Genomic DNA, 72,089 nt, shown 5'->3' on the forward strand with positions numbered 1-72,089 from the left:
CACACATGGGTATACTAAGAATTACTCCCCAAAAACACATTTTGTTACTCTTCTTGAGCAAGCCCACTGGGATGTGGGCGTCTCCAGATATTATATACAATCCTAGGCTCATTGACCAGAAAATACCAGAGGCTGAAAAAAAGATTGAATGGTAGAATTCCTGTAGTTGTAGGAGTACAATTGTGCACAGAGGATGTCTGTAACTGGTGTTTCACAATAACATAGTCAGAGGGATGTGCAGATGCATCAGTTTAGGCAGCAAGCAAGCAGAGACTTGTTCAGCAAGCAGGCAAAGAGTCGATCCAGGTACAGGCAGAAACTTGGTCAATAAACAGGCAAGGGTCAGTACAGGTGTCAGGTAGGCTCAACATTGGTGACTCTGCACTGATGTGGCAGTGATCATGAACACTGTTTCTGGCTGCAGTGATCTGGTGACACTGACACTGGTGTGGCTAGCAATCAGGAACACTGTGTCTTGTTGCACTGGTCTGATAACCCTGTCTCTGGAATAACGGTGATCAGGAACACAGTTGCTGGTTGACAATGGTTTGGTGACACTGGGACTGGTGTGGCTAGTGATCAGGAACATTGTTGCTGGCTTACACTGGTTGGTGATATTGTACTGGTGTGAGGGAATACTGATCACAAAACTGTTTACACTGGGACTGAGTATTGGTTCACCTTTTCATTATTTTCTGAAAAGATGAATTACATTTTACATATATAAAGTGAGAGCCTACCTGCCTGTTTTTTTTTTTTTATGGATAGTGTTGTTGGGCCCTAGCCCTATATACCTGGTGGTAATATTTGTTGACCTGACAGATTACATCCTGACTGTATTATTTATATTATTTAAGCATGATAACAGTTCTGCTACTAGCAGGGCTTTTTTTCTCAGGGAAAAGGTGCAGGTACTCACCTCCCCTCAACTAGGTCACGCTTGTCTCTGCCCCCACCCACCCCTAGGACCACCCCTTGCCTCCACTCCTACACAACGCCTAGCACTGCCCCTTTTGAGAACATGGAATAAAGTCTAATTTGGGGGGGATATACAAGGTAATTTGTATGGAACTTGTTAATAGAAAGCAATTCAGTAAAATGTACAAAACATTAGAAATATTCAGTGCTTACCAAAGTAAGCTCAGATGCACTTCCAGATAGTCCCATATCCAGCAAGAGACAGTCCCCACTATCCAGCAAGAGACCGTCCCCGGTGTTCAAATGTCCAGCAAGAGACACTCAACTATATCCAGCAAGAGACAGACAGTCCCCATATACAGCAAGAGACAGTCCGCTATATCCAGTAGAGACAGACAGTCCCCCTATACAGCAAGAGACAGTCCGCTATATCCAGCAGAGACAGACAGTCCCCATATACAGCAAGAGACAGTCCGCTATATCCAGCAGAGACAGACAGTCCCCATATACAGCAAGAGACAGTCAGCTATATCCAGCAGGGACAGACAGTCCCCAAATACAGGAAGAGACAGTCCCCATAAACTGCAAGAGACAGCCCCCATTAAGGATGAGCTCAGGTGTTAATGGATGATGCAGGGTGTGTCTTAAATGGTCAGATGGCCAACTCCTTCCTGTGTCGCGACTGAAAGTCTGTAAAGAAGAAAGACATTACTAATGGAAACTTTTTAAAATGTGGATTAGGACAAGAAAAGTAAGTGATAATAGATTTATTGGAAAGCTTTGATTTTTTTGCAACAAAAGTACATGAATGCTATATTGGTGCATAGGGGAGCTGTTTTTTTTTTTTCGAAAAAAGACCCAAAGTGTACAAAAGTGAACTTACACTTTAACCACTTCAATACCAATAACATTTGCACAGCCATGCTACACTGTACCCAAACACAATTTTTTTCATTTTGTCCCCACAAACAGAGCTTTCTTTTGGTGGTATTTGATCACCTCTGCTTTTTTTTTTTACTTGCTAAATAAATAAAAAAAGACCGAAAAAAAAAGTTTTCTTTGTTTTTGTTATAAAATTTTGTAAATACGTTTTTTCCTTCAATGACTGGCACTGATAAGGCGGCACTGATGGGCACTGATGAGGTGGCACTGATGAGGAGGTACTGATGATGTGGCACTTATGGGCACTGATGATGGGCACTGATAGGCAGAACTGATGGGCACTGGTAGGCGGCACTGATGGGCATTGCTAGATAGCACTGGTGGGCACTGAAAGGCTGCACTGATGGGCAATTAGGGGTGGCACTGATATGTGGCACTGATAGGTACTGATATGTGGCACTGATGGGCACTGATAAGTGTCACTGATGGACACTGATGGGTGGCAGTGATGGACACTGATGGGTGGCAGTGATAGGCATCACTTATGGCACTGACACTGGCAGGCATCGCTGATGGATACCCAAAGATGTTTGTTACATTTCCCTTTTCTTAACCTGGCACAACACACTTGCCTGGATCGAAACCCCTGGAACCCATCTCTCACTTCTTCCGTGTGTGCACATCTGCACTGTCCAGTACAGACCCTTCTGCACAATACAAAGATGTCCTGCAAACTAATTGCCTATGCTTGTAGATGCTCTACTGTCAGGCCTTAGGCCACACCTGCATAGTTGATGGTCTAATCACAATGAAGAGTAAGGTTCAGGGACCCTCTGAGCACTCCCTACTGTGTTCCACTAAAAACTGCTATGTTACAGCAAACAGTTGAGGAGAGCCCGACTAACACAAACAGGGTCTGCATTATGAAATGTCAAGCTGTATGCCACAGACATTTACAGAAAGAATCCAAAAAGGGTGGTAATGTGTTAGTAAATGTGGTGCATGGACTTAAAAAAAACAGAGATATCAGGTTCGCTTGTCTTTAACTGTGTCTTAACTTATAATCCCAAAGACTATTAAGATAACTTTTCTATGAGTAATGCAGCAGCAAATTAAGAAAATCATGCATGATTTATTATACAGAGTATGAAATGCAGTCTGTTCACTTTCCAAACACCTGCCTATGTATCTGCTGTAGAAATAATTAATATAATCTACTTCAACTGCTATTGCCATAAAACATCAACGTTTTATACTCACTGGAATGATTACAGTAGCACCGTTTTTTTAAATATATATATTCAGTATAATTGATAAATATCAGTTTTATTAGTATTACTAAAAGTTTCAGTTCAAATGACTTGAGATAACCAGTTCCAACCCAATCATTTAGTTTAATATTCAATATTACCTTTGGATCTAAGCAAATCTAAGGACACTATTTATAAAAGATTTGTTCATGTTACAAATAATAACCAAAGGTCTATATATGTTTGTGTAGAACTCATTTGAGCCTGCTCATCTTGAGTATGTGAGAACTCTGTCTAAGTGGAACTGGTCCAAGTGGTGAGTTAAAAACCAGAGTTTAAAACAGGAGGTTATAGTACCTGTGTAGTGTGAGTACCTGAGTGTTGTCTGAGTAGTGTGTGTATAGTTAGTACTTGTGTATTGTGGGTGCACGCTGGTCTGTGAGTACCTGTGTGCTGTCTTGTTGAGTATTTGTGTCAGGAAGCTAGTTGTTAGGTAATTTGGACTGGGTATAATCTCTAATCCTCATTAAATTAATAGGTACGATGACTGGCGGGTGTGGAGAGGCGACTCGGTGTACATCTTGCGGCATGTATGCATTCCTTGATCATCTGTTCGAGGGTGAATACTGCTGTGCAAAATGTAAGCACATTGTTTCCCTGGAAGCCCAGGTTCTGAATCTGGGGAAGCAACTGTCAGCACTGAGAGGACCCTCCACCCTAAATGAGAGCCAGGAACATACACGGCAGGTGCCGGCAGGGGCCAGCACAGAGGAGAGTGGAGACAAAGAGGTGCAGGCACTAGCAGAGAGTAGATGGGTGACAGTCAAGAAGGGTAGAGGGGCAAGTGCTAGGGAGGCTGATCCAGGGCTGGAGCATTCCAATAAGTACGCTCCATTGAGTGACATTGGTGATCCCAGTCAGGGACCAGCACTGCTGGAGCTGAGGGATTCTCCTAGCTGCCAGGAGAAGAACTCCTCCAGTGAGAGTGTGGGGGGGGGGGGGAGCGAAGGGAAAGGAAAGACAGATTCTGGTGGTAGGGGACTCAATTCTTAGGAGGACAGAGAGGCCAATCTGTAACAACAACCTGAAGTGCCGAATTGTATGTTGTCTGCCGGGCACTAGGGCACATCACGAATCTGGTGGACAGATTACTGGGAGGGGCTGGGGAAGACCCAGCTGTCATGGTGCACGTTGGCACCAATGACAAAGTCAGAAGCAGATGGAGTGTCCTAAAGAATGATTTCAGGGACTTGGGAGCTAAATTGAGGAAAAGGACCTCCAAGGTAGTATTCTGCAATGTATTGCAATGTAAAAAGATGTACATTCTCTAGGCTATTTGGGCATGGTACCCAGCCACCTGAGTAACCTTGCGGACGCCCATGCTCAAAAACCAGTCCCCCTTCACAGCATTATTATACCAGCCCAACAGCATAATGTCATTATTTTCTTGTTGATAAAAGGGCAAACCATACATTTTAAAGCATATTTGATGAAGAGAGTATTATATATAGATATGAAATCACATAGGGCTTATAATATATATATATATATATATATATATATATATATATATATATATATATATATATATATATATATATTGTGGTAGTACGGAATCTCCAATCCTGGGACCGGGTTTTGGGACCAGCCAGCAGTCTGGCTGGATGATTGCACAGGTGGGTCTTGGGCTTAAAACAAAGCCAACACCATGGTTCTGGGCTCCACCCTCCCGAGGAGTCCAGGCGTGTAAGGGAGAAGAAGTGTGCATGTCTGCACAGGTCGGTCTGTCAGAGCAGACAGAGGGTCCAAGCTTGTGGGCTGAAAGAAAAGCTGTTAAAGAGTGCTGAGGTACTGGGTGTACAGGAACTCTGTTAAAGAGCCAAGAGGGCTGCAGCAGAAGTCTGAGCAGCAGTGCTGCTAAAGAAAGCCAGGTGGCTTGGTATTTTTGGTTCTACATACATTACTGCTGTGGAAAGCTGAAACCCCTGTGTGGGCAACTATTTTGTTATCTGACTTTTCTTTCTTTAATAAAAGTGGGCCTACGAGCCCTTAAACGACATCTGGTGTGGATCCAGCTCACTGGTAAGCTCTACCTTGAAGCTAAAATAACCCCCAAATATTACAATATATATATATATATATTCAAATTCCAGTTAATAGTGGTAAGTGATCATCAAGGGGGACCCCAGGAACTCAGAACGTGGGGGGGGGGGGCACCTTCTGCAGAAAGAATACTCTAAGTAAGGGGGATGGGTTACTAATATAAGGAGGAAACCCTTTATATCAGTGCCCCTTACATTATCGTATTCACTCCCCCTTACATCAGTGACCCCCCCCCCCCCCGACTGGCCTGGCGGTGCTTTCACTGACCTCCTCTCAGGTGCACTGTGCAGGGCTTAGTCAGTCGGCTCCAGCTTGGTGGCTCTGGTTTGATCCTATAGTCTCTTGTCCACAGCCCACACAAGTCTAACTTCTCCCATGACCCCCATTCCGGCGGCGCTCCCACTCTTGACTCCTCTCCAGACTCCCTCAGAGACTGCAGACATGATACAGGAGATGGTCAGAGACTGCAGACTTGATGCAAGAGCTCAATGCAGCCTCACCAGTGCCCATCAAATGCAGCTTCACTGTGCCCACCAATGCAGCCTCACTGTGCCCACCAAAAGCAGCCTCACTGTGCCTGCCAAATGCAGCCTCACTGTGCCCACCAAATGCAGCCTCACTGTGTCCATCAAATGCTGCTTTACTGTGCTGTGAATGCAGTTTCACTGTGCCCCATGTCCCAGTCTGCAGTCCCTGTCTGTGGGAAGGTGTGTTGTTGATGCTCGGTACGGTACCTTGCATGCCAGCAGGATATCCATGACGGCCAGCAGCAGGCAGGGTCTGTTCTCGTTTTGGATGTGGACGGTGCTCCTTCCAGAGGATCTGTCTGCTGTGAGATGGAGTGGTCCCTGGCCACCTGCACCTTCAGCCATCCTCATTTTCCAGCCCCAGTCAGCCTGTCCTCTGGTCCTGGGGAAGTGGAGAGTATGTAGAACAGGGGTGGAAAGCACGGGGGACTGGAGAGCACTATGGGGGGTGGAGAGCACTGGTAGGGTTGGAGAGCACATGGATGGGGGCACAATGCAGTGGTGGAGAGCACGGAGGGTAGAGAGCACTGGGGGGGGCTGGAGAGCATCGGGGGGCAGAAAGGACAGGGGTGGGGAGAATGGGGGGCTGGAGAGCACTGGGGTGGGGGCTGGAGAGTGATGGGGAGAGCTGAAGAGCACTGGGGGGGGGAGAACAGGGGGGAGAGCACGGGGGAGCACTGGGGGAGTGGAGAGCACTGGGGGGGAGAACAGGGGGGGAGAGCACTGGGGGAGTGGAGAGCACAGAGGGGGAGAAAGAACAGGGGGGAGAAAGAACAGGGGGGGAGAGCACTGGGGAGAGTGGAGGGCACTGGGGGGGGGGGAACAGGGGGGAGAGCACTGGAGGGAGTGGAGAGAACTGGGGGGAAAGAACAGGGGGGAGAGCACTGGGGGGAGAACAGGGGGGGGGAGTACTGGGGGGAAAACAGGTGGGAGAGCACTGGGGAGGAGAACGGGGGGAGAGCATGGAGGGGAGAGGACTGGGGGGAGTGGAGAGCACTGTGGGGGGCGGGCACTGGGGGGAGTGGAGAGCACTGGGGGGAACAGGGGGGGAGAGCACTGGGGGGACAGGGGGAGAACACTGGGGGGGCAGGGGGGAGAGCACTGGGGGAAGTGGACAGCACTTGGATGGTGACTAGAGAAGGATGGGGAGAGCAGGAGAGCAGGGGGGGGCAGCAAGAACAGGGAAGGAGAAAACTGGGGGGGGGGCAGGAGAGTGTGGCGGTGGAGGAGAGCACGGGGGCAGGAGAGTACTGGGGGGGGACAAAGAGCAGGGGGGAGTGGAGAGCACCAGTGGGGGCCAGAAAGAACATGGGTGGAAAGCACGGGGGACTGGAGAGCACTATGGGGGGTGGAGAGCACTGGTAGGGTTGGAGAGCACATGGGTGGGGGCAGAATGCAGGGGGAGTGGAGAGTGCTGGGGGGAGCCAAAAAGAACAGGGGTGGAGAGCACAGAGGGTAGAGAGCACTGGGGGGGGCTGGAGAGCACCAGGGGGGCAGAAAGAACAGGGGTGGGGAGAATGGGGGGCTGGAGAGCACTGGGGTGGGGGCTGGAGAGTGATGGGGAGAGCTGAAGAGCACTGGGGGGGAAAGCACTAGGGGGAGTGGAGAGCACAGGCGGGGAGAAAGAACAGGGGGGAGAAAGAACGGAGGGAGAGCACTGGGGGGAGTGGAGGGCACTGGGGGGGGGGGGCAGGGGGGAGAGCACTGAAGAGAGTGGAGAGCACTGGGGAGGAAAGAACAGGGGGAGAGCATGGGGGGAAGAACAGGGGGGAGAGCACTGGGGAGGAGAATGGGGGAGAGCACGGAGGGGAGAGGACTGGGGGGAGTGGAGAGCACTGTGGGGGGGAGAACGGGGGGGGGGCACTGGGGGGGAACAGGGGGGAGAGCACTGTGGGGGGACGGGGGGAGCACTGGGGGACAGGGGGGAGCACTGGGATGGTGGCTAGAGAAGGAAGGGGAGAGCTGGAGATCAGGGGGGGCAGCAAGAACAGGGGAGGAGAAAACTGTGAGGGTACAGGAGAGTGTGGTGGAGGAGAGAGGGGGGGCAGGAGAGTGTGGTAGTGGAGAGAGGGGGGCAGGAGAGTGTGGTGGAGGAGAGAGGAGGGGGGCAGGAGAGTGTGGTGGTGGAGGAGAGCACGGGGGGGGGGGCAGGGAGCACAAGGTGAACTGGGGACAGAAAAATAAGTTGGATAGGAGAATCGGCAGGGGGGCCCCCTGCAGCCCCTCCTCGATCCTCCTATCCAGGCACTGTGGCACACAGGGCAGGCTGTACCTGCAGAATCTCCTCCTCTGCATCATAGCGCTGGCTGGCTCTGTGTTCGGCAGCCGCTCTGTAACATGCCCCCGCCCCCCCAGACCGGCTTGTGTGATAGGCAGAACGTTGATTCTCTCTACTATCACAAGAGCTGGTCTGAGGTTGCGGGACTGTGTTACAGCGCGGCCGCCGAACACAGAGCCAGAGCTATAATCCATAGGAGAGAGCGGAGGATGCCGCCGCCAGCGGACTTAGTGAAAAAAAGGCAGCATGGCAGCGGCTACGGCAGATGCTGCTGGCTGCTGCAACATCTTGGGGATTCCAGGGGGGGGGGGGCACTTGACCCCCCTTGCCCCCTGCTGTGAACGCCCATGGCTACCTGGTATTTTGTTCTGTCATCTTGTCACACTGTCTGATTTTTCTACTTTTCAGACATACTATTTTGCATATAGTTTAGTTATACTGCGCATGCATATTTTACAAGGTTGCATACAGGGTTGTTGTTATTTGTAGCCATGCTATCTTTTATCAATAAACTGTTATGTTTTCACTTAAAAGCTGAATTTGTTTTTTTTTTTGGAGTTGTCACATTAGAAATCATGGGGGCCTGTGCAGCAAATAAAATATTAAAACAATATTGTCACTAAAAATAGACTAAAATTATTATTTATTTGGACACAAACGCAAAATAACTTACAAAATTTTTGCTAAATCTAAAAGATACAACTGTATTGACTTAATAAATAAAGTTCTGGGTGTGAATAAGGTCTTGAAGCTCATTCACATGGATGCCAGGGCCTGGAGAGGGGGAACCAGTGTTTGTTTATGTGTCTGGAGCTGTGTGTAGGCAGCCTATGCTACTCCATGGGGATGTAGTGACTTTACGAACACCGCTGCAGGTCCCAGTTTGACAGGCATGTGGATGTAGGTTTATGGCCTGGAACACAGACAGTGTGCATTCAAGGTCACTTACTCACACATGCACACCTGTCAAATTAGGACTTGCTGCTGTCTTTGCACAGCCACTGCATCCTCATAGAGTGACAGAACCCTTGTAGATGAGCCCTTCATTTTTTTTTTTTTTTTTTTATCTTTTATTTTTTTTTACTTTTTTTATAATTTTTTTACAATTTGATTTTTTTTTTTTTACAATTTGTAATTTTAATTGCTTGATTAATAATTTTTTCACAATTCTTGGGGGGGGGGGGGGTGAGTGACATATAAGGGGTCTAAACAGACCCAATTCTGAGACAGAGAAAGGGACTGAGGACACAGATTCCTCCATCCCTATCTCTGCAACCTGAGCTGCACTGGACAGTGAGTGAGCACTCTGTACAGACATGTTCATTCACAAACTGAAGCATAGTATAGCATAGCACAGTTTACTGTGCTTCAGTTATGAATGAGTAAAGTGAGTGAACACTACCAATCACTCACACACAGAAGGGCATTAGCAGCTGGAGTTATCTGGGGTTAGAGGATGGTACACAGGGAGGGTGATCACTGTGATGGGGGGGGGGGGGACTGATCCTTCTTGTGTCCCTTCTTGCAGCAGCTGAGTTTCAGCAGGAGAGAGAGGAGAAGCCAGATTTCAGCTGCTGCAGGGAGAGACACAGGGGATCTGTTCCTGTTTTTGCCCTCCCACAGCACTGATCATCCCCTCTCCTACATCTGAACCCCCCTCTGTCTGGGCCTTGTACAGGAGAACCAGTGCTACCCCTTATCAGCAGCCCTACTAGCAACACTAGACAACAGGATACCGGCACTCGGTATTCTGAAAAAAGCTCAGCTAGCTTGCAATATTTTAGTTAGAAAATTTCTATATGCAATAATGAGTCCATCTTACATTAGGAGTGTTCCTTCATGTTTCCCCTAAACAATCTAAACAATGTATTGGGTTGTCAGACTGTGATATGAATTAGGCACTAAGAGGCCAACCTAAAATGCTCCTGAAAAATATTTGAGAGGTGCCTGATTTGCAGTGCACTTACCATGATAATTTTTTCCTATCCTTATTCTACTCAACCAAATACAGTGTGAAGTTACTAAAAAGAAGCAGTATGTGTTTTTTGACTACTGTTAGAGTCAATTCCTATTGATACAGGACTGTGGATGATAAAAAATGCAATTAGAAAGTCAAACATGTGTGCCAAATTGTGTTTCAAGTTTTTAACAGCAAAATAATGGCTATAAGGCTTTGAATTGCAATACTCACCTTCTCTCCCCTGCTGTCTGCTCCTTGATTAGCTGTTCATACCCTTTCTGGTTAAATGATGGCCAACATCATTAAAGCTGAACTCTGGGAAAATGAAAAGTCCTCCCTTGCAGTGGAGCTTTGCCATCATCAAGAGTGATTTAGGCCTCTTAACTCTGCATTGGACATGAGGAACTGTCCACTGCAAGAGCACGGGGGAGCACCACCTCCCGGGGATGTGAAGGATCATATAGGTAAAAGTCCATGGTCTTCTAGACAGATCTGAATAGTTAACCCTTGCTGTGTGGGCACAGCTCCACTGCAATCAGGGATTTTAAATCCCCCTTTTTGTTAGCCCAGGCTATTATGAACATACCCCCTGGGGGTCCACCATCATGTTGGCCTGAGCTCACAGGATCATGCTTTAGGAAATGGTGGTGGAATCACTAGAGGAACACAGATCTCTGTAGTATTCAGGACAAAATGACATCAACTCCTTGGTATAAGAGGAAGAATCCTGGGATGTCACATGATCTGGCAAAGGACTAATACATTTTAGGTATAAAAAGAAAGAATTGAAAAAGAAAAACAAATAGGTTGGTGGGGCAGGGGGGTATAGCAGTGTAAATCTGCTTTAATTGTTTGATTTTACTTGTTGACTGAAGTTGTTCTTTGAAAATGGATATAGAAAGCAGGCATTTCCATATGCAATTTATTTTTACTTGTGTTCCAAAGCCCTAGGATTTGCAACATGATTATTTATATGCTATTCATAGAGAATTCCAAATCACTGATACTAAAAAATTACGCTGACACCGTAATATGATTCCGCCAGGCCTTTCATTGTAAGACCTTGATCCTTCTGCAGAAATGTTATTATTGTTCCACTGGTGATGATGTTAAAACTGAACGATCGGTGTAATCCACTTTAATTTATATTGTATTACTAGATGCAAAAACATTTTACTAATGCACTTGCATTAAGTAATCTCATTTTGAATCATTATATCATTAATATCAAGGTTGCAACCCATTTATTTCTTAATAGTGCGTTAATCCATGCAGCCCATTAAAATTAGTGGGCTGCCAATTCACTCAAAATTACTAAAAATCATACCTGACACAACACAATGCAACACACTACAAAACAGGTGAAGAACTGTAGGTGTTGTGGAAAGGATGGTACCAAGGGAGGACGTGCATTCAATTACCTGGGGGGAAGTATACACAACCAACTACTCCACTCATGGTAGGGCGGACAGAAAGGCAGCATACAAAGTGTGCCATGGTGCCATATTAATTGAGGGTCACGGTGAGATGTGGATGTTCCTAAAGAACATAGTTTATTGGAACATACCTTTTTACATCTTCCTGGATCACCTTCCTTGAGCTCTCTACCAAACACTGGAATTTCAGAACTTAAAGGGGATTAAATAGTTATATAATTGCTCAGCATGTATCACCAGGGTTTTTTCAACGGGAATGTGGGGGAGCGCAGTTCCGGCACCTCCAGCACTGAATGTATATAATAGCATGGTAGCAGGAATGCAGGGGAATACAGTTCCAGCACCTCCAGCACTGAATATATGTAATAGCATGGGGTGTGGGGTGTGCTGTTGGGTCTATTGATGTTGGCTGCTGGGGGATCTATTGTCACTGGTGGGGATCTGATTTTGTGTGAGGGTCTATTGTTGCTGATGAGGAATCTATTGTCGCAGGGGGGTCTTATGTTGCTGGAAGGGAACTACTGTTGAGGGAAAGGTCTATTTTTACTGGCTGCTGGAGGATCTATTGATGCTGGCTGCTGGGAGATCTGCTGTTGCTGCTGGGGGGATCTAATGTTACTTATGTGGATGTTACTGGGTGTGATATTTTGTTGTGGGTGGTTCACTGTTGCTTCTCTGGGAATCTATTGTTGTTGGGGTGGAGTCCATTGTTGTGTGGGCATCTATTGCTGGGATTTTATTGTTGCTGGCTGCAGGGAATCTATTTTACTGCTTTTCTTTTTATCATCAACATGTTCCAAATGATTTAGCACCACAAAATGATACTTGGTTCTATATTCTCTAAACGGGGCAGTAATGGTAGATGGGTAGGGGGTGGAATCAAAGGACGGTGGTCAGAGGTGGGTAGGGAGCAAGACAAGGGGTTACTCAGATGGGGGGAGTTCCTGCACCTATTCCCCAAGAAAAAAAAACCCTGTGTATCACTGATTGCTGCACCTGGTTTCACTGGAACTCTGTGCTCTAGCTCTTCAAATCCCTGCCCCTTGCCTGCTAGAGCTAAGAAAAATTCTTTGATCTATGTGTTTTAGGAGGTAGTACAGGAGAAATGGCTGCAGATAAATAGGTAGAAGGTAAATTATGGTACACAGCAGAAAAACAAACAAATACTCCTGCTCATGAGTATAGTGGCTAGCCCAATGATGAATACTGGTCCACTCCTCAATGGATCATTTTTCATGGTTTTGCTAGCCTCTAGGACCGGGGATGTCCTTATTGCACTAGAAAGATAAAGGAAGAGAGGGTGCAGCAGCCTTGTCCATTATCCCAAGTAATTTTTTTTTGTATAAAATAAGATAAAAACTACTCACAAGCATGTGAAAATAAATATGCATAAACATGCTTCCATTCAATGGTTATACAGTCCTGGGACCTGTACTGTCCAGATCGTAGGGGAGACCATGTCCCTGCTGGCTAACACGTTTTAAAGGTAAACCTTCTTCCTCAGAGCTAGAGTACAGGTCCCAGGACTGTATAACCGTGGGATGGAAAGCCTGTTTTTGCATATTTATTTTAACATGCTTGTGAGTAGTTTTTATCTTTTTTTATACAAAATACATTTACTTGGAATAATACACAAGGCTGGTGCGCCCTCTATTCCTTTATCTTTCTAGGAGGTAAATTATGAAGAAGGATTTGTTTAATCTCTGTGTATTACCTGAGGCTAGTCAACTTATTGAGTATATGTAAGGATCTACAACCACTTTAAACATTTCCTGAAATAAACATTGAGGCTGCCATCAATGATTTCTCATTCTGCAAAATGCTAGTTGTCTGGCTGTCAATTACATATTTAAGGGTCCATTTAAAAAGCAGCGTTACGGTCATACAACTGCTTAAAAAAAATGTATATAAAGCTCAACAGCGTCCGCCAAAAATATAAATTGTACTCTGCTGACTTCAGAAGTCTGGAACCTATGAACCTGTCAATATCACATGATTTGCTCTCCTTTAACCACTTGCAGACCGGACCATTTTGCTGGTCAAAGACCAGACCACTTTTTGCGATTCGGCACTGCGTCGCTTTAACTGACAATTGCGCGGTCGTGCGACGTGGTTTCCAAACAAAATTGACGTCCTTTTTTTCCCACAAATAGAGCTTTCTTTTGGTGGTATTTGATCACCCCTGCGGTTTTTATTTTTTGCGCTATAAACAAAAATAGAGCGACAATTTTGAAAAAAACGCATTATTTTTTACTTTTTGTTATAATAAATATCCCCCAAAAATATATATAAAAAACATTTTTTTCCCTCAGTTTAGGCTGATACGTATTCTTCTACATATTTTTGGTAATAAAAATCGCAATAAGCGATTATTGATTGGTTTGCGCAAAAGTTATAGCGTTTACAAAATAGGGATAGTTTTATAGCATTTTTATTAATAATTTTTTATTATTTTTTTTTTTACTAGTAATGGCGGCGATCTGCGATTTTTATTGTGACTGCGACATTGTGGGGGACCCATCGGACATTTTTGACACATTTTTGGGACCATTGTCATTTATACAGTAATCACTGCTATATAAATGCAGTGATTCCTGTGTAAATGACACTGGCAGTGAAAGGGTTAACCAGTGAGTGGCAGTGTAGGGGTTAAGTGTTCCTAGGGGTGTGTTACTAACTGTGGGGGGGTTGGGCTTTCATTTAGTATACACTGATCTCTGCTCCAATCACATGGAGCAGAGATCAGCATCACTAGTTGCTAGGCAGAATGGAGAAATGTTGTTTATACAGCATTTCCTCCATTCGGCCGCTCCGTGAGACGATCGCGGGGATGCCCGCGGGTCCCGCGACCGGACTCACGGGGGTCCCGACCAGCGCGGGAGCGCGCCACCGGCGGCGCGCTCCCGATGGCAGGGCGGCATCGAATATTGGACGTACCTGTACGCCAATATGCCTGCCCGTGCCATTCTGTCGACATACATCGTCGTGCGCTGGTCGGGAAGTGGTTAATCAAGGAGTAGGGATGAGCCGAACACCCCCCTGTTCGGTTCGCACCAGAACCTGCGAACAGACCTAAACTTCGTGTGAACTTTAGAACCCTATTAAAGTCTATGGGACTCGAACGTTCACGATCTAAAGTGCTCATTTTAAAGGGTAATATGCAAGTTACTGTCCTAAAAAGTGTTTGGGGACCCGGGTCCTGCCCCAGGGGACATGGATCAATGCAAAAAAAAGTTTTAAAAACGGACGTTTTTTCAGGAGCAGTGATTTTAATAATGATTAAAGTGAAACAATAAAAGTGTAATATTCCTTTAAATTTCGTAGGGGGGGGTTGCCTATAGTGTGCCTGCGCATGTTTCCCGTGCTTAGAACTGTCCCTGCACAAAGTGTCATTTATGCAGGAAAAAAAGTCCTTTAAAATCACTCGCAGCTATAATGAATTGTCGGCTCTGTAATACAGAGAACACTCATTGAAAGTCATTGATAAAAAAATAAATAAATAAATTAAATTTCGTAGCTGGGGGGTATCTATAGTATGCCTGTGAAGGGGCGCATGTTTCTGGTGCTTAGAACTGTCGCTGCACAAAGTGTCATTTGTGCAGGAAAAAAAGTCTTTTAAAATCACTTGCGGCTAAATTGTCGGGTCTCCGTAATACAGAGAACACTCAATGAGTGTTCTCTGTATTAGCCGACAATTCATTCATTCATTGATTAAAAAAAAAAAAAAAAGCGTGGGGGTTTCCCTAAATTCAATTACCAGGCCCTTCAGGTCTGACATGGATATTAAGGGGAACCCCGTGTCAAATTTAAAAAAAATTGACGTGGGGGTCCCCCCAAATATCCATACCAGACCCTTCAGGTCTGATATGGATATTAAGGGGAACCCCGCATAAAATTAAAAAAAAAAATTGACGTGGGGGTCCCCCTAAAAATCCATATCAGACCCTTTATCCGAGCACGCAACCTGGCAGGCCGCAGGAAAAGAGGGGGGGACAAGAGAGCGGCCCCCCTCCCTCCTGAACCGTACCAGGCCACATACCCTCAACATTGGGAGGATGCTTTGGGGGTCTGTGACCCCTCAAAGCACCTTGTCCCCATGTTGATAAGGACAAGGGCCTCATCCTCACAACCCTGGCCGTTGGTTGTGAGGGTCTGCGGGCGGGGGGCTTATCAGAATCTGGAAGCCCCCTTTAACAAGGGGACCCCCAGATCCCGCCCCCCCCCCCTGTTTGAAATGGTAAGGGGGTACAAAAGTACCCCTACCATTTCACAAAGAAAGTGTCAAAATGGTTAAATAAGACAAACACACTTTTGAAAAATTCCTTTATTAAAAATGAAAAAAAAATAAAATAAAAGATTCCAGCGGTGCTAATCCACTCTTGCTATCCAGCGACGGATCTCCGGGGTCCAGCGATGGATGATCATATCCAGCGACGGGGGAATCTCTCAGTCCAGCGCTGTCCATACATCCGTCTTCTGTCTCCTCTCCGGAGACACTGCAGAGAGCACAGCGCTGACGTTTCTTATATTGGGAGGGCGGGGCCACCCGTCACCTGACCCCGCCCCTCTGACGCTGGAGAGGGAAGCCAGGGGTTCCCCAGTGACGTGTGGGTGACCCCGCCCCCTCTGATGTAACGGAAACCTTTTTTTTTTTTTTTATCAATGAATGAATGAATTGTCGGCTAATACAGAGAACACTCAGTATTACGGGGAGCCAACAATATAACCGCAAGTGATTTTAAAGGACTTTTTTTTCCTGCAGAAATTACACTTTGTGCAGCGACAGTTCTAAGCACCAGAAACATGCGCCCCTTCACAGGCATACTATAGATACCCCCAGCTATGAAATTTAAAGGAATATTACACTTTTATTGTTTCACTTTAATCATTATTAAAATTACTGCTCCTGAAAAAACGGCCGTTTTTAAAACTTTTTTTTGCATTGATCCATGTCCCCTGGGGCAGGACCCGGGTCCCCAAACACTTTTTAGGACAGTAATCTGCATATTACCCTTTAAAATGAGCACTTTAGATTTCTCCCATAGACTTGTATAGGGTGTTCCGGCTTTTCGAATTTGCTGCGAACAGCCCAAATTGCTCACTGTTCGCTGAACAGGCGAACAGGCAATGTTCGAGTAGAACATGAGTTCGACTCGAACTCGAAGCTCATCCCTATCAAGGAGATATTCTGCTGCTTCTTAGGTATTGCTTTCTCTGCACCCTGGACTGAAATGTATGAATGTTCCATAAAATGCAGGCCAAAGTGTGCATAACTTGGGGAAGTATAAAGGAGCAATAAGCCCTTTAATTATTTAAAATAGCACTTCTTAAAAAAAATAGAACTTCTTTTAAAATAATATGCTGTTCAACCACTTGACCTCTGGGAAGGATTTACCCCATTCATGACCAGAGCATTTTTTGTTATTCAGCACTGTAAATACTTTACCTGGCAAATGCACCGTCATGCAATACTATGCAAATTATATTTTTATAATTTTTTTCACACAAAAAGAGCTTTCTTTTGGTGGTATTTAATCAGCACTGAGTTTTTTTGTGTGCTATAAAAAACATAAAATACTGCAAATTTTGAAAAGAAAAACATGCTTTTCTTCATTTCTGTTTTAAAATTTGCAAATATTATTTGGTAAAAATAACCCAAATCTGTACATATTATTTAGTCTGTGGGAAAGTTATATAGTCTACAAACTATAGAATATGTTTTAGAAATTGATCAAACCTGATGTACTGATGGCCTTTCTGAAAGCCCTTAAAATGGCAGGACAGTACAAATACCCTCCAAATGAAGTTTACAGTTCAAGGTATTTTGTAAGAGGCGTGGTGAGTTTTTTGACACAATTTTTGGGAAAATGAAAAAATTGAATATAATTTTTTTTGTTTTTTTCCACAATTTATTTTTTACATGCTGTCACCAGTGCAGTACATCATATCAAGGCTCAGGGATACTGACTGGTGACAGTATGTAATAAATAAATAAACAAATAAATAAATATTATTTTATTCAATTTTTTCAAACATCTTTTCTTTTTTTACAGTTTAGTGTCTCCATAGTGACAATATACTACTCGGGGGGATGACAAAGGAATTTTTTTACACTGTTATATTATTTCTTATAACAGTGATGCTAACTGTTATAAGCAGTAGTTACGGTCATGAATGGCTTTCCATTCATGACAGCTTGAGTTCTGTTGACATGCTGTGATTGGCTACAGCTAGGGGGCATGCCAGTGCTCATGTTCCGGGCACAGTACCAGTACATAACCTGGCCTGGTGTTGCGCCCCGTAGCAGTATATGTGCTGTTAGCAGGAAGCAAGTGATTAAATAAACTGGAATTCTTTAAAACATTTGCCTCAATGTACTGATTTTCTTACCTTATATTTCCTTATATTTTCAACCCTGAGCACAACACATTAATTTTACATCACCAAAGCAGTCCTAATAATATAGCAATGCTTTTATTACTTCCCAATTATCTGTAAATCCCAAATCAATTCTAAATTCAATTATTTCTGTCATCTGCTAATTATACACTATAATAAATCAAAATGAGAACAGGATCATTACTGAAAAGTTAATGGAAATAAGAACATAAAGTAGCAGACATTAATTGGTGATAATCATTAATAAATGCTAACTGATATATCAAGAACAAAGTTCATTTTGTATTGTAAACTTCATACAAAGATCCCTTTCTCTTCATGCATTGCATACATTTAAATGAGAGACATCTACACTATATTACCAAATGTACTGGGACGCCTGCCTTTACATGCACCTGAACTTTGAACATGAACATGCACATGAACTCACATGCAGACAGAACCGCTGACTTTTGTCAGAAGGCGTGTGGCTGGATTTTGTCTTACATACAATTATTACACAGTTGTTGGCCAACAAACATGAACGTAGTAACGTCCTACGATACGAAAAAGAGGAAGTTCAATTGTCAGGTGCCACCCTTTGTGCTCCTTCTGCTAATTTTGTGTTAGTATAAGTTTGGTGAGTGTTGATTCACGCTTTTCATTTCGCACTTTTCAGTTTGTTTCTGAACGGCTGTTCATCAACCAGCCATGTTGCAGAATCATAGGAGATAATGTGTTATTTATTATTGGCCTTGGAGTTATTGCTTTGACCCAAATCCAGTCCAGGAACAGGAGGTGGAGGATTTCTTGGACCAAAAATCGGTTGCTTTATTAATCGTGATCAATTGTGTCATATGCATTTGCTGTGGGAGCTCCAGGAGAATAATCCAGATGACTTTCAGGACCCGTGACCCCTGCTTTCACCAACTCTTGGCATTGTTGACCCCCTATAGTAAGAAGCAGGACACATGTGTGAGGCTTTTATTTTATTTTTTGGTTGATTTGATTTGGTATATTTTCTATATTTTTGGATGCATAGAATGCACTTTTTGGTTAAGTTCTATTGGCAAGATAGTCTTGTTTTCTTTTTTTAATAAAAAAAATGTCTAGAATAACTTGGCTATGTGTTTTACTTCAAATGACAGTTTGGGATTAGGCAGTTACATTTTAAAAGATACAATGTAAAATTATCAAGGGACACCAACATAGTTGCATCTTTGTTCTTAAAAAAATACATGATAATGGTGTTGTGTAGGGATGAGCTTCATGTTCGAGTCGAACATATGTTTGACTCGAACATCGGCTGTTCGCCCGTTCGGCGAATTCCAAACGTTATGGGCCGTTCGCGCCAAATTCGTGTGGCGCTCACGGCCCACAATGCACTGCGTCATCGCAGTGCATTGCTGGCTCATGATTAGCCAAGCATGCACTGTGACCCCGCATGCTTGGCCAATCACAGCGCCAGCAGCGAGGAGAGCCATGATTGGCCACAGGCAGGATGCCTGTGGCCAATCATAGCTCAGGCTGTGTAGTACACGCCACACACTATATAAGGCCGCCAGCGCGGCGGCCTTGTGTAGTGTGTTGGCGTCTGAAGCAGTTAGTGGGTGTTCTGTGTACCTTCAACACAGTATACACCGATCGTTATCGGCCGATTTTCGATCTTGCTCTTCTGTAGTGGTTGTTGTCTGCGTGCCCTGACCGCAGTATACACCGCTATATTCACCTCACCTATATAGCTAGTGATCTATCTTTCCCTAATCGTCTTTCAGGACAGCCACTATGAGAGATAGACTCCTCCTCTTCCTCTGGAAACACTGCGCCAGCCCATAAATTCTTACTTCCCCTGCCGGACCTCAGTTATTAGTGTTTCCTCCGGCGGGGAGACACTGTGCAAGGAACCAGGCCGATCAGCTGGGGAGGCTGTGGCCGTTTTGTCGTTAAAAGAACCCGGTTGAAAGAAGCAGGGGCTTCGTTTGGAGAAAGCTGGGTTCAAACCGTTCGAAACCAACGTCCGCGTGTCGGACGGGTCAAACGGTTTACTTACCTCACCAGGTACTGCCACCCCTTCCGAGTCGAGCGCGGCTTCAGGTCGTGGGGGACTCCTATCGCGTCTACAGGGACGCAGCTGGCAAGCCGTTTGGAAGATTTCCCTGTACATGGGTACAGTCTGCCCCTTTTTTTCTTTGAACCGAGCGGGCCGAACGACGGGCGACGTCGTATCCGGCGGAAACGAAGGCTTGACCTCGAAATACGATCGACTTCCGGTTCCGGGTCGTGGAGCTGATAGGAGGGCCGGGCACAAGCTGGAGATGAGTTCAGAACGTGCACAGGCAACGTGGAACTCTGTAGTAAGCAGCCACCTGCAGTCATGTCGGAAGCTGAGGCTCAAACGACAGACTCTATCTCCAGCATTCCTAAGGTAAGAGCGCCCTGGGGAGGGGTACTCTCTATCTAGGATCCCCCCACCCCAATGTATGGTTCTATCATGGGTGGGGGGGCAGACCCCCCTGGGTGGCCAGGGGGGAGGGGAGGCTCAGATCCCTTCGTTTTAAAAAAGGGTCTAGTGCACTCCCAGGGTTGTATCCCGAGCTTTTGATTGACTTTGTCTTTTTCTGTTTTTTTCTTTTTTCCTTTTTTTTAGAAAGCTACGGAAAAAACTAGGTCTACGCATAGCTCTAAAAAGAAGTGTGCCTCCTGTAGGGACATTTTAGGGGAATCTTGGACCAAAGTGTTGTGCAAAGGCTGTATTGACTCCCTCGTTAGGGAAAGGGAATCTGAACAGGAGTCAGGACTAGCAGCTTCAGTCAAGGAGCTCCCGTCCACCTTCTCTTCTTTTAGGTCCCTTTTTGAAAAATTTCAGCTTCCCACGGGTCCATCTCCCCAGGATACAACCCCACCTCTAGCACAGAGTTCTGCTCCAGTCCAACCTGCTAGTACAGGGGGGACAGAGGTTGCAGGCCCTTCAGGGACAGGTAGGGAACTTCCAGACAGTTCCTCTTCCGATTCCCAGGAGGGTTCCGAGGGGGAGGACCAGGACGGGTCCAGGAAAGCCTCCAGATATAAGTTATCCCTTGATGAGGTAGAGGACCTCTTAAAGGCAATTTATGCAACCCTCGGTATCCAGACGGATAAAAGGCCCCTAACCCTGCATGACCAAATTGTATTCAGGTTTAGGGGAGCCAAAAAGAAGGGTGTTTCCAGTACACGAAGTTTTAATGGAAACAGTTAAAAAAGAGTGGCAGGATCCGGAGAGAAAACCCTTTTTATCTAGATCCCTCAAAAGAAGGTTCCCATTTTCAGAGGACCCGGCATGCCTTTGGAATAAAAGTCCCAAATTGGATGCCGCGTTCTCCCAGGTCTCCAGACACACAGATTTGGCGTTTGAAGACATGGGGGCCTTGGCAGATGTCATGGACAAAAGGATTGACTCCCTGCTTAAAAAGACGTGGGACTCGGCTATCGGCAATTTAAAGCCTGAATTGGCAGTTACAGTTGTGGCTCGCAATTTAGAGCACTGGCTCTCACAGATTCAACAACATATTGAGGCAGGCACAGATAAGGAAACCATTCTGTCATCCTTCCCTACTATGCTGCGAGGGATCACTTACATAGCTGATGCCTCTGCTGAGTCCGTCCGCATGTCGGGCAGAACGGCAGCTCTAGCCAATTCGGCCAGAAGGGCCCTCTGGTTAAAAACATGGCCAGGGGATAATGCCTCCAAGATAAAGCTATGTGGGATACCCCTGACGGGGGACCTCCTGTTTGGCCCAGGGCTAGAGACGGTTCTAGACCGGACAGCGGACAGGAAAAAGTCCTTTCCTCTCAAACGGAAAACCCCCGTACCAACCAAAAAGGGGTTTCGCCCGCAGGGGCGTAGGGAAACCTCTAAACCAGAGGGGAAAAAGAAAACCTGGCCCCAAAAAGGCAGGGGCAGAGGAGGGGTGATTTTTCGCCCTCCTATCCAGCCCCGTAAAACCCAGTGACTTTCCAGCTACAGTGGGAGGAAGACTGGGGGCCTTTCTTCCACAGTGGGAGACAATATCCCCCAATCAATTTATTTTAGGGGTAATAAGAAGGGGGTACCTCTTGGAATTCCTAAGACCACCCCCTCAAAGGCTCCTTGTCACGCATCTACCCAGGTGCATGGTAAAGGCCGAAGCCTTGCTAGAAGCTCTGAGGGAATTGGAGAATCAGGATGTTATTCTCAGGGTCCCAAAAGCAGAAGAGGGAAGGGGGTTTTATTCTCACATCTTCATAGTGAAAAAACCCTCAGGGAAGTTCAGGTTGATTCTGAACTTAAAGCCCCTGAACGCTTCAGTGACATACAAAAGATTCCGCATGGAATCGATCTTTTCAGTAAAAGCGCTTCTCCCCCACAACTGCTTCATGGTATCTCTGGACTTAAGGGACGCGTATTTACACATCCCTATAGCGGAGGCCTCGCAGAAGTTTCTACGCCTTGCCATAGATCTGGGCGGAGAAACGGTACACTTTCAGTTTCAGGCCCTGCCATTCGGGCTATCCTCTGCACCCCGCATTTTTACCAAAGTCCTGGCAGAAGCCATGGCCTTTCTTCGGCTCCAGGGGGTATGTATAATTGCCTACCTGGACGACCTGCTTCTGTTTGCAGCATCCCCAACACGGTTGGTCAAGGATCTGGATCTAACCAAAAGGGTCCTTACAGACCTGGGGTGGCTTCTGAACTTGGAAAAGTCCAGCCTGATCCCCTCACAACAGATCTCCTATCTAGGTTTCCTGTTGGACTCAACACTGTTGAGAGTTTTTCTGCCAAGAGAAAAGGTACGAAAACTGGACAGTGCGGTGGCCTCTCTTCAGAGCAACCAGCTGGTTTCCATAAGGGTTCTGATGTCAGTACTGGGTCTTCTTACATCCACCCTTCCAGCAGTGCAGTGGGCAGGGTTACACTTTCGTCCCCTACAGACCTTCATCCTAGGGGTGTGGGACCACAGTCAGGAGGCCCTAGACACCCTAGTACATATCCCCACCAGGTAAAGAGATCCCTCTGGTGGTGGAGGAAAGTGACAAATCTGTCGCAAGGTCGTCTGTGGCTCATCCCGGTTTCTCGGGTAGTAACCACAGATGCAAGTGGAAAAGGTTGGGGGGCACATTTGGGTTCCCTTCTAGCCCAGGGCACTTGGGGGGACGGCGAGTTGACTCGATCGTCCAATTGGAAAGAACTAAGGGCAGTGGGACTAGCCCTCAGATTCTTCAAAGAAGAGCTCCGGGGTCACCACATTCAGGTGCGGTCGGACAACTCTTCCGTAGTGGCCTATGTGAACAAACAGGGTGGCACCAGAAGCGGAGCCCTGTTGTCTTTAGCGACAGAGATTCTGTCCTGGGCCGAAACCTACACCCTTTCGCTCTCAGCCGTTTTCCTGAGGGGAGAGGAAAACGTAGTAGCAGATTTTCTCAGCCGAAAGAGGCTGAGGGAGGGCGATTGGGTTCTCAACCAGGAGGTCTTCAATCTCATAGTAAAGAGATGGGGGTCTCCAGAGGTGGACCTGTTCGCGTCCAGAAACAATGCAAAAACCCCCTGTTTTTTCTCCCTAAAAAGGGGAGAAGGAGCCTTAGGGGTGGACGCTTTGAGCCAGAATTGGCACTTCAGAACTTGCTATGCCTTCCCACCTCCAGCGTTGTTGCCAGCAGTTTTGAGAAAGTTTCAGATGGAAAGCACATCTCTGATTCTGGTGGCTCCACATTGGCCAAAGAGAGCATGGTTCTCAATGCTAAAGCAGTTGGCGGTAGAACCTCCCTTACTCTTGCCCCCTCGGGACGATCTCCTCTCTCAGGGGCCAGTCCTCTGCCCACAGGTACGCCAGTGGAAGTTAGCGGCCTGGCTACTGAGGAGGGTTTATTAAAATCTAAGGGATTTTCACAGAGACTAGTTTCTACCCTCCTGGACAGTAGGAAAAAGGAAACTCGCCAGATCTATGAAAAGGTCTGGTTGCGTTTCAACAAGTGGTGCGCAGAGAGCTCTTTCCCAGTACGGAGCTCCTCCGCAGTGTTGGAATTTTTACAATGTGGGGCAGATAAGGGCTTATCCATTAGTACCCTTAGGGGTCAAGTATCAGCCCTCAGTGTTTATTTAGAGGATCATTTGGCTGCCAACCCATGGGTAGTCAGGTTCTTTAGAGCCCTGTCCAGACAGAGACCGGTCCAGGGTCTGTCCTTTCCCAGATGGGATTTATCTTTAGTTTTGCAGAGCTTAACTGGACCCCCCTTTGAGCCTTTAAAGGAGTGTCTTCTGAGAGTGCTTACTCTGAAGACAGTGTTTCTGGTAGCAGTGACAACTGCTAGGAGGGTCAGTGAGATGGAGGCCTTATCAGTCAGGGCTCCCTTTTGCGTTATTTTTCCGGATCGGATAGTTTTGAAGACCGATCCAGCCTTTTTGCCGAAAGTGGCATCCAGCTTTCATAGAAGCCAGGAAATTGTTTTGCCCTCTTTTTGTCCCAATCCCTCCGGTGAGAAGGAACTAAAATTCCATTATTTGGATGTTAGGAGATGTATCCTACACTATCTGGAACTGACCAAGGCATTCAGAAGGTCAGATTCCTTATTTGTTTTGTTTTCCGGGGCCAGGAAAGGTTGTAAGGCGTCCCGGCGCACTATTGCTAGGTGGCTCAGAGTAGCCATCGAGCAGGCTTATTTAGTTGCAGGGAAAGAAATCCCAGTGGGTATTAAAGCACACTCCACTAGAGCTATGGCAGCCTCCCAGGCAGAAAGAGCGGGAGCAACGCCAGAGCAGATTTGCAGAGCAGCAACATGGTCCAGCTATTCCACTTTTGTAAAACACTACAGAGTGGATCTGGTGTCGGCAGGTGAGCAGACCTTTGGGCGAAAGGTCTTGCAAGCTGTAGTCCCACCCTAACTGGTAAGTGCTCGCTTATCCTCTCATAGTGGCTGTCCTGAAAGACGATTAGGGAAAATTAGAGTTACGCTTACCGGTAACGTCTTTTCCAGTAGTCTTTCAGGACAGCCCTAGTTCCCACCCGAAAATTGGGGGGAGTCTTACAAAAGACCAGAGCGCAGCAAGATAATGGTATTTGATAAATATGTTATTAATGTGTTCTTGTGTCTCCCCAGCTGGCCGGAGGTATTCTCGATATAAACTGAGGTCCGGCAGGGGAAGTAAGAATTTATGGGCTGGCGCAGTGTTTCCAGAGGAAGAGGAGGAGTCTATCTCTCATAGTGGCTGTCCTGAAAGACTACTGGAAAAGACGTTACCGGTAAGCGTAACTCTAATTTTTATAATAGAGCTTGCAGTCAGTAGTGTTAGGAGCTTGTGCGTGCTGTCTGCGTGCTCTGTGCCCAGTACACACCGCTATATCCACCTACATAGCTCTTCTCTATTTGAGCCATCTGCCATCTGCAGAAGTTGTTGGAAGTTGTGTGTGCCTCCAGCACAGCACAGTATACATCTGTATATACCCGTTATCTCTGGTGTTCTATAATAAAGGCATCTGCAAGAGTTAGTGGGTGTTTTGTGCCTCCAGCACAATATACACCTGTATCTACCCTTTATTGCTGGTCTCTAATAGAGCCATCTGCAGGGCTTAGTGGGTGTTGTGTGACTCCATTACAGTATACCCCTTTATCTTTGGTGTTCTTTAATAAAGGCATCTGCAGGAGTTAGTGGGTGTTGTATGCCTCCAGCACAATATACACTACCCAACTGCTGTTTTACCCAACTCCCTTCAGGCCATTACCATGTCTGGAAGGCCAGCAAGGAGAGGCAGACAGGCGCGAGCCGATAAAAGAGGGGATGCAGGCTCTGTGTCTAGAGACAACAGTGCTGGTCGTGGACGCGGTGCATTGTCATCAGCGCGTGGCCATGGGACATGCTTGTCCTTCTTTTCGGCAGCTGGACATGTTGAACCGCAACATGCCAACGACTTGGTAGAGAGGATGACCAAGCCCTATTCATCCTCCTCATCCTCTCTCACCCAGTCTCAGGGTACTAGCAAAGCAGCTGCCAACGCATCGTCTTCCCTCGTCTCAATGTCATCATCAGTGACTCCTTCCCTAGACCCACCACGTTCTCCTGAGGAGTCTCCTGAACTCTTTGAGCACAGTGTTGGGTACATGCTCCAGGAGGATGCCCAGTGTTTTGTAGGCTCTGATGATGACACTCAGCTAGAGGAAGGCAGTAGCGTGAATGCAGAGAGAGGGGATGCTCAAGAAGGACAGCAATCTGGCAGTCATGTTCCACAAGCTGCAGCATATTTCCAGGTTTGCTACAGCGATGAAGAGGGAGGGGATGATGAGGGCACTGACTCCACGTGGGTGCCTGGTAGGAGAGAGGAGGAGGAGGAGGCACATGTCCAACGAGGTAGGATGCCCTCCGGGGGCCAGCTTAGGGGCAGCACACCGACTGAATCACATCGCAGAGCTCCGCCTGTGCAGGGCGCTGCCTCTGCGCGTTATTCTAAAAGTTCTTTGGTGTGGGCCTTTTTTGAGATGAGTGCATCAGATCGCACCGCTGCTATTTACAACATATGTCTCAAGCGTATCTCGCGTGGCCAAAACATCAGCCGCTTGGGCACCACATGCTTGACCAGACATATGTTGACCTGCCATGCAGCTCGTTGGCAAGCGTACCTCAAAGACCCACACCAAAGAACAAAGCGGACCTCTCCTTGCTCCTCATCAGCTGGCATTTCCAACCCCACTAGACCTTCAGTCCTCTCTGAAACCTGCTCTGAGAGGAATGAAGGTGTAGAATTAGGTGTGTAACAGCCAAGTGCTTCCGGGCACTCTGCTAGCAGTACACCCACGTCCGATTATAGCAGGCAAATGTCCCTGCCCCAGCTGCTGGACCGGCGAAAGAAGTTCACTCCCAGCCATCCACATGCCCAGCGGTTGAATGCTAGCTTGGCTAAATTGCTAGCACTTCAACTGCTGCCTTTCCAGTTGGTAGACTCGGACCCCTCCCGTGAGTTTGTACAATGTGCGGTTCCTCAGTGGCAGGTCCCCAAACGCCACTTTTTCTCACGGAAGGCGATTCCGGTTCTCTACCGGCATGTGGAAGGCAATGTCCTTGCCTCGCTGGACAGGGTGGTCAGCGGTAAGGTGCATATTACCGCTGACTCATGGTCCAGCAGGCATGGACAGGGACGTTACCTGTCTTTCACGGCCCATTGGGTCACTCTTCTGGCAGCTGGGAAGGATGCAGGACAAGGTGCAGTAGTGTTGGAGGTTGTTCCGCCACCACGCCTCCAAAATGCTACTATTGGTTGTGACACACATCTCTCCTCCACCCCCTCCTCTTCTTCTTCCTCCATGGCCTCTTCCAGTGCTCTATCCTCAGAACCAGCGGTGCTCCGTAGGCGTTCCAGGGGCAATGCAAGTACGCAGGCAAAACGATACCATGCCGTGCTTGCGCTGGTTTGTTTGGGGGACAGGCGCCACACTGGGGCGGATGTTTTGTCAGCTCTGCAGGGGCAGGCCGAGAGGTGGTTGACGCCACACCAGCTTAAGCCAGGAATGGTGGTTTGCGACAATGGCACCAACCTCCTCTCCGCCCTCCGACAGGGACAACTGACCCATGTGCCCTGTGTAGCTCACGTTCTTAACCTGGTGGTGCAGCGGTTCTTGGGCAGTTACCTGGGCTTACAGGATGTCCTGAAGCAGGCCAGGAAAGTCTGTGTGCATTTCCGCCGATCATTTAATGCCTGTGCTTGGCTGGCTGAGCTCCAAAAGGAGTTGAACCTGCCCAAGAACCGTCTTATATGTGACATGCCCACCAGGTGGAACTCAACGTTGGCCATGCTGCAGCGGCTGTACACGCAGCAGAGGGCCATCAATGAGTACCTGTGCAACTATGGCACCAGGACAGGGTCAGGGGAGCTTGGTTTTTTCTCACCACGCCAGTGGGGCATGATCAGGGATGCATGCACTGTCCTGTCACCGTTTGAGGAGGCCACAAGGATGGTGAGCAGTGACAGTGCATGCATCAGTGACACTGTACCTCTTGTCCACCTCTTGGAGCATACGCTGCGTGGAATAATGGACAGGGCACTTGAGGCAGAACAGAGGCAGGAAGAGGAGGACTTCCTTGCCTCTCAAGGCCCCCTTTATCCAGACAGTGTTCCTGCTGTGCCACCCATCACACAGGAAGAGGATGAGGAGGAGGAAGAGGAGGAGGAGGATGATTGTGTCAGCATGGAGGTGGAGGCTGGCACTCAGCATCAGCAGCAGCAGCAGTCTTGTAGGGATGATTTACAGTCCCAAGAAACACGTGGACTTGTACGTGGCTGGGAGGAGGTAGCTGCGGATCATGTTGTCCTTAGTGACCCAGAGGACTCAGGACCGAATGCCTCAGCTAACCTACGCTGCATGGCCTCCCTGATCCTGCAAAGCCCGTGGAAGGATCCTCGTATTTTTCGGATCAAGGAGAGGGACCATTACTGGCTGGCCACTCTCCTTGATCCACAGTACAAGGGTAAGGTTGCCGACCTTATCTTGCCATCGCAGAGGGAGCAGAGGATGAGACATCTCTGGGAGGCCTTGCAGAAAGGTCTGTGCAACGCGTTCACCGAGACTGGGAGGTTACAAACTCCTGGTCCTGGACAACGTGTTGCTGAGGCATCGGTCAGAAGGAGCGGTGGAGAAGGTGGCCGTCTGACTGATGCTTTCAGACAATTTTTTAGTCCGCAGCCCCAAGGTATGATCGGTTCCAGCAACCATCGCCAGCGTCTGATTTACATGGTGCAGGAATACCTAGGGGCAAGGTCAGACTTGGACACCTTTCCCACCGAAAATCCTTTGGCTTACTGGGTCTTGAAGATGGATCACTGGCCAGAGCTTGCACAGTATGCAATTGAGCTACTGGCCTGTCCTGCATCCAGCGTTCTTTCGGAACGCACCTTCAGTGCTGATGGTGGCTTTGTTACCAATCACAGGGTGCGCCTATCCACCGAATCAGTTGATCGACTGACCTTCATCAAGATGAATCAGTCTTGGATCACCCACAGCTACCAAGCACCTGAAGCTGATGTAACCGAATAATTTTTTTTTAAATATCACATCCCTCCACTGTCCTGTTATGTTGATTGTCTATCCTCTTCCTCCTCCGCTGATATGTTGGAAGAACATTTCTGGTTCTGGGTGATGCCATCAGCCCAATTTTTCTGCCCCTGTTTAACAGGGGCGTTTAATTACAATTTTTGATGCAATGCTTTGCAGCAGGGCTAATTCTTGCAATAAAAATAAAGTATATGGGAGAGGTTGCAGTGTGGTGGCACCAGCACCAGTGCCTAAGGCCCAATTTTTTTGCCCCTGTTTAACAGGGGCTTTTAAGTACAATTTTTGATGCAATGCTTTGCAGCAGGGCTAATTCCTGCAATAAAACTAGAGTATATGGGAGAGGTTGCAGTGTGGTGGCTCCAGCACCAGTGCCTAAGGCCCAATTTTTCTGCCCCTGTTTAGCAGGGGCGTTTAAGTACAATTTTTGATGCAATGCTTTGCAGCAGGGCTAATTCCTGCAATAAAACTAGAGTATATGGGAGGGGTTGCAGTGTGGTGGCACCAGCATCAGTGCCTAAGGCCCAATTTTTCGGCCCCTGTTTAACGGGGCGTTTAAGAACAATTTTTGATGCAATGCTTTGCAGCAGGGCTAATTCCTGCAATAAAACTAGAGTATATGGGAGAGGTTGCAGTGTGGTGGCACCAGCACCAGTGCCTAAGGCCCAATTTTTCGGCCCCTGTTTAACAGGGGCGTTTAATTACAATTTTTGATGCAATGCTTTGCAGCAGGGCTAATTCCTGCAATAAAACTAGAGTATATGGGAGAGATTGCAGTGTCGTGGCACCAGCACCAGTGCCTAAGGCCCAATTTTTCTGCCCCTGTTTAACAGGGACATGTAATTACAATTCTTGATATAATATTTCACAGGAGGGCCCGTTCCTGTGCCCACCCAGAGTAACTGTGAGGACTTATAGTGTTGTGGCACCAGCACCACAACCACCAAAGGTCAATTTTTCTACCACTGTTCAACAATGGCATGTAATTACAATTCTTGATATAATCATTCACAGCAGGGCGCTCCAGCGCCCGCCAAGAGTCACTTTGAGGGCTTACAATGTTGTGGCAAAACCAACACCTTGTTCCGCCATTTCTGCAGAGCATATAGGGCAGGCCCCTACTTTCAAACATCCAACTTACAAACATCTCCTACTTGCAAACGGAAGGAGACAACAGCAAGTGAGATGAAAAAAGATGGACGACAAAACAAATTATACAGGGGTGATAACCCTTCCCTATGTTTTCCAAAAAGCTTAAAAATCGTTTTTTGGACTGGAGCTACACTGTAAAAATGTACCAGTTGGAAATTACAAACAGATTCAACTTAACACAACAAACCTACACAGTCCCTGTCTTGTTTGCACCGCCTGTATACTGCTGTTCTGAGTATATAGGGCCTGGGGGCCACACGCATTTCCTTTTTTTAATATGGGTACGGGGTTCCCCTTAATATGCATACAAGACCCAAAGGGGCTGGTAATGGGCAGGGAGGGCTACCCATGCCATTTTTCTCAATGATTTTCAACCATATTGCAGGAACCAGATATAACATTAAAACCGCAAGCAGTTTTAAATGATGTTATTTCCGTTTAATGTCATTTTGTGCAGGGACTGCTCTAAACACGGGAAACACGTGGCACTTCACAGGCATACTACAGACACCCCCCAGGCACAATATTTAAAGGAATATTTCACTTTTTTTTCACTTTAATCGTCATTAAAATCAGTGCTCCCGCCAAAACGGCCTTTTTTAAAAACATTTTAGGCATTGACCCATGTCCCCTGGGGCAGGAGCCAGGTCCCCAAACCCTTTTTAGGACAGTATCTTGCATATTAGCTGTTAAAATTAGCACTTTTAATTTCGAACGTTCGAGTCCCATAGACTTCAATGGGGTTCTAAAGTTCGTACGAATTTGGGGTCCGTTCGAAAGTTCTGGTGCGAACCGTACTGGGGGGTGTTCGGCTCATCCCTAGTGTTGTGGTAACTTGCACCCCAAAAAAAATAAAAAATAAATAACAAGCATAATAATATTATTCTTAATATCACTAGAAAAAAAAACGCCTTTGAAAATTAGTTTGCAATAATTCCATCAGTATCACCAGTAAAGCAGCTTCATTATTGTTCCATTAAAGAAGAAGAGAATGTGCGCTTCATTTCGAGATTTCATAATTTGCCACGTCACGAATGTTAATTCTGCATTACTAACGCTAGTTTACAAGACCGGCCGCCTCTGGCTCATCCTTGCTTCTGAGCATGCGTGTTTGTACTTTTGACTTTTGTCTGACAACAATTGTCTGATGGTGTGTACAAACGGTCTGATTTTTTGCCAACGGCCTGTCATCACACATTTCCCGTGGGAAAATCCGATCGTGTGTATGCGGCTTTAGTCCATAGGGGTCAATATTGAGTTGGCCCAGTTTCAACTCTTCTGGCAAAGCTGTCCAGAAGTAGGGATGAGCCGAACACCCCCCCCCCCCCCCCCCCCGGCTCGGTTCCCACCAGAACTTGCGAACAGACAAAAAATTTGTGCAGATATGCAAACACTGTTAAAGTCTATGGGACACAAATGTAAAAAATTGAAAGTGCTAATTTTAAAGGCTTATACGCATGTTATTCCCATAAAAAGTGTTTGAGGACCCAGGTACTGCCCCAGGGGACATGTATCAATGCAAAAAAAGTTTTTAAAAAGCCTAATTTTTTCAAGAGCAGTGATTTTAAGAATGCTTAAAGTGAACAAATAAAAATGAAATATCCCTTTAAATATCGTCCCCTTAGTCTGCCTGTAAAGTAACACCTTTTTCATATGTTTAAAACAGTACCACAGCAAAACTACATTTGTAAAGGAAAAAATGTCATTTAAAAATGCTCATGGCTGTGTTGTATTGGCAGATCCCAGCAATATACATAAAAAATCATTTAAAAAAAAAAAACAGCCCAAGCACCCCCCCCCCCCCCCCCCGGCAGTCCATAGCAGGCCCTTAGGGTCTGGTATGGATATTAATGTGAACTCCACAGCATTTTTTTTTTCAAAAATGGCTTGGGGGTCCCCCCCAAAATCCATACCAGGCCCCAAGGGTCTGCTATGGATGAGGGGAACCCATGCTGTTTTTTTCTTAATTCAGTCATAGGGCTCCCCTTAACCACTTCAATACACTATATTATATATTGTACACTGCACTATATACCCTGCACTGTATTATATATACTACACTGAGGGAACTATATACTCTGAACTGCAGTATATGTACTATACAGACTGCACTATATAATCTGAACTGCAGTATATATACTATAGAGACTGCACTATACACTCTGCTGAGGCTCACAGTTACTCTTGTTGGGCGCAGAAACAGTCCCTGCTGTTAAATATTATTTAAAAAATTGTAATTACATGCCCATGTTAAACTAGGCAGAAACATTGGGCCTTAGGTGTTGGTGGTGCCAGAACAATTTAACCCCTCACAGTTACTCTTGTTGGGTGCAGGAACCGTCCCTGCTGTTAAATATTATTTCAGCTTGCCTTCTTTCAGTGGCCTGTGAGTGTCTGCCTCTCCTTGGAGGCCTTTCCAGTCATGATGGGTACTTTTTTTTAACACCACAGTACACTGTATTATATACTATGTACACCGCCTCAAGTGTATTTGAAACTATATGCACTGTATTATTATATACTGTGTACTCAACCTGTACTGTATTATCTACTGTACACCGTCGAATGCACTGTATATATAGGCTACGCTGAATGCAGAGTATATATATATATATATATATATATATAGAGAGAGAGAGAGAGAGAGAGAGAGAGAGAGAGAGAGAGAGAGAGAGAGAGAGAGAGAGAGAGAGAGAGAGAGAGAGAGAGAGATAGATGTACTAGTAGATTGTATATATACTGTATCTCACAAAAGTGAGTCCACCCCTAACATTTTTGTAAATATTTTATTGTATCTTTTCATCTGACAACACTGAAGAAATTATACTTTTCTACAATATAAAGTAGTGAATGTACAGGTTGTATAACTGTGTAAATTTGCTGTCCCCTCAAAATAACTCAACACAGTGCCATTAATGTCAAAACCGCTAGTAACAAAAGTGAGTACACCCCTAAGTTAAAATGTCCAAATTGGGCCAAAAGTGTCAATATTTTGTGTGGCCATCATTATTTTCCAGCACTGTTTTAATCCTCTTGGGCATGGAGTTCACCAGAGCTTCACAGGTTGCCACTGGAACCTCTTCCACTCCTCCATGACGACATCACGGAGCTGGTGGATGTTAGAGACCTTGCGCTCCTCCACCTTCCATTTGAGGATGCCCAACTGATGCTCAATAGGATTTAGGTCTGGAGATATGCTTGGCCAGTCCATCACCTTTACCCTCAGCTTTTTTAGCAAGACAGTGGTCATCTTTGAGGTGTGTTTGGGGTCGTTATGTTGGCATACTGTCCTGCGGCGTAGTCTCCAAAGGGAGGGAATCATGCTCTGCTTCAGTGTGTCACAGTACATGTTGGCATTCATGGTTCCCTCAGTGAATTGTAGCTCCCCAGTGCAGGCAGCCCTCATGCAGCCCCAGACCATGACACTCCCACCACCATGCTTGACTGTAGGCAAGACATACTTGTCTTTGTACTCCTCACCTGGTTGCCGCCACACACACTTGTGTTCCACTAATATATGTCCTTAGTCTGCTTGTCTTCAGCAAACTGTTGCAGGCTTTCTTGCACATCATCTTTAGAAGAGGCTTCATTCTGGGATGACAGTCATGAAGACAAATTTGATGCAATGTGTGGCATATGGTCTGAACACCTCCGCGGCAGTGCTGGCAGCACTCATACGTCTATTTCCCAAAGACAATCTCTGGATATGATGCTGAGCATGTGCTTTCAACTTCTTTGGTCAACCATGGCGAGGCCTGTTCTGAGTGGAACCTGTCAGGACAGGTCTGACTGTATATATATATATTGAATACACTGCCTGTACTTAGTGAATATAGAGTTCACACTGTATATATAGGCTACGATGAATGCAGAAATAATATATATATATATATATATATATATATATATATATATAAAAAAAATTTTTTATATATATAATTTTTTTTTATATATATCAAATACATCAAATACACTGCCACTAACTAACCTGCCTAATCTAGCTTATTCTCTCTATCTCGAGCCACTATAACACTCATTCATGTCTTTATGGACCTTGCTTGTGCACTGGTGTGCAGTCACGTTGGGACGTTGGGACAGGAAGGGGCCATTCCCAAACCCTCTACAAGCTATACACTATACAGTGTAATAAACTTAGAATCTGGCAATTTGCTGGTATATAAATCTGTAATGCTACTAAATAGAATATAAAATGAAATGCACAGAGAAAATTGAATGGACAGGTTGCCCAATACCAACGTATTATATGACCACTATGATATATGGTTCTATTATTTTGCAAAGTCATGATAGCAAATGTGAATGTGTTCCCGTTTGCAGGCTATATAAAGCTATGTCTCAGTGACAGCTTTTTTCTGCCTCCCAAAATTGTATTTACTGAATGTACCAACTATTTAAAAAGGAATAACATGGCATCATGAGACCAGAGGATCATTGCCAGCTAATATGATTAGGTACCAAGGTATGTGTTGAAAATATGTTATTTTTCTTCTATCATCTGAAGATACATTTATAAAATTCTTCCTTATAAAAGAGCCAGCCATGGCCGGATTAAGAGCATCATGGGCCTGGTGCTGAGGATTTTGATAGGCCTTTTTATAGAAATAAATAAAATAAAAACATATTTTGTTTTGTAAAATAAATAAAATATTTTAAACAAACTGCTCATTCACACTGTATGCACAAGAGAACCCATGCGGATGAGCCCTTCATTTTTTTTCATTATTTATTACATTTTTCAATTATTGTGTTCATTTATTATTTTTTGTTGCAGTTTTTTTTATTTTTTACATTTTTTTCACAATGCTTTTTGGGGGCGCGGAGCAGTGGAAGGTGTCAGTACTGCATACACAGGGGGGCCCAGAGCAGGGGGAATCTAATGGACAGTCTGGGCTGATCAGTACGGGGGGGGGGGGGAAATTACAAGCACTGATCTGAAATGGCTTTCAACTGCTTCATGGAGAGCCATAGAGAAAGACTGTCATGGTGATTGTGCTTGTCATTGCCCCCGTGCCGTACCGTTCATCCCTTTCAGATTCCCCCGTTGCAGGAGTTACAAGGAGCGTCTCATGCGGTGCAGTAACAAAATGGTCAGTCTGTCCCTGATGGGCCTATATTAAGGTAGGGGCCTGGAGCTGCAGCTCCAATAGCCCTACGTTAATCCAGCCCTGGAACCAGCATAGCCAATTTAATTTAGCAATGCAGTTTTATTGAGTTATGCATTAATTATAAAGGATTATTTTTCTGAAAAGAAAACAATCATGTGACCTGCAGTTCCAAGCTGAACAACACAGCAGAGGCAAGTTTTTTTTTAAATAAAATATAGTCACAGTCCAGTTTACTTTCAGGTAAGCAGCAGGCACACAAAAGTGGTTTTATCAAGGGTAACAATCATTTTAACAAACAGTTAATTGAGGACTCAAGCAATTGTGTACAGATGACAGTATTTGCAACACATATGTTACAGGTCATACATTTCAGACAGCAGAGGCCACGCGCCACAAATCGCTCTCCAATAGTAACATATAAGGTACTTAGAGAACTTAGAGAACATAATTCCAAAGGAGCTGGAGATGGTAATATTTTATTTCTTTATGCTCGTTGATTGCATTATAAATGTAAGCAGCTAGGATTAAGGGGGGTTTCTGCTGTATAGGATCTTTGCATTATAATAAACAGGATTACGCTATGTACATCTATCCTTGTGTTTTATGATACAATTGGAGTACCTATACCAGTGGATCTTCTGGATAAGTGTGGTGTCAGCACAGAGAGGTGTTTGTATTCTGATACAAGGCTCTCTTTCTAGCGACGTCTGGTGAGTTTGTATCCCAGAGGGGTGTGTGCTTCACAAGGCGGATAATTGAATTCTTACTCTGGTGGAATGTGCACGCTAAGAGAAAAGTGACTGAATTATCGGAACTGTCCACATAACCATCTGCTACATAAAGACTGTTGGCCGTGGTGTTTGCCATTGACCTATGGTTTCATTACCATAAATTTTTTATTTCTATTTTTATTTTATTTTTAACACTGTTTTAGTATTTATCTGATGCAAGGAGGACTTTAGCTCTGGTGATACTACTGTAATACTATATTTATATTTGTCTAAACAGCTGCTTAGTCTTATTTTATGTTTTGATTTCATCTCTATTTTATATTGGTAATTTTATATTTTTATTTTTTGCTTTATCTATATATTTTTTTTATTTTTTTTTTATTTTAATGTCTGAGACATCGACATATGATATTGAATAGCTTAACACATCTACCTGCGGCTGGCACTGTAGGATTGAGGTGGCGCTGAGTGGGTGACCCATAGGCCATAGTTATACCGCATTTATCAGGTTACTACTAGTGTATATATAACCACTGCAATAAGCTGCTTCACTTAGACATACATGGGATTGGCACCTGGCTTCTCAGTGCCTCTGTAACTGCCATGGGTATACTGACTGTGCTTTGGGTTTTGGGCTTTTTGGGCAGAGATCCCTTGCACATATCATGAAAATGTGACACTACCTCCAATGATATTTCTAATTAGGGATGAGCTTAAGGTTTGTTCTGAACATGAGCTAGGACTAAACCTTGGCTGTTAGAACATGGGGAAGCCAAACATCAGATATATTATCAGTATTTATATCACAGAAGGTGAAAAAAAGAAAAACTGACAATTAAATTACAACAATCACCTTGTGGCGCTGAAAGAAAAAACTGCTGAATAACAGTGTACTAAAGTGTTCAAATAAACCACGTGGAAATTTAAACACATGTGCATGAATAAAATACAATAAACGTTGAAGTAAATTGTGATTAAATATCCAGAAATAATACTAAGCAATCACATATGGATAATAAAATGTAAAAAAATATAACAAAAAATAAATACAAAAGATAAATAATATCCTCTAATAGTGATCTAATATCAATGTGAGCGATAGTGATCAAAGTCCCAAAAAATTTCAAGGTTCAATAATCAAACAAAAACATTTTTTCCTTGTATGAAAATTATAATAGTAATAAAAAATTAGTTCAAAGACTCCTTTTCCAGTGAAAAATATACAACAAAGTGTCCATATAGCGAAAAGCCTCCACCGCACCCTTGGTGTTCGTGCTCCCCTTGTTTAGAACACTCACCAGCAGTGTTGCTCAGCACTCTCGTGTCGAGCAAAAATCGCTTTTAGTAAATAGAGATGATTAATACTTCTCCAGCCAACTCTTGTGACAGACTTCGCAGCAGAGGGTAATGATTTAATATCTCAGAATTACCTCGGGGAGACAAAAAAGACTTCCCATAGTGCAAAATTGCAAAACTGCTTTTAATCTCAATAAAAGAATCAATTAAAATCACACTCACATGGATCAGATTAAAAGCAGGCACTTCAAATAGACATTTCACTTTTCAACAAGGAGATCCTTCCCTCATAGGCATTGGTGAGCACTTTGGAAGCAGGCTAAGTTAATACCATAAGCACCGTCTCTATAAATGGTAGCTGTGTGGTACCTGACAGCAGACAACCAAACTTGAAAGCAGCGCCAAATAGTAATATCCAGTCCTTCCACTTGTGTGTTCTCCTTCCTCCGCCTTCTCTCTACCCTTTACTGTGTACACTGGTCGCCGTATAGCCACGCCCCCGACATGTTTCGTCCAATAGACTTCCTCATGGGTTTGGCTATCCAGCTATCACAACACCCCTTTTATTTAGAATCACATGCGACCAGTCCATCCCAGTAAAGACAACCCCACCCCTCCCGTGCTTTCCAATTGGTTGTTAAACCCTTCCGGCGAGTGGTTCTTATTCAATTCCTGTGCCAAAACTCCTCCCCACCTGTGTGTGTAGGACCACCCATCACTAATTCATACGCTACTACCAATTGCATCAGGAAAGTAAATGCCCAGCTGATCACCGCACATTTCCATAGAACCCACTCCACCCACCTCTCTTTCCGATTGTTCTCCTCAACCATTTTCCTCATCCGGACAGTGGTGGACGATTTTTTTGTCCACGCGCATGCGCGGACTTCTGGGGAAGCTAATTCACTCCGCAATATGATTGGATACAACCTCCATCAGCTGGGCACCTCCGTCATCACGCTTGCGCTAGCGCGTTTACACCGGACCGCCCACTCCACCCAAATCATCTTGCTACACCCGGAATTCACCGATTGACTGCGCAGGCGCCGGTCCCCACAATGTCTCGTGGCGAGGAGATCACAGTCTCCTCCCCATCGGCAGCCCCCTCCAATCGGAATCGCGAGTAAGCAGACCAGGGGGAGGTCAGCAGTCCAATCGAATTCTACACAGTGGCCAAGCTCCGTTACTCTACTCCTCCCAAACAAAGCAGCTCACTTCACACATAACGTACAGCCCAGCAGAGTGACCCACCACCGCTCCCAACCTAAGCTTCACACGGAAATGTTAACCCCCATGATGAGGCTGATCCATCATACAGAGTGTGTACATAAAACAAGACTCTTGATCATATATGTGCACGTATTAAAAAAACTAAATGTTTTGAATCTTTGAATACCTCTATGGGCAAGTCGCAAATATAAAGTATTCAAGCAGCGGAGGAGACCACACAAGGGGGTACAAGCAATATGAATTCATCCCCCCTTCTTTAGAGGGGATGCTAATCATCCCCCTTATTATTGAGCAAGTCTGCTACCATATCCTTATGTGACCAATGCCCAGGAGTTCACATAGAATTATAAAACACCTACTACTCTACGGACACACTTTTTAATATTAACTAAAAACTAATACAAAGACAACATCAAAAAGTTATCATATATATTACTTATCTCAAACCCATCTACTCATTTAGACATGAGATGTATGGACAGTAGATGTAATTTTAAAAGACACCTCAATATAATGGTTGGTGTCACGGTGTACCTCCATATACACACGTACAGTCCTAAAAATATCAAAGTCAAAAATATAAAATAAAAAAATAAAAGTAAAAAGATTTTTTATGTTTTGATTTCATCTCTATTTTATATTGGTAATTTTATATTTTTATTTTTTGCTTTTTCTATATTTTTTTTTATTTTTTTTTGATTTTAATGTCTGAGACATCGACATATGATATTGAATAGTTTAACACATCTACCTGCGGCTGGCATTGTAGGATTGAGGTGGCGCTGAGTGGGTGACCCATAGGCCATAGTTATACCGCATTTATCAGGTTACTACTAGTGTATATATAACCACTGCAATAAGCTGCTTCACTTAGACATACATGGGATTGGCACCTGGCTTCTCAGTGCCTCTGTAACTGCCATGGGTATACTGACTGTGTTTTGGGTTTTGGGATTTTTGGGCAGAGATCCCTTGCACATATCATGAAAATGTGACACTACCTCTAATGATATTTCTAATTAGGGATGAGCTTAAGGTTTGTTCTGAACATGAGCTAGGACTAAACTTTGGCTGTTAGAACATGGGGAAGCCAAACATCAGGTATATTATCAGTATTAACAGTATGACAGGCACCACCAAGTCCTTAACCACTTGCCGCCCGCCCTATAGGCAATTGACGGTGGAAAAGTGGTTGCATAATCCTGACCGGACGTCATATGACGTGATCAGGATTATGAGCCGATGCGCGCCCCCGGGGGCGCGCATCGCGGCGATCGTTGTTGCGGGGTGTCAGTCTGACACCCGGCAACTATGATCTCGGTAAAGAGTCTCCGACGGAGACTCTTTACCACGTGATCAGCCGTGTCCGAACACGGCTGATCACAGTGTAAACAGGAAGAGCCGGTGATCGGCTTTTCCTCACTCGCGTCTGTCAGACGCGAGTAGAGGAGAGCCGAGCGGCTGATCCTCTGACAGGGGGGGGGATCTGTGCTGATCAATCAGCACAGTCCCCCGAGGATGCCCACACTGGACCACCAGGGATGCCACCAGACCACCAGGGATGCCCAGAAAAAGGTAATCCTTCCTAGACCACCAGGGATGCCAGTCAGTGCCACAATGGATGCCAATCAGTGCCCATAATGGATGCCAATCAGTGCCCACAATGGGCATCACTGATTGGCATTGAAATGGATATTTTGATGATAGGCAACTCCTATCCTCATATTGATTAGTGGTTCCAAATTAATAACTACTGCAGTAGGGAACAGACACAAAAGATACGCTCAGCATCTTTCCAAATAACCATTCTCCTTTTTTATGACGCATGTGAAGGTTTTTATACACATGATTATGTAGGTATCACATTAATATTACAATTGTACGTTTATGGTAACAAGGGGCGTTACATAGGCAGGCTAATTCTAATCAAGACTCGAAAGAATGCAAAACATGTACTGAAAACATCGTTAGTGCCGTGTGCACAGTGAGGGCATCGTGCAATGCATATAAAATAGAATACAATTATAAACAGAACCTATACATTTCCATTACAGTCTCCTCTCTTTTGATCAATATTTTGATCACTAACCATACCTGCTATCACCTTTAACCTGGAACCTCCACACGCTTAGGTGGAGGTAGTCCTGGCCAAAGAGGCAAAAACTCCATTGTGGAGAAAATAATAGCTCAGCAGCTTTTTTTCATTACAAAATGACTTTTCATTGTGAAAAACAAAGAGATGTTTACAGAGTACTGGCTGTACACTCCTGTGGCCAGAATGGCCTTCTAGCTTCATTGTTGGTATGCTGACTTATCAGCACATGTAAACACAGACAATTCTACATAAAATGGAAGAGGTACAAAAGACAAATATGACTTCAACATGGCTAAACTACTTTTCAAATATATGTATCCCTTACAATTAAAGTAATTGAATCAAAAAGTACCCTAGACTGTTATCGCAAGAAGGAAACAAATCAAACACAGAGATTTCTTTCATTTAGTCATATTACAGTGTCTGGTGTGGATCCAGGTGACATTTCCTTCAAGTTTTGCAAAACTGTACATGAAATAGATGCTGTATTGAGTCTCCAAACATTTCCTTATATATAAATGTCTCTTAACAATCCACATGTCACCTGGCTTTAGTTTTAGATCCTTCTAAACTTTTAGAATCTGGAATTGGGGAGAAAACACATAAATGAGTTTGTCAAAAACCTTAAAAAATCAGCAACATTCTCTTTGAGATCCGAATGGAGGACTTCAGCTGCTGAGACAAAATATAAGCAAGTGAGTAACACACTCCCAAACCAAATCCCATAGGGAAAGAGTCCAACATCCCCCTACGGGCTTGATAAAATATAATAAAACATTCAGGCAAAAGTTTTCTAGTTCCTTACTCTACTTCGTCCACTACATTGTAGACAGTAGGGGGTGTAAAAATAAAACCTCAAAACTTCTAATAAGGACTCTGCTATAAAAATGATTTCTTCTGTTACTCTCTGTAGATTCTGCACTCTGCACTTAAAAACTACTTCTGAGAACACCTTTTTACTGTGGCCTTTGCAGTAGCATTTGCCACTGGACATCCATAAAACATGTCCATACAAACAAAATACATACTCATAAGATCCTGACTTGGGCATCTGGATATATCTTTTTGCTATCTCTGGAAGGGATGTTCAGCTTTTGGTAACACCTTTGGTAACAGGTAAAACAAGAAGTGGTATGTTATAAAAACAACTGTGGAGAACCCTGGCTCTATCCCACGCTCATTTACTAAGGCAACCATAACTGCTTGTGACTGATGACACGGTTCATGTGTCAAGCTGAAGGGAAAAGAGTGTCTGGCAGACATAAATTATCACCTTTTCCAAAGTCTTGTTTCGTAAGAAGTTGCCCTCTGTGGACCACTTGTGCTTCTCGTTCTGGGGTCCTTAAAGTTGAATTATTAATCCCAGCTATACTGGGCCAGAACTAGGGTGGAATCTGTGAGTTGCACAGACCCAGCAAGTGTCCGGGGCTGTAAATGCAGCATCCTTAGAGTCGCCTGGTCTGCTTCCATATGCGAGTTTTACTGTTAGTATGGCTACCTCAGCAAGTACCTGGAAGGCTGAAAACAGCCGATCAAATTAACTTGGCATGCTTGATTGGTTTACCCGCCGAAGTAAAAACAAACTTCTGGCCCTTCAAATGGAACCAAAAGCTCTCTATCTATTGACTATCTATATAAATATATACTCTTTTTATAGCTCACGGGCTTTGCTTAAACATGGAGCTCTGCTTCTTGAGCTGGGGAAAAAGGATCCAATGACTCTGAATACAGGGAATCCTTCTGGGTGATAAACTTCATCCTCGGTATAAAACCAGGAATAACACTACAAAAAAGTAAATACTCGGGTCTTCAGGGAGTGTGTCCTGCACTAGGCTCACAGCAGCTGATTCCTACGTCATCAGTTTAACACATATGCTTTTTCTTTGTCTCCAGCCTCCTCCAATAGAGGCAATAAGGTGGCTGGATTCAAATGTACACATTTTTCATTGTTAGATTTGTACATAAACACACAAAACAAATTCATATTTTGAAACTTTCATTAGACAAACACTTAGTTAGCTATAAATTTGCTGTGCAGAATGTCATACTATTAAAAATTAAATATTCAACCAAAATAATATCTGTAACTTTGTCTAATAGTAACTTTGCACAAAGCTACAGCTCTGATACATCGGAGTGAACCCTTGATTACTGGGTCCAGCTTGCATAAATATAACAATGGCTTGTTTTCTATCATGCTGTTTGTGTAAGAACTCCAGTTTCATGTTTCAAAAAGACAACCTTTTCCTGGCAATATTATAATAAATGATAACAATACCCTGCGGTCATACAGAGATGTCCATAAATCCAAAATATTCTTCTACTTATACCCACTGCACTTACAAGGAAAAGGGGCACATCATTTCACAATCCACACATTCTGCTTTGAATTTCAAAAATAAAAATACATAAAAACAAAAGGACCAACAATATGTATGACGGACCAGAAAGCACTCGGCCATCAAAAACTGTAAACCAACTGGCTGCCAGCAGCATCTATCCTAACAGGGTGTGTGGACTTGATGTGATGGGTCTGTTATATTTACATGTTATTATTACTCTCACATCATGGACAGCACATTAAGTTATTATCAGACTTTAAGATTTCATTTCTGTAGAAAAACTTCCTTATGTATCCCATTCATCTTGGCTTTGTTAAACATTATTGCAGCTGTATTCAAATTAACAACCTCATCTTAATCTTTTTTTTCTTTCCACTCAATAAATGTAAAATTACAAAATTGTTATCTTAATCTAAACTAATTCCATTTTTACCAATTTCCCCATTAACCTGGATTTAATTTCCAACCAAAGGTTGTCTAAATCAGTTTCAATATATCTATATTTATTAATAAAATTGTTAAACTCATATTAGAAATTAATACTCATATGATAATTTCAATATCACACACTAATATATATGCATAGATAAATGTCCTTAAAGGGGGACATATTACTTCATTTTACTAAATTTCTCTTTTTTTTTGTTTCCACTATCAAAGGATATTCAAATTGTGTAAGACATGGTTAATTTGTAACCTTCATTTTACCATGTTTGGAAAACAGATTCAAAAATAATTGTGATCACATTTTTTATCATTAGATTCGTTAACCCAGCACATTTTGTTATAAATGTTTTGTCTAAAAAACTGAAATTGGCATGGTGTCCTTCCTTATCACCAACCTCTCATGCCAGCTACATTCTTCCAAGAGAGCACAAAAGAGGGGGCCACATCTGCGTACATGACACAAGCGATAGAACTAAAGGTTCCAGCATTCACAAACATACACAAGTATCGCTCTAAAATCGTTTACATTATTCCCATTTGTACACAACACATGCATATCATTCTCTCACTTTATTTTAACGCTTTTTTTTTAATACTTCCTTGCTTAAACTTCTGCTTTCTTTATTTTGTTCTGATATCCTTTGCATCCAATGTATTGTAATACCATACTTCACATACTGTACCTTCTATGATAGTGCTCATCCAATCTTCCCTCTCTGACAACATATTAAGCATTCTGTTTTAACTCTCATTACTGTTTCTTGACTTTACTAGTTGTAGTGCCTGACCCCAAATTCATCCCACAACTTAACATCAAAAAGTCCCTTTCTGTCTAGTGTTAATGTCACTCTTGATCCATCCTGCTCACATAAATAGCTGTTTCTCTAGCTGTATACTCTGCATGATTCTTTGTCCCTGTGGACTTTGGTGGTAACCCAGTTACCCTTTGTCCACCCTGTCCACTTTAACCATTAATCTAGGGGCTCAGTATAGGCGGAACCGCACATTTGGTTCATATATAGCGCTCTTCTTGCTCTGGGCATTTTTGAGGGTCTCTTACCCGTCACTCCCTTACTTAATTTAATGCCCATAATGACTGGCCAGTCTTCTCTATGTGTGCCTATACCCTTTTGCCTCTAAACTACTTTATCTAGCAGATGTACTACATATACCTGTGAACAGCACTATTCTTCCCTTTCTCTATAACACTCCGATGGACAGTAGACAGTGACAACATAACATATAACCACCAATCAATACAGTTCGATTAAGGGGAGTAAAATAAGTACTCTTTGTCCCGAAAATGCCTTACCGATCAAGGAAGTCTGATAACTCAAAATTTAAGCAAAAGGCTTACCTCAGACGGCTGATTATCAGAAATTCCCGGATCGTCTCAAGCTCCTCGTTTTGGATACTCAGGGTCACCTGATAACCCCTACTGGGCTGGCTTTGCCACCTGAAATTGATGTTTTGATGATAGGCAACTCCTATCCTCATATTGATTAGTGGTTCCAAATTAATAACTACTACAGTAGGGAACAGACACAAAAGATACGCTCAGCATCTTTCCAAATAACCGTTCTCCTTTATTATGACGCATGTGAAGGTTTTTATACACATGATTACGTAGGTATCACATTAATATTACAATTGTACGTTTATGGTAACAAGGGGCGTTACATAGGCAGGCTAATTCTAATCAAGACTCGAAAGAATGCAAAACATGTACTGAAAACATTGTTAGTGCCGTGTGCACAGTGAGGGCATCGTGCAATACATATAAAATAGAATACAATTATATACAGAACATACAAATTTCCATTACAGCATGCATTATTGTTTGGCACTGATTGGCATCCATTAGTACAGTATAACAATACAATGCCGCCTATCAATGCCCACCTGTGCCGCCTATCAGTGCCCACCTGTGCCGCCTATCAGTGCCCATCTGTGCCACCTATCAGTGCCCATCCGTGCCACCTATCAGTGCCCACCCATGCCCATCTGTGCCGCCTATCCATGCCCATCTGTGCCGCCCATCCATGCCCATCTGTGCCGCCCATCCATGCTAATCTGTGCCAATTTGTGCCACCTATCAGTGCCCATCCGTGTCACCCATCAGTGCCACCCATCAGTGCCGCCTATCAGTGCCCATCAGTGCCACCTATCAGTGCCACATATCAGTGTCCATCAATGCCACCTCATCAGTGCCACTTCATTGGTGCCACATCATTGGTGCCCATCAGTGCCGCCTTATCAGTGCCCATCAGTGTAGCCCCATCAGTGCCCATCAGTGAAGGAGAAAACGTACTTATTTACTAAGTTTTGAAACTGAAACCAAAAAAAACATATTTTTTTTTCAAAATTTCTGGTATTTTTTTATTTGTAGCGCAAAAATTAAAAACCGTAGAGGTGATCAAATACCACCAAAAGAAAGCTCTATTTGTGGGGAAAAAATGATAAAATTTTCATTTGGGTACAGTGTAGCATGACCGCGTAATTGTCATTCAAAGTGCGACAGCGCTGAAAGCTCAAAATTGGTCTGGGCAGGAAGGTGTTTAAGTGCCCGGTATTGAAGTGGTTAACAATCAGTGATGTCCCCACCCTCATTCACTTACATGGTTGGAAATCCTCTACCATATAAGCAAAGGGGTGAGGTGGTGTTGAAATCACTGATCAAATATGGACATGGCCTAAGATCACTGGGGCATTTTTTTCCCTTACAATGACATTGCCAACACTAGGACATTGTTTTTCCTCCTGCTGACACCACCAGCACTGCTACAATAATCAGTGCAACAAAAAGAGAAAATAAAAATAGCAACTAAACATTATTTCAAAGCATCCGATTAACCCTTTGAGGACCAAGGGATGTATTTGTCCCATATTTTTAATTGCCTGTATCATCTGATTAAGAACTTAAAACACCTTTTTTTTTTTTGGTTTGAGTCAAAATATTAGTTCTTATCAACAAATGGTTGTCATAATTCCTCCCCCAAAAATGACACAAGTGTGGAAATGGTTTTATTTATTGTTCAAATACATTCTTAAAGGGAAAAAAAATATAATTATTTTATATTGATGACGGTAATCTTATGGTCCTCAAAGGGTTAAGCATTTAGATATCCCAAATTTGTGTTACACCCACTGTTTGACTATTTACCTTAAAGCAAGGCTGTTTAATTGTTGTGGGTATTGTATGTGTTGTTTCTATTGTTTAAATATTAATTGTTTTAGTTTTTTTAAAAGATTTTCTGTTAAATTTTGAGGTGTAAATAAAAACATGTGCTCTGTCAGTAAATTTCCCATGTTGTGTTAGAAAAAAAAAAGTTCTGAGGAGTGGGCAGCCCTGTTCTGCATGCCTTAAAAATATAAGTGGTCATAGTATCCATGTGTGAAAATTAGTATTTCTGTTTTTTTCCCCAAAGACATAGTAGTAAAGTTATTAACAAATTGGGATGAGCCGAACACCCCCGGTTCGGTTTGCACCAGAACCTGCGAACAGACCGAAAGTTTAGCAAACTTTAGAACCCTGTTAAAGTCTATGGGACTAATTTTAAAGGTTAATATACAAGTTATTGTCCTAAAAAGGGTTTGTGGACCTGGCTCTTAACCCAGGGGACATGTATCAATGCAAAAAAAAGGTTTAAAAACGGCTGTTTTTTTGGGAGCTTAAAGTGAAAAAAAAAGTTAAATATTCCTTTAAATATTGTACCTGGGAGTGTCTATAGTATGCATGTCGCGTAAGTAAGTAAGTGGCGCGTGTTTCCCGTGCTTAGAACAGTCCCTGCACAAAATGACATTTTTAAAGGAATAAAAGTAATTTAAAACTGCTTGGGGCTTTAATGTAATGTCTGGTCCCAGCCATATGGATGAAAATCAGTGAGACAAATGGCATGGGTACCTCCCCCCCGTCCATTACCAGGCCCTTTGAGTATTGTATGGATATTAAGGGGACCCACACCCAAATTAAAAAAAGGAAAGAACACACAACAGGGGCAAGGGATCTAACCTTTAGGGACTTTCAAGGTGCTGATATATCATAATAGAAACAATATCAAGCAGAAGGAAATAGTGTAAAAATAACACCAATTTTTATTATACACAAGAGAATCTCTTGTGTATAATAAAAATTGGTGTTATTTTTACGCTATTTCCTTCTGCTTGATATCGTTTCTATTATGATATATCAGCATCTTGAAAGTCCCTAAGGGTTAGATCTCTTTCCCCTGTTGTGTGTTTTTTCGTATATATTTGGGGATGTGGTGCTAAAAATCATCCAGGTTATACCTCCTTTTTGTATATTTAAAAAAAGGAAAGGTGTGGGCCCCCCAGGCCCTATACACTCTGAACAGCAGTATACAGGCAGTGCAAATAAGACAGGGACTGTAGGTTTGTTGTTAAGTAGAATCTGTTTGTAATTTTGAACTGGTACATTTTTAAAGTGTAGCTTGAGCCAAAAAAAAATAATAATTTTAAGCTTTTTGGAAAACATAGGGATGGGTTATCACCTCTGTAACATTTGTTTTGCTGTCTGTGCACCTCTTCAGAAGATTTCGCCTCACTTTCTGTCCCAATGACAAATGTTTTTTATAAATTTGTGGTTTAGTGAAACAAGGATTGGTGATAAAGCATCAGTGGAGAGGAGGCACGTTTTTCCCAGCTCTTACAGGAGAGAATTTCCCTTCCTAGGGGTAGAGTTCATCTCACTTCCTGTTGTCTCCTTCCGTTTGCAAGTAGGAGTCATTTGTAAGTTGGATATTTGAAAGTAGGGGCCTGCCCTATATGCTCTGCAGAAATTTGGGCCTAAAGTGTTGGTGTTGCCACAACACTGTAAGCCCTCACAGTTACTCTTGGTGGGCGCTGGAACGCCCTGCTGTTAAACATTATATCAAGAATTGTAATTACATGCCATTGTTCAACAGTGGTAGAAAGATTGGGCCTTTGGTGGTGGTGGTGGTGGTGGTGCTGGTGCCACAACACTGTAAGCCCTCACAGTTACTCTAATGGGAGCGCAGGAATGAGCCCTTCTGCAAAGTATTGCATCAAAAATTGTAATTACATGCCCCTGTTAAACAGGAGCTGAAAAATTGGGCCTTAGCCACTGGTGGCGGCGCCCAGAACCAAAAAATTGCATTATATGATTGGCAGAAATGCAAACAGACTTTCCTGGCCTGCCTCAGGACATCCTGTAAGCCGGGATACCTGCCCAAGAACCGCTGCACCACCAAGTTAAGGACGTGATCCAAACAGGGCACATGGGTCAGTTGTCCCTGACAGAGGGCGGAGAGGAGGTTGGTGCCATTGTCGCAAACTACCATTCCTGGCTTAAGCTGGCATGGCATCAACCACTTCTCAGCCTGCCCCTGCAGAGCTGACAGAATCTCTGCCCCAGTGTGGCTCCTGTCCCCCAAGCACACAAGCGCAAGCACCGCATGGCATCTTTTTGCCTGCATACTTGCGTAGCCCCTTGAATGCCTACGGAGCACCGCTGGTTCCAACGACAAAGCACAGTTAGAGGCCATGGAGGAAGAAGAAGAGGAGGAGGTGGAGGAGAGAAGTGTGTCAGAATCACCAGTAGTAGCATTTTGGAGGCGTAGTGGCGGAACAACCTCCAACACTACTTCACCTTGTCCTGCATCCTTCCCTGCTGCCAGCAGAGTCATCCAATGTGCTGTGAAAGATAGGTAATGTCCCTGTCTATGCCTGCTGGACCATGAGCGGTAACATGCACCTTACCGCTGACCACCCTGTCCAGCGAGGCCAAGGCATTGCCTTCCACATGCCAGTAGAGAGCAGGAATTGCCTTCCATGCGAAAAAGTGGCGTTTGGGAACCTGCCACTGAGGAACCTCACATTCCACAAACACACGGAAGGGGCAGAGTCTACGGACTAAAAAGGCAGCAGTTGAAGTGCTAGCAATTTAGCCAAGCTAGCAGTCAACTGCTGGACAAGCGGATGGCTGGGAATAAACTTCTTTCGGGGTTGCAGCAGCTGGGGCAGGGAAATTTGCCTGGTACAATCTGATGTCAGTGTACCGATAGCAGATTGCCCGCAAGTACTTGGCTGTGACACACCTAAAACCTTCATTCCTCTCAGTGCAGGTTTCAGAGAGGACTGAAGGTATAGTGGGGTTAGGGATCCCAGCTGATGAGGAGCAAGGAGAGGTCCGCTTTGTTCATTGGTGTGGGTCTTTTAGGTACGCTTGCCAATGAACTGCATTGCAGGTCGACATATGTCTGGTGAAGCATGTGGTGCCAAAGCGGCTGATGTTTTGGCCACGCAAGATACGCTTGAGGCAGTGGTACAATCTGATGCACTTGTCTCAAAAAAGGCCCGCACCAAAGAACTTTTAGAATAACGCACAGAGACAGTAGTGCCCTACATATGCGGAGCTCTGCGGTGTGATGCAGTCGATGTGCTGCCCTTAAGCTGGCCCCTGGAGGGCATCCTGCCTCATTGGAGATGTGCCTCCTCCTCTCTCCTATCAGGCACCCACATGGAGTCAGTGACCTCATCATCCCCTCCTCATCACTGGAGAAAACCTGGCAGTATGCTGCAGCTAGGGGAACATGATTGCCAGATTGCTGTCCTTCTTGGACACCCCCTCTCTGGGCTCACGTTACTGCCTTCCTTTTGCTGGGTACCATCCTGAGAGCCTTAAAAACGCTGTGCATCCTCCTGGAGCATGTACCCAACACTGTGGTCAAACAGTTCGGGGGACTCCTCAGGAGGACATGGTGGGGCTAGGGAGTGACTGATGCCCTTGAGCCAAGGGAAGAGGCCACATTGGCAGCTGCTTTTCCTGACAAAGTACCCTGAGCCTGGGTGAGAGAGGATGAGGAGGATGAGGCTTGATCATCCACTCTACCAAGTCTTCGGCATGTTGCTGCCATAAAAAAGGACAAGTGTGTTCCACAGCCATGTGCTGATGAGGACGCACCATGTCCACGACCAGCACTGTTGCCTCTAGACACAGAGCCTGCTTGCCCTCTTTTATTGTCTCGTGACTGTCTGCTTCTCCTTGTTGGCCTTCCAGGCATACTAATGGCCTGCAGGGAGATGTAGCTGCACAAAGCTGGGATTTATATATATACACTGATTATACTGCAGCTAGCAGAATCAACTGCCTGCTTGTAGTATTATTAGTATGAGAATGAGAAAACCGGTAACAAAATACTGCAGCCCCCTGCCTGTATTTGTATGAGAACACCGGCAATTGTATTCAGGTAAAGCTTTAGGTGCACACTGTGCAAAGGACATTAAAACAAAATACTGCAGCTCCCTGCCTGTATTTGTTTAAGAGAGCCACCAATTGTATTCAGGTAAAGCTTTAGGTGCACGCTCTGCAAAGGACACAGTACACTAAGTGAAAATACTGGAGCTCCCTGCCTGTCAGTATATTATTAAGAGAATAATAGGAATGGATCTAGCTAAACTGAATACAAATATATATACACACAACATACCTGGGATGCATATATATCCTCTACACACTGTAACTGAAGCTAACTGACTCGCCTACCTACTCTATCTAATTCAAATTAAATGACACTGTCTCTCTCTCTCTCTCTCTCTCTCTGTCTGTCTTTAACCACTGCCGCAACACACTACACAAGGCTGCCACGCAGGCGGCCTTATATAGTGTGGGGTGTGTACTAAACCCCCGAGACATAATTGGCCAAAGCCAACCTGGCTTTGGCCAATCATGGCTCTCCATTTTTTCTGCGCTGTGATTGGCCAAAGCATGCGGGTCATAGTGCATGCTTGGCCAATCAGCAGCCAGCAATGCACAGTGAAATATGGGCCGTGACGCACCACTGGAATTTGGCGCTAATGGCCCATACTGTTCAGAATTCGGCGAACGGCCGAGCAGACGATGTTCGAGTAAAACATGGGTTTGACTCGAACACGAAGCTCATCTCTATTAACAAATTAAGAGACAAGTGGTAGTGTGTAAAGCACCCTAAAAGTATGCCTTTCTGCAGATCCAGGATTGTTCATAGACCTTGAAAGTGGTTGTAAATCTCTAAAATTAAAAATGAACACATATCCTTCTATAGTGTGTACTTACCTCAATTCAAAGAACTAAGTGACATGTCTCTGTGTTATCTCTTCCCTCTGCTATCTGCATGCGTCACAGATAATAGTCTATGCTGGCTTCACAGAATTTTAGGTGATTGTAGAATAACCTAAAGAACAACCTGTCTAACCTCATTTAATAAGGGTCTACAAGACCCAATCATGTAGCATGCAATAAACCGAAGCAAACAGTACAACTTTCGTTTACTGAAGCTCAATGAAATAAAAAAATCTGAATTTATGTTTTACTCTTTGCTTACTAAATAAACATGCATACTATATATTACTTTCTTTTTCCTTCCTGTTTTGCTCTTCTTTCCACCCCTGTTCATGCTCATGGATTGCTTCTGACGGTGTGGTTGTTGTCTGCCTTGTAAATAATGTTCCAGCTACTTTGTAATTGCTTCAGCATCCCCTCATTCTCCAAGGACCTCTTAGAAATGATGCCGAGCTCTTGGTTTCCTTCTGTTTGTAATTAAATTGCTGAACTGTGGGTAACATTTGTTTAGTTCAGCTGGCTGTATCAGCTGCCTCTTAAGGTTATTTAAAGAATTAGAAATGAAATAGAAAGGATTTTAAAGCCTCTGACTGTTATTATTCATTAAAGAGGAACATTAAATTTTGGTACTGATCCTTGAGCTCTGCGTAGAAGAAGAAATATAGAAATTCAGTGGCAGAGAGCTCACGTCTACCTCCATATGACCCTCATTTGAGGTTACTATTACTTCTGATTTTCGCTTATCTCAGGACCATGTATGAGTTGGCTGTCTCTCCAGGTTTAACATGCTAGAAACTATTGAAAAGATGCTCCCCATGTACATAAAATAGCTTAAACATAAACCTGTACATTAAGACTCACATAATAAATAGATGTCTATGGTATAAAGTTTGACTAGAAAAATAAGCAATTTTGAATGGAGCCCACACTTCAAACTATTTACAGAATTATCATCAACAGGGGTACAGTCTTAGAGATAGTCATATGACAATGCCCATACAAGTGCATATGCAAAATTAAAATGTGTTCTAATCCCCTGTAAATAGATTGTAATGTAAAATGCTGATATTCTGATTAGGTTTCACACACAGATATTTACAGATTGAAGCAAGTCAATAAGTCAATATCTGTTTCGCTTACCTGATCTACACTCATAATCCAGTCTTTGCTAATAAATTCAGCATTCTTGAATTTATTTGTTGTTCCATAAAAGTTTAATTAAATATTAAAATGTGATATCAAGCTGCAAAATACCCTTTCATCACATAAAGCATATTAAGCAAATATTATCATAGCTAGAGGGTTTTATGCATGAGGCCCACCCTGGAGTAAACCTGGAGAATAATTTATATGAAAAGTTGCAAATATCTTCTACATAATCTTAAGGAACCCCTAAACCAGGGGTAGGGAACCTCAGCTCTCCAGCTATTTTGAAACTACAAATCCCATCATGCCTCTGCCTCTAGGAGTCATGCCTGTGATTGTTAGGGTCTTGCAATGTCTCATGGACTTGTAGTTTCAAAACAGCTGGAGAGCCGAGGTTCCCTAACCCTGCCCTAAACCAACATCTGGAGCATATTTTTATCAATTTGTATAGAATTTTTTTTCCAGGGGTTACTTCATAGTTATAAGTATTCTTTATATGTTGTTGTGTTTAGCATATGCAAAGCCCTAATTAGGGATGAGCTCCTGGATGAGGTTGGGTTTGTGGTAAACCAAACCTGATCATAGTTCACAGACACAACAAACTAATGTGGTTGTTTGCCGCTATAGCAGTCAATTAACAATAATGTACTTCCTAGTCTCTGAACCTAGGTCAAGTGACTTAAAATGGTCAGTAATGGGGGATTTGTTATGCACCAGCCCCTCACTATAAAAAGGCAGGGTTCCCAGTAGCCATATTTACAATATGCTTAGCTGTGATAGGGAAGGCATAGGGACTCAGTGCTGCTGATAAAATGTATAGGGACAGATAAGTGCAGTGACAGTTTGAATGATGGGCACTGATAGGTGGCACTGACTGGTGTACTTATGGGGACTGATAGGTGGCACTGATAGATGGCACTGATAGACAGCACTTATGGACACTGAAAGGTGGCACTGACAAGTGCCTGGCACTGATAGATGGCACTTATGGGCACTGGCAGGTGGCTGGCACTGAAATGCAGCAATAAATGACAAGAGGAAAGGATTTATTTTGAAATGCTGTGCTGTGACGCCCATCTTGGTACACCCTGCCAGCTGGGCTGGGTGTAACAAGATGTCCACTGCTGGCTTAATACAGCCGAGTGCAGGGTGTACCAAGATGGGCGTCGGGATGTTCAGCCACCGACGGCTCTCTCTGTTGTCTCTCTCTCTGATGTCTCTTTCTCTGATGTCTCTCTCTCTCTGATCGATCTCTCTCTTTCTGATCTCTCTCTCTGATATGTCTTTCTCTCCCTCTCTCTCTGATCTATCTCTCTCTATCATATGTCTTTCTCTCTCTCTCTCTCCGATGTCTCTCTCTCTCTCTGATGTCTCAGGTACAGGGCAGCAGAAGACATGCCCCCTTCACACACACCCCCTTGTAAGGTGCCTCATTAGACAGGCTGACTCCGCCCACCCTCTCCATCCACCCCCTGACTCCGCCCGCCCTCTCTGTCCACCCACTGACTCTGCCTGCCGACCGGGTATCGGATAAGGCATCGGGAGCATTTGTGTGAGTACAAGTACTTGTGCAAATGCTCGGTTTCGATACTAATACTAGTATCGGTAGCGGGACAACCCTACTTTCAGGCATGTACATTTTTTAAACAGGGGTTGAGCATTTTCACCCCATAAAACAAAGACCTTTATATCAGTATCACCAGTTGTTTAAGCTTATATAGGATTTTAGTGGTTGGGTTTATATCGAACAACCCAATTATACTATAGCATGGCATAGGACTTTTGAGGCACAGCATTCATTTTACGGTTAAAAATATTTCATATCCTTTTAAAAGGGTTTGCACATCAATATAAGCACATATTGCGCTACAATTCCTAGTGCCTCATGATAAAATACACTATGTGAAACCTCCAATATTGGTAGTTTGTTTGCATATATTAGTCTATACGGCTCAACATGTTTCCTGGATGTCGTCCTCTTCATCGGGAGCCATCAATACAGACTTTGAAATATAATGCAATCTAAATGAGCTAACAATTGTCAAAAATCACATCAACACGACACCCCTTAAATAAAGAGCCTTATCCCCCCATGCTCAAAGAGACCAAAGAAAAAGTGTGGAAGAGAGGGACATAGCAAGGCCTAAACCCCCCCCCCCCCAGTAGGGCAATGGGGGAACCCCACACACACAGATTCTATTGCATCCAATTCCCACCCTTTGTTTCACCAAAGGCTTGGATATATTATTATGGCTTAAAAGGAATAATAACCTTTCAAGTATAATAATTACTACATTTACCTTATTTTTATGGTAAAAGGTTTAAGGCCGCTGATATGTCAGAATGTGATGGGATACAAATAATCCGAAATACAGATAATTGTAAGATTTCTATTAAAAGCAGGCATGTATGAATATACCAAAAGCAGATCTAATATATAGATACGTAAACAAATTTAAAAAATGTCTCGTATTGTCATTACCTGATGTATGTCATATATACCATCCAAGATGGGCCCCCCACAAATTGGCCACAGATGAGAGCCCCGGCATCCCCAGACAGGTGGTCAGCATCCCGGCCATCAACCAAGATGTCCGCGGCTGACTTACGTGCACGCCACGCGCACACACGGCACTCCCAACAGGGAGTAACATCTGGCATACAGGCCCTTAACTAAGATAGTCACTAAAGCCCCTGGGTGGACTGTGCCCACGTCAACAGGGGAATTACAAAGGCATATCTGTCCAGACTAAAGGGGACAGCACACGGACCCGTGCATACCCAGAAGATACCCGATCGAGGATCCAGAAACCACAGTGGCAACCGCTGGGCCCTAGAGGTAGGCATGTAGAACAATGCCCACAAAACACCACCCATTTATGGCAGAGGCATGTTTCCAGCATGGGAGAGAAGGAAGGCCCCACCCAAAGAAGGACAGCAATCGCCCCCCCCCCCCATAAGGGCCAGCTCCAGCGGCAGTCATCCCCACTGGGCAAACTCCACCCTCAACCCGTACATGCTCTACAGTGCCTTAAAGGGGCTTGATCACAAATTAATTTATAACAATATATACAATCAATGATTGAAATTAAAGTAGCAAAACTAATAAATTATATATAATAATTACAAAAATCCAAAAATTCTATTATAATAAATAAAAAAAACTCGAACCACACTATTAAAGAAAATGTGCAAAGCTGATTGCATCATTTAACCCTGGTGACACAGTGGCCCTAAGGCGGTGTATCCATCTAGTTTCCCGCTGGAGAACCTGTTTATCAAAATCCCCTCTGCTAGAATCCTCCCGAACATGATCTAATGCCATAAAGCTCATGGCTAAGGCATTATAGTTATGTTTTAGGCCTATGTACTTTTGGGGTCTTGAGTTTAGGTATATAATGTACATGGTCATGTATCCACTTGTGCAACGGATGTTTTGTCTTTCCCACATAAAAAGCACCACAGGTACAGGTCATCAAACCCCTGAAGTGGTGCAATTTACGTGGAAGCGAGGTTTAAATCTCTCATCATTAGGAAGCACAATTGATGTGCATTCCCTAATGTATTGACATTCCAGCCAACCACCACATTTAAAAAAGGTACACAACGGCCCTTCCTCATCTGATGAAGGCTCAATTTGATTACTATGGACCAATCTGTCTTTTAAAGATCTACTGCATGTAAATACTAATTTAGGAACTGGTTCAACGTGTTTAACTATAATATCATCTGTGCTTAAAAACCAAAACTTTTTTTACAGTGTCCCTAATCTCATTATGATAGTAAGAGAAAGTGGTAATCAATTTAACTGTGTTCCCGAATTCCGGTTTGTGAGTTTAAACAAGAGATCCGATTGTGGACGTGCACATGCCTTATGATAGGCCTTTTTGAGGCACTAAATAATATATACACACATCAGCAACCTATCTCTGAGAGCTAGCTCGGTTGGATAATGAATTGTAGTGCAATATGTGCTTATATTATGTGCAAACCCTTTTAAAAGGATATGAACCAGTAAAATGTTTTTAACAGTAAAATTAATGCTGTGTCTTAAAAGTCCCATGACATTCTATAGCATAAATGAGTTGTTAGTTTCTAGTTAACATTGAAAGAACAAACATTCCCCTTGGAATGAGGCTTTTAAGGCAGTTGACATTTGTAACAATTAAAACATGATTTTATTGAACACACATAGATTAAAAATGTATACATGGAATGTACATGGCCAAAGCGACTACGATTGCACAAACTGGTAGATTAAAGATGACACAAAGTGTCTACACCCAATGTGTTTCAGAGTTTAAATACATCTCCATCAGGGATAAGGGAGATATCAATTGTCTATAATGTAAACACAAGAATCAATACCAGCAATTTCATAGACAATATCTAAGTATAGTAAATGATGGATCTCAGAATTACAGCCACTTTAAAGATGTACATATAATAATTCCATGTTGCAATAAAAGAAATACACAGTCTCAAAAGCTCCTGCTCGCTCTGCCCTCATCATAAAAAAACACAAGTTATGTAGTGAATGAAGAAGCCATAGTTTTAAAGGAGCACTAGAAACCACTGAGGCCTAAAAGACTAAATCCAATGTAGCAGGGAGCTGGTTATCTTACCTGCAGTATCAGATGACAGACACACTGCAACATTGTTACAGAGAGACTGCTTCCCTCAAGTGATAGCTAAGACTCTGTGTCATCACATCCAGCCAGAAGAGTGTTTACCACCAAGCAGCAAAGCATACAGGGAATTGTAGTCCCAAAAATCAAGTTTCACATTCAGATTGAACTGTATAGAACTACAAGAGCCAGCATGCTCTGCAGGAAAAGAATCCAAAGACTTCATCTTGCTGATCTGAGAGAATTCACACTACACTGGGCAAAGAAAGAGATTAGACCTAGGGGAGAGGTGCTGCCTCCCAGATCAGTCCACTGTGTGATTTCAGGCATCCACATCCAGCCTGAGAGAGGGGGTCCCAGGTGCATATCCAGACACACCTGCAACGACGGTGTGAAGCCTGTCTTTTCCAGGACATTTGTTTGGGCCCCGACAGCAGGATTGAGTGAGAGGACTTTTGCCCATTTGCAGGAAACAAGGACACTGCACACAGATAGAGTTGTATGGACACTGTATACAAACATCATTGCTACAGGACAAGGGCATTCAGATACAGGGACACTGTATACAGACACCTTTGTCCTTTCACCTTGCTGAGGAAGATCCTGCATTCTTTACATGATATTCTTGGCCAGTTGTATTGTTTGGCCCTGCTATTCAGGAATTTAAGTACACCAACGAGAGTGGCTAGCTGCAGAGACAAAGCCTCATCTTTCTTCAAAGGGACTGAAGCTACTAGTGCCATATGGGTCTACACACACACACACACACACACACACACACACGCACACACATACTCAGGGCTCTGTATATACAGTGTTTGTTGTTGGGCCTGTGGTGTCAGGAGACAGAATAGAGAGGTCTGACATAAAGAGGGTCAGTCTTCTGCTCTCCTCCTACCTGGACTCATAGAGCCAGATCTAAGTAGAAGTAACCAAATCATAAATAAAGTGTCATTTAAGTGTGTCTCTGCTCTTGGGGACATTCTCAGGTTTGGAATCCCCTGAAAACAGCCTGAATATAGTGAAAGCAATGGTAAATGTATCCTAAAAACAGAGTGGTACTGTGGATACATAAAAGGATAACAGTGTGCCATGTCCTATGGACTTTTTAGGCACCATCATTTTCATTTTCTTAGTATTTTAGGACGTGGCACACTGTTATCCCTTTGTGTATACACAGTACCACTCTGTTTTTAGGATACATTTACCATTGTTTTCATATATATTGGGTGGAAGCACCCGGGCAGTTAGTCTTTTTGACTATTCAGTGGTTTTGTTATATGATAATTATTTCTATCTAATTGGTTATTACTATTTATTCAATTCATCTTTATATTGGTTTTATACACCTTACTAAATATGGACTTTGTAGGCACTGCTTGGACTGGTTATATGTCAGAGATACAGATTAATTGCAATTTTGATACAGAACAGGAAATTGACATCATTCAATATATGGCCAAAATGAAGCGACTACTCAAAAAGAAATCTAATTTATACTGGCACATAGAATTTTTGAACAAATATGTCTGTGAAAACATAAGCCCTTTGGTCCCAAGAGTACAGGTCTACCCTTCCTTTACGAATGACACCCCAGAGTTTAAGTTAGCGTGGGAAAACATACTCACTACTTGTAGTACGGGTTTAATGAAATTATTGATTACACAATATCAATATGAACTAACTACATTGGATCAAGATATGCTGTTACTACAATCTACTAATGAGAGTATGAAAACCCACACGCTTTATACTAAGCGATGGCAAGAAATTAAAGATTTTGTTACTAGGATTACGAAAGATATTATTTATAAAAAACAGAATAAGCTCTCAAAAGACAGACTGGCTTTCATGGAAGGCTTTGCCTATGGTTGGCAATCTACGTCTCAGTTTGGAAATTGTAGAACAAACTACCGTATGCCTAACAATAAAGGTAATGTTTACTCTACTACCGATGATGATATAGAATCTGACTCTGCTCTGTTTCCTCCACAGTCGATGTCCAGGAGAGGCAACCCGACAGCTCACTACATTCACCCGGGTGCATGTAAGGGATCTTGGTGGTGGGTCACATACACCATACAAAAAAATTCCTCCGACTGTAGACACTACCCTCACTTTGCAAAAGCCCCTGCATGACAATTTTCAATCTCACAGTGCTAGCAGTCAATCACAGGCTAAATATTTGGGAGCTACTGCTCTTCAAGCTATTCAAATACTTAACACTCAAGCACAATGTCAGGTCACCTTGAGGCGAGGTGACAGATGCACACCGTAGGGATCTGGAGTGCACCGCAAGGTTGTGGACCCTACGGCTGACTGCTGCGGACGGGAGACAGGTCCCACCGGGGTTAGAGCGTAAGATTCCCTGGGGCACGGAGTCTAAGAGCCAGCAGGTGTTAACCAGAGCCTCGAGTGGTGAGGATGGACTTGGCTGCAACTGGCTCCAGGTCGTGACCCCCAGGGTCCCCCAGCTCACACCCACAGTAGGCAACAGGAGGATAGGGATGGTGAGGGACAAAGCCAAGGTCGGGGCCACAAGCAGACAGGAATAGTCGGGGACACGCCAAAAGGTCAGGATCGCAGGCAAACAGGGATAGTCAAAGACACGCCAAAGTCAGTAATGGAACAACAGAAGAGCACACGGCAGGTAACAGGAAGCTAAACACACAAAAGAATACACAATGGTTGATCAGCGGGGTTGGCCTGCAGTGCACAGGTTAATATAGAGTTCATCTAGAGATGAACACATGGAAACAGGTAAGCAGACCAACTCTATTGCATACCCATTACAGTACCCTCCCTCTTACGAGGCCTCCCCCTCCCCCGCCTGGGTCCAGGCTTAAAGGGAAACTCCAGATGGAACCTCTCCTCAGGGCCAAACCCTTTCCAATGTACGAGGTACTGAAGAATGCCTTTACGGAGCCACGAATCCAAAACTTGACTAACCTCGTATTTTAGATTATCCTCAGAGACTGGAACCGAGGTAGGAAGAGGACGAGAGGACTTGAGGACTAAAGGCTTTTTAGGAATGGGTAAGGGCATGAGAAGATCGGGAGCCTGAGCAGGGTCCCCCAGACCCTTAAAGATGAGCTGGGCATCTAGAACAGGACCACCAGACTGGGCAGAGGTCAGTGGAACCCAGAGGTCTGGTTGGTTAGAAGGTGACATGTCACAAGAGTCAAGCTGGATAGCTGAAACACAAACAGAATTCAGAGAACTCTGAGAAAAAGATTGAAAACCCCACCTGGCTGAATGTGGCAGTCTATCCAAAGGATAGACTGCCTTAAACGGGTTTGAACGGACATAGTAGCAGTAGGGTGAGGCCGGGTCACCAAAGGTTCTGAACAAGAAGCAGGAAGATCATTGGACATTGGCTGGACTAGCATAACTGGTGCAGAGGCTGACTGACTAATATTGTCAGGTGTAGCGACCATCTCAATCGCATCACAGGGCATAGCAACTGTGGAACTTGCAGACAAGTTAGCCTGGCTGTGCATCCAAGGGAGATTAGGGATAGGCAAAGGTAAATGATTATGCAAACTGGAGTGAATGATCGACTCAAGTTCATAGGTGGGCCCCTCATCCAGAGTACCACATGACCTAGAGAGTGCATCAGTCCGACTATTGCAGGACGCATCCCAGAGATCGCTATATACAGCGGAAAGAGCAGAAGATACTGGGATGGTGGTAACAGGAAGTTTCTCTTTTGAGGTACCCTTGAGTAGGCAGGAAGAGTAACAGGAGGGACCCCAAGCCAGGATCTGTCCAGCAGACCAGTCAACGTGTGGAGAATGGAGCCGTAACCAAGGAAGACTTAATATGATAGGAGATGAAGCCTTAGGTAAGACAAGGAAGGATATCCACTCCTGGTGGAGTGTCCCTACTGACATCTTAACAGGAAGAGTCTGGAAGCGGATAGGGCCCCCTGGGAGAACAGTGCCACCAATCGCCAAGACCACCAATGGCGTTGTAAGGGGCAAAAGGGTAAGTCTCATGGAGGATGCAGTTTCCCAATCCATGAAATTGGCAGCGGCTCCGGAATCCAGATGTGCTAAGACTGAACGAGAGGAAGCACCGACATGAAGCAACACAGAAAGGAGAAGACGAGAAGGTGAAGGTGATATTTCAGGGTCTAATACTCCACCTTTCAGATGTATTAGCCCGGACGAAGTGAACAAATGACCTTTGGCCCCACAATAGAGGCATAGGCCCAGAGTTCTGCGCCTAGCGCGTTCTTCGGGAGATAACCTTGTCCGGCCCAACTGCATAGGTTCCTCAGCAGGCAGGGGGGGCTCCTCGGATCGAAGAGAAGGGACTGGGAGCTCAGGCTGCCTAAAGAACGGAGACTGCTGGCATCTTTTTTCCAAGGCCCTCTCCTGAAAGCGAATATCGATCTGGTTACACAAGGTGATGACACTGTCCAGATCAGCAGGAAGGGATCTTCCTGCTAATTCATCCTTCACTCTATCAGAGAGGCCATGTAAAAAGGTTGCAACTAGGGCCTCATTATTCCAGCTCAATTCAGCTGTGAGGATACGGAACTGAAGAGCATACTGTCCCACAGAAGCGGACTCTTGACAAAGACGTAAAAGAGCGCTAGCCGCTGAGGAGACGTGACCCGGTTCCTTGAAGATATTCCGAAAAAAGTTTTAAGAAATCAGACAGGCTAGAAACCACTGGATCATTCAGTTCCCACAGAGGGGCAGCCCAAGCTAGTGCCTCGCCGGACAGGAGGGATATAATATATGCTACTTTCGTCCGATCGGAAAGGAAGTTTGGGGCTGAAGTTCAAAATGAATTGTGCACTGGCTAAGGAACCCCCTGCAAGCCTTGGAGTCCCCAGAGAAACGGGCCGGAGCTGGTAGTTGTAATGAATGTGTGGCTGCGACTGATGCGATAGGTGCAGCGGCAGATAGCGGTTGAGGTAGTTGAACCGGGGGTCCTAATGAGGCCTGAACCTGTTCAACACGGGATGCCAAATCCTGAAGGAATCGCATCACCTGGGTCTGATGCGATTCTTGGGTCTCAAGTCTGTGAACTAAGCTCTGCAATGGATCATCTGCAGGAAGCGGCACGTCAGCCGGGTCCATGGCTGATCAAACTGTCAAGTCACCTTGAGGCGAGGTGACAGATGCACACCGTAGGGATCAGGAGTGCACCGCAAGGTTGTGGACCCTACGGCTGACTGCTGCGGATGGGAGACAGGTCCCACCGGGGTTAGAGCGTAAGATTCCCTGGGGCGCGGAGTCTAAGAGCCAGCAGGTGTTCACCAGAGCCTTGAGTGGTGAGGATGGACTTGGCTGCAACTGGCTCCAGGTCGCTACCCCCAGGGTCCCCCAGCTCACACCCACATTAGGCAACAGGAAGATAGGGATGGTGAGGGACAAAGCCAAGGTCAGGGCCACAAGCAGACAGGAATAGTCAGGGACACGCCAAAAGGTCAGGATCACAGGCAAACAGGGATAGTCAAAGACATACCAAAGTCGGTAACGGAACAACAGAAGAGCACACGGCAGGTAACAGGAAGCCAAACACACAAAGGAATACACAATGGTTGATCAGCGGGGTTGGCCTGCAGTGCACAGGTTAATATAGAGTTCTCTGATACGAACTAGGGTGGAGGCATGCCAGAGGATGGATTACAAAAGCAGTCAGGTGATGGTCGGCTGGTCTCTAGAGATTAACACATGGAAACAGGTAAGCAGACCAACTCTATTGCATAACCATGACACACAAGCTCAAAATGTGTCGTCATTAGGCACTCCTATTTTGGACACTGGCAATCGTGTAGCTCCAACAGTTGGGGGAGCAAGTGCCATTGATCACACACCTTCATCTTCTATGAATTCACTAGGGGTTATCCCACCAGTGACACAGCTACAAATGTTCACACGACAAAGTACACTGGACGCTCACATTGCTCAATCTAATTCTAGTCTCATCAAATTTTCAATTACTTCTCAATAGTCCACTTCTTACGTAGAATCTGATCTTGATGTTATAAACCTTACTATCCTACACGTTGACAAAGGATGAACTTGATGTTCTCCGGTTGGGCCTTAGTTTTTGCCCATCGATGAACATCGATAAGTATGAAGCTATAAAGGACCTCTATTTGTTTTCATGGAATTTTACATATAAATTTCTCTTTGATGGGGACCGTCAAAGGTCTCTACAAGATAAACAAATTTCTGAGCAAGTCAAAAATTACACAATGGAGGACTTTCGGGCCCTCCAGGATTTAATGTTACTGTTAGATGAGAATGACCCCACAGTTGACTCTGTTAACCAACTGGATATATCAAAATATTCTTCTGAGGGTGGAACCCCCGTACAAATGAAATTTAAACCTAAATCACAATGCTTCCCTGCCTTAATTCTTGATGGGAACAGTCAATGATATAAAACGTTTAATACTTACCTCAAAACCCAGTAATCTTTCATCCTCACAAATGCAAGCCATTCAAAGATTACAGAACTATCCAGTCCTTGAAATTAAGGCTGCAGATAAGGGTGGCAACATTTCCTTATGACAAAAACCTTATATGAAACAATGGTCATGAATATTTTATGAAATCAAGAATGGTATGCACGCATTAGTGCAACACAAATTGACAAATTTAGAGGTGAATACATGACTATCATTGGCTCTGCCTATCAAAGAGGACTTATAAATCAAGATGATTATAACTATCTTAATGTAAAAAATACACAAACACCCATTAAGACCTCCGGGAAGACCAATAGTATCAGGGATTGGTTCCCTCACTGAAAATGCTAGTCGCTTAATAGATTAAATTCTTATGCCACATGTGCTGGCTTTGCCATCCTACACAGGGGACACCCTTGACTTGCTCAAACATATCGAGGGAATGGTCGTGCCTCCTGATGCCCTGCTCGTGTCATTGGATGTTGAGGCGTCATCCCTCACGAGCAGGGCATCAAGACAGTATGTACCTTCCTTCATGAGCAAGATCATCATAGGTGGGAGTACTGCGAATTTGTCCTTGATCTCTTACAGTTTATTTTAACAAGCAACTGTTTTACTTTCAAGGAGTCCCACTTCCTCCAGGTGCAGGGGGTGGCTATGGGCACACGTTGTGCACTGGCCTACGCCAACCTGTACCTGGGGGGGTGGGAACGTACCATTTTTTCAGACGATTGTTTGTCAGCTTACACCTGTCATTTTTATCATTTGGTCAGGCACTTCTGCCATGCTAAAGATGTTCATTGATACCCTAAATGAGAATCAATTTAATCTCAAGTTTACGGTTTCCAGCAATTTATCCAGGATTACTTTCCTGGATCTCACTATTTTTAAGGATGAGACTGGCTGTCTAGCCTCCACTCTCTATAGAAAAGATACAGCTGGCAAAAAGCGATCACCCAGAAATATTAATCCGCAGTATACCGTATGTGCAGTACTTTAGGCTTAGACGTAATTGTACCTATACTGATGAATTTAAAACACAGGCTAAGTCGCTTCGTGACCACCTTAAAGCAAGGGGCTACAGTAAATCGATCTTACATAGCGCATATAATAAAGCTCTCCGACAATCACGAAACTCGTTGCTATATAAAAAGAAGACGTTAAGCAAAATTAAACAGTAAGGTACATTACCAGATACTCTAAACACCATTTGGAACTGCGTGAGATCTTGGCTAACCATTGGTCCCTCTTGTGTGGTGATCCCATTCTTGCTATGTTGGGCCTAGCCCGGACATAACCTTTAGGAGATCAAGATCTTTACGTGACAAACTTACTTCTAGCCATTACTCCACAAAGTCAATGTCTAGACAACAGCCTTATGGCATTACTAGATGTGGAAAATGTTCATATTGTCCATGGTTAAATACAGGTACTTGCTTTACTCTCCCAAATGGTGAAAAATGTGTCCCTAACTTTCATGCGATACTCAAGGTGTGATATACTTATATAAAATGGTCACTTCAGTGAGTAGGCATTTGGACCTATACCATAAATTCAATCTCCTTCATTGCCCTCGCTGTGGTACCCAAGGATCCACGAGAAGGTGAATAGGACAAGCAAACTCTCAGAAGAGAGACCACCTTGATATAGCGGCTTAATGCTACTCAAGCCCCTGGCATTAATGAGGCTCAATCATACAAACCGTTCCTGTAAGGTATTGTGGTCTAAAGTCATCATTCAATTTTGTTAAATTACAAATCAAATCTGATACATATAATAGTAACTAATCACTCATATACATTTCTATAAATACAAACAATAACCAAAAATATATTTTCCTGTTCCTTTAAGTTTTTGATCTTGATATCTCAGTTTTTCTGATTGTTTCAGATATCTCCCAGTCTTTGCTGCCTCCCTTATTCTGTAGAATAATACAAACTAATATTTATGCATCTTAGGCAATATAACTACCGTATTTATCGGCGTATAACACGCACTTTTTCCCCCTTAAAATGGGGGGAAAGTCGTGGGTGCGTGTTATACGCCGATCCCCACTGTTTGCGAGTCAAAAATACAGAGCGCCACCGAAAAATACCGAGCCGCCGAGACAGCCCGAGGCAGCGCCGCTGAAAAAGACCGAGCCGACTTGCTTGGCTCCGCTCGTAGTCCCGCCTCCCTGCTGTTTCTCTAGCGAGCGCTGCCGAAAAAGACCGAGCCGACTGTACTGTGTACTCGGCTCGGCTTAGCTTGCAGTCCCGCCCATACTGGGTGGGACTGCGAACGGAGCCCAGCCGAATACACAGTACAGACGGCTCGGTCTTTTTCGGCAGCGCTCGCTATAGAAACAGCAGGGAGGCAGGACTACGAGCGGAGCCAAGCAAGTCGGCTCGGTCTTTTTCAGCGGCGCTCCCTCGGGCTGTCTCGGCGGTGGGAAATTTAAACATGGGCAAGGCTGCAAATGACACTGCAAAGCTGCAAATGACACTGCAAAGCTGCAAACAGCGTGGGGCAAGCTGCAAATGACACTGATCATTCTGCAATGATGGACAAGGATGCAGATGCACACTGATAAAGCTGCATTGACTGGCATTTAAATGTAAGTTTTTTTTTCCTTAAACTTCCCTCCTAAAACTTTTTTCCTTAAAATGCCCTCCTAAACTCTGGGTGCGTGTTATACGCCGGTGCGTGTTATACCCCGATAAATACGGTAATATATTAGAATTTTGTTAAATTAACCTATGCAACATTGCTATAGTGAATTCCGGGCGGGGTCCACTTTTGGGATGAATGAATATCCTTTGAATAACATATTTTTATGCTTATTTATCTATGGATTGTGATCTGTTTTACTTATCAGTTTGTGTCCTGTTAGGCTGTTGAGATGTCTGCATTTTGCGGCGTTTTGGAGATTGGATCCTGGCACTATGCGGCCGCCCAGCGCCACATCTTGCAAACCTTTGCAGATGTGACACAGGCATTGGTCCACTAGGGGGAGCCATCTTACTGCTGTCCCTTTGACTCATGCCTGTTACTCCGTGTGCTCTGCTACTCAGCGCGATGCATTCATCTACGCAGGCGCGCTGTTTGGCCTGGTGCATGTGCAGTGACTCGGCGGCCGGCCGGGATGACGTCACGTCGGCCTGTTGACGATTGGATGACTACGGGCGGGACGTGTATACAAAAAGCACGCACTGCTCGAGCTCTGCACAGCTGATATACACCATGTCCTTTTCACCGGTCTGACGTTACTTTTTTCCTTAAGGATTGTTTATGTAGGTGCACTGGCTGTATTGGTAACTAATGTCTGCTTTAGCACATCGGCCTCTTTCTTCTTGGTATTATTATCTATATCGTGGATCATTGTTTGTTATCTGTTTTTTCAGACGGGTGTTTGGTCATTGATTATCTGGACCTTGTTGTGGCTGGTGTTCCCTCCCCGCAACGGCCATGTTGACACTCCTGGGTCTATTGTTCTAGGATTAGTTGTATCCCCTATTGCAACATTAATAGAAAATAGGGGAGCCATTTCTATCGCTGTCTGGCCTTTATACATGTTGAACCCATTAAAAAATCTGCATATACTTAGGTAGGTGGCCGGCAATAATTATTCTTTTTTTTTTTTTTTTTTTTTATATCAGGAAATGGGTCCACACAGACCAACAGATTACAAACTTTCCACATAGTTTACAGATAGCGAAACAATATCTGAAGTACAACATCAAAAATCCGTGGGCATTATCGGCAAGAAGATAAACAGCAGTATGTGGATTCGAGATTCCACTTCGTCCTGTGGTCCCACTTCCCAGTTTCTTTTAAACTGACTAGGTATCCCTATCGATACCACTGCCAGTGTACGGGGGGGGGGGGGGATAGGTGAATGAAGCGTTAGGGGAGGGAGGGACAGAGGGGCGAAGGGAGGACAAGGGGGTAAAACGAGTATGGGGTACAAAGGGGGGAGGGAATGTAAGAAGGGGGGGAGCAAGGTGTGCTACCCAATCATGGAGTGCGCATATGACCATACTGAATTACGGATGTGGGGCCCATCTCCATGGTCCCCAGGCTCAGCGGATCTTGGGTGCTACATACAGTATCACCCGTCTGCATCCACCCGTCTCAGGGCCTGGCCCTCAGCCGAGTATATGAACGCAGTCCAACCTTGCCAGGTTTTAGTGAAAGTTTCTTCCCTATTTTGCGCTGTGAGGATAAGATCCTCCATTTTCCTAATGTCTTCCACTTTACACAGCCAGAGGTCGATGGTCGGTGGTAGGGGCGATTTCCAATGGAGCGGTATGCAGGCTTTAGGTGGCAGATTACCGATTTCTGGTATTTCCTGTCGGGCACGTCGGAGGCATGTAAGAGATAAAGAGCTGGGTCGTCTGTGAGAGGCAGGGCCGTGAATTGTTGAATTGTCTCCCGCACCACTTTCCAAAAGTGTGCGAGTTTCGGGCAGGACCAAAAGATATGCAGCAGAGTCCCTTTGTCTGTGAGGCATCGCCAACACCGGTCTGACGTATTCGGGTAGAGCTGATGGAGTACTGAAGGGGTCCTATACCAACGTGAGATAATTTTGTAATTTGTTTCTTGGATCTTGGCACAGATCGAAGATTTGTGGGTAAATCTGAGTATACGCTGTCTCTTGGTGCTGTTGAATTGGCAATCTAACTCCTCCTCCCATTTAAGTAGGCCCGGAGGAAGAAAGTCTGCTGAGGGAGAGTTTAGAAGATTATAAGTCAGTGAGAGTGTGTGCGACAGGACACCCGCGTCAGTGCAGAGCACTTCCAGGGCCGTGAGCGTCTGGGCGTCTCTCCGGGGGGGTGGGATTGTAGAGAGGAAATGTGTAAGTTGGAGTGCCCTCAGGAAGTCTAGTCGGAACGGGCCTGCAGGGTCTAGTAATTCCGCCGTCGTTTTCCAGCGCCCCCCTGTACTAAAGTGGGATGCTTGATGTAGTCCCGCCTCCCCCAAGTTCCGAAGACTCCCATCGTAAAGACCTGGAGTAAATAATGGGTTGCCTATGATGGGGTACAGGGGCGAGCCTGGGGAGGAAAGGGGCGTTTGCGAAACTATCCGAGCGCAGACCTTCGCCGAGCTACCAATCAGTGGGTGGCGTTTGATCACACCCGGCATCCTCCGGAGTGGAAACGCACTTTGTGCCTGTTCCAGCTGGGCCCACAGCTTGGTGTCCTGATGGCGGCACCAATCTATGAGCCTCCCCAGATGAACCGCTTGATAGTAGGCTCGAATATTTGGTAGGGCTAAACCGCCACGTAATTTGGGGAGCACCAAGAGTTTGTGAGCGAGTCTAGGTCTTTTTTTCGCCCATACGAATTCCGTGAATGCAGATCGAACTCTTTTAAAGAAGGTGTAAGGTATATGGATAGGTAGGGCCTGCATTAGGTAGAGAATTTTCGGGAGGACGGACATCTTGAAGATGTTACAACGTCCCATCCAGGAGTGCATACCCGACTGCCATTTGGACAAAAGTGATTTTATTTCCAACAGTAGCGGAGGGAAGTTATACTCATACAGTTTCGAGAGTGTATGCGGGATATACGTACCAAGGTACTTCAGAGCCGTGTTCGTCCACTTCAGGGTAAAGCTAGCTTGGAGGTGGGCAAGCTGCGCCGCCGGTATCCCCACTCCCATTGCCTCAGACTTGGCGAAATTAATTTTTAAATTTGAGAGTGTCCCGTACGTTTCGAACTCTCTCATCAAATTTGGAAGGGATACCACTGGGTTGGAGATTGAGAACAACAGGTCGTCCGCGTAAGCCGATACTTTGTGCTGGGTGTGTTTAACCGCCATGCCCGTTATGTTCGGATTTGATCTAATGTGGCAGAGGAACGGTTCGAGGGAGAGCACGAATAAGAGAGGTGAAAGCGGGCATCCCTGTCGCGTCCCGTTCGTGATCCGAAAAGGTTCGGACAGCACCCCATTGGCCCTAACCCTGGCCGATGGTGTGGTATATATGGCCTGGATCCACCCTAACATGGTGTTGCCCAATCCTATGTGACGTAGTGTGGCAGACATAAAATCCCAGCTAACCCTGTCAAAGGCTTTCTCAGCGTCCGTGCTGAGAAAGACACTTGGCTTGTGCTCCATGTTAGCCGTATGCAGCAGGTTTAAGACTTTAGTGGTGTTGTCTCTAGCCTCTCTGGTGGGTACGAAGCCTACCTGGTCCAGGTGTATCAGGTCGGGGATGTATGATTGTAGCCTCATGGCTATGATCTTAGTGAATAGTTTAAGATCCGTGTTCAAAAGAGAGATTGGGCGATAGCTCCCGCATAGGGATGGGTCCTTACCTTCTTTAGGGATCACAGCTATATGTGCCTGTAATGTGGCCTCATGGAGCGTGCTCCCTTTAGTAAGGTCATTGAAAAGGTGTAGCAGATGATGTCCAAGGGATGGGAGTAAGGTCTTGTAATATTGTAGGGTAAGGCCGTCCGGGCCCGGGGCCTTCCCTCTCTTGGTGTTATTAATTGCCTGTTGGAGTTCGGACATTGTTATAGGTCCCTCCAAGACGTCCCGTATTTCCGTCGACAGGGTGGGCATGGTGGAGGAGGCTATATAGTCAGCTATTTGTACTGGGGAGGGTCGGGTATTGTGCAAGTTGTAGAGAGACTCGTAGAAAGACCTGAATGTATTGGTAATATGTTGTGGTAGCGTCTCCCGCGGGAGGATAGGACAAATGGGATATAAGACGCCGCCCGTTGGGTTTTCAAAGATTGCGCGAGTAACCTACCGCATTTATTGCCCGATTCGTAAATCCTTCTACGGGAGATCTGGAGAGCCGCCCTAGCTTTAAAAAAGAGAAGGTCATTTATCTGGGAGCGTATCGTATCAAGCTCAGCGCCCACAGGAGTATTCGGTGTCCGTTTATGGTTAGCTTCCAAATTTTGAAGTTTATTGAGCAACTCAGTCAGTTGGGCAGTTCGCTGTCTTTTAAGTCGTGCGCCGTGTTTAATTAGTATGCCGCGGATCACCGCCTTGTGCGCCTCCCAAACCAGACCTGCATCACATTCCCCCGTACTGTTAGCGTGGAAATAATGAGAGATTTCTGACGTCACTTCTGACAGCACTGTGGAGTCCCGGAGAAGACTCTCATTGAGTCTCCACGTTTTTTTCTGTCCCTTGTAAAAGTCTGTCAAAGCATATTGTAGAGTAACTGGGGCATGGTCAGACCACGTAATAGAACCTATAGTGGATCCTTTGACTGCCTGAAGCTGGCTGTGTGGCATCAAAAAATAGTCGATACGGGAGTACCCTTGGTGCGGTCCAGAGAAAAAGGTGTAATCCCGTTCCCCGGGGTGGAGGAGACGCCACACATCAACCAGCTGCGCGGCATGCAAGGCCGCGTGGGTAGCTCTCCTCATTCCCGGAGGGAAGGAGGACCGCCCCGTGGAGGTATCCTCCGCGGGTATCAGTGGAACGTTAAGATCACCACCTATGATTAGTTGGCCTTCTGAAAAGGTTAGGAGTAGGTTTAAGTGTCTCTTCACAAACAGGTCTTGTCTACTGTTGGGGGCGTAGAAGTTAGCAATGGTAACTTTCACACCGCCAACTAGGCCTTTAAGGAATAAAAACCTCCCCCCTGGGTCTGTTTTTAGGTCCAATTAAAGGGAAAGCACTGCGCTATAGTTTGTTATATGTGAAGAATGGCCTCAACAGCCAAAAAAGCAGCCAACACCAAAAACAAACAAAGTTCCGCAAATAGAATAATAAAAACAGTGTAGCGCTTCAATAATAATAAACGTGATCAACATAAATTATAAAAATAATAATATGTCACAAATCGCATAAATATAAATGCCTAGAGATAAAAGTCCAACATTGGGCGCTCATTCCACTATGTAGCTGGCATAGGGGTGACCGAACCGTCACAGAGGAGGAAAATAATGCACTAGGCGAATGTATTCATGTGGATCTGCTTGACTGTAAACATCAGGAAAAAGTAGATAAATACTTCTTACCGGAACAGTTGGACTCACACAGTCATATGACGGTTGAGTCTAGAAGGCTTGAGGTCACAATCTGGGACCAAGGAGTATAAGGAGGGAGGTCTGTTGGGCTGATGGAGGAGCTCCAGGCGGTTGTAGGCCCAATGGTGGATCCTTTCAGATGGAACGTCAAGGTAGTCAAGCTCAGACGCAGCCCGTTGTACCAATACTCCAATCTCCCCCGAATGGGGAGGGGGATGTTGTGAAGGTTTAAACCAAAGAAACGGAGAAAAGAAAAAAGAAAAAAAGGCTCCACATGGTGCGGGTCAAACGGTGTAAAAAATGTTGGTTTATTGAAGTCAAAAGATAATTAATGACTTGGTGATCACATAAAAAATAAAATGAAATTAAAAGCAATGTGGGGTGCCAACAGCTCGCCCAACGCGTTTCGACATATATGTCTTCAACAGGGGCATCATGTTTTTAGGTCCAACAGAGTCCACGGCACTCTGGCCGCTATCTGAATGGAGACTCCCCTAGATTTGGTCTCCGTGTATGTAGAGTGGTAGACTGTCGGGTAGTATCTGTTTTTCAGGATAGGGAACTTGTTTTCCCTAAAGTGGGTTTCTTGTAACAAGACTATATCCGCATGTTGTCGTTTCATGTCG

This window comes from Lithobates pipiens, unplaced genomic scaffold (assembly GCF_037356315.1).
Source record: "Lithobates pipiens isolate NorthernLeopardFrog02 unplaced genomic scaffold, aLitPip1_a1.2 Scaffold_19, whole genome shotgun sequence".
NCBI classification, from domain to species: Eukaryota; Metazoa; Chordata; class Amphibia; order Anura; family Ranidae; genus Lithobates; species Lithobates pipiens.